The following is a 72,089-nucleotide window of genomic DNA, read 5'->3' as shown; positions in this document are numbered from 1 at the left end:
TACCTTTATCAGAAAACTTTTCTAAGGACGCCTATGAAACTCATTAAATTTTATTGCCAGGCGATTTTTTACATGTTCAACTGACTTCGGAAAAACTATACTCTTAGCCTGTATGCCTATATTGACAAGGATTAAGTCATATTTACGTATGTATGTATTTTAAAATGATCAATTCTTTTCTTTTTGGATATGTGGTACCTAATCATACATATTGTTTCTTTCATAGTTTAGTTTGTAGATTGTTTTTTAATATACCATTGATTAATACGATTAGTAATGAGTAGTATACCTTTCCAAAGATTCAACAAAAGATAATTATACTCTATTTGCCCACTTACACAACAGAAATTTATCAATTTCAATCCTACATTGTATATCTGATTATTTTCAAAATTAACTATTATATTCTGTAGTAAAATTTCAGATAAGATGAAGTGGTGTCAATAACAACATGTAAATGCACTATAGCTATGATTGTTATCTTCCTGGAGTGATTAGCGATAGATTTTTAAATCTTACGTACAAATTAATGGTTGTGAATAAAATACAAATGTAGGTTTGGTTAAATTGTAGATTAAGACTGTAAATTGTTGAAACCTATGATTTCTTGACTTATCTAGATAATTATGTGATGAAACCGGTTGGTAATTAGCAATTAATTGAATTATTATTATTATTGTTATTAATAATAAGAACATCGAGTTGTCAAAATAGGTATATTCAATAAAAAACAAAGTATAATTTTTTTTTTCAGTTTTATTTACATTATAGATGTTATAAAATAACAAAGTTGGCAAGATTTGAATTCATTTCCCTGCTCATTATTATTCTAAATTGCAATAAATGAGATAGGTATGTATGTATTAAAAAAATGCCATTTAACGTGAAACAATGGACAACTTGCATATATTTATTTAGGAATTGTAGACTAGAGTAGACTAAGTAGACATTTGTTTGTTTATTTTAAATGGAACACCCTGTATATTTTTGCATATTTGGATTCTACACTGAAAGAAATGCGCTTTATTCTTTATTAGAATTCTATATGCCACAGATAAACAGGTGAATATTGGATATAAAACGCGTATTGCTAACACAGTTGTATAGTGAGTATAAACCGTATTCTTTATTAAATCATTGTATAACTAGTATACAACGTTTTTTATACCCTTTTCGAAATTATAGCAATAATTGTTATTCCATATCGTTATTAGAACATCTAGTACTGGTTATAAGTTTTATAATAATAAATGTATTAAACTGTTGTACAGAGACAGAGTACTGTATGAGTTAAAAACATTTGACATTAAGTTTTCAGAAATTTTATTGTATAGGTAACTAAGGTTCTAATGTAAACATATAAAAAATATTTAAGTATTAAAAATGATGACAAATCGCTCCCAAAACTGTCCAGTTTATTTTCTTAGTAACGATGCATCCGTATTCCCTGAAAGGTTGAGCTTCTTTTCTTCTAATTCTATTTCCTCTGGTTGATTGACTTTACCGATGCTCTTTGTCAACATTAGCCTTATGTTCCTCCATCTTATGTAAAGCTTACCATCAGCGGTTTCTAATAGGGCATACAAGATAATAATTTTTAAGATTTAGACAAGATTTACATTTGAAAAAACAAAACAATTACAAACCATAAAATAGTTAGATACTTACATAATTTTCCATTTCACACAACGCGATATGATCATGTATCCCACAAAACATGTGCATATACTGTCCATTTTCATCAAACTAGACGTGTAATAGTCGTAAGTCGATGCACAGCGGACTGTCGGAAATTTTACGATCATAACCGATTATGCACCGAGAGGTGACGATCACTTAACCATTATAAGACGCGTTTTACACGTTAAAAACGGAAACATAATCAGTATGAGAATGAATAATTCTGTTAATACAATTGTTATACACAAATTCGGATACTGGTCTTTATACAACAAATCTTCCATACTATACAATTGGAACATAAAGTCTATAATACATAATAATGGATAAGTAATTCATTATAACCTTTACTTCATAGATGCATAAGGTATATTAAGCACCTTCCAGTTAAACTCATTGAATAATGAGTATGGAGATGAGTGATTTTTTTAAATAAAAGTTGTATATTTGTTATAAAAGTTTTGATATGCGCTATACACATTATTCTAGAGAAACTTTCATCAAGCTTCCCGATATCTGGCCCTAATAGTCATATGAGTAACTAAATAAGAGGGTTTTATTCTGTGTATTCTGTCGGCAGCAGCGGCAGAGTACCGCCATCTGTAGTTGGTGCAGCAGTCGGCACTCTCGGAAACCACAGACCATTAACTAATTAAGGAAACTGCATTGGAAAACACAATTAATAGTAGTAATAGAGTAATCATTGATTCTACTATCAAATAGATGTCGCTGCACCATAATGGCGGTAAAGCACTTCCTATTACTGTTTTTTAAACATTTTTTACTCAAAATGGTTTTCACAAAATTAATGATGTTTGTCGGAGTAAATTCTGATTTACATAATTTCGAACTGATTCTATCCACAGTAATTGTCTGTCTTTTGTAATTCTGAAAAACCTTTTATTTGTATATAACGTATTACAGATATTCATATAGTAAGAAATGTTTTTGCAATTTGGAGCACAACATTGACGTTTAGTTCTACCAGGTAAACTCATTTTGGATTAAAAAAACAAATAAAAAACAGTAAGGCAGTTCAGACGATTGATTCAATAAATCCCTTATTATGTTAATCTAAAACAAAACAAATTTATTAATGTATAAAACGCGGCAACCTACCTGAAGTCCTGAAGATAAGCTATAACCTCAAACCTCAAACCTCAAACATTCTATTTTACTCTACTTTGATTGAAATATTTTAGTCAACGCATTCTATTTCTGTTGATTGAAAGCTTGGAAATACAGATTCGATACAGATCGACCAGCAACCACAGGGTTGCAGATTTCTCTTTAACAATTTCCATAAAGGACAATGTTTTGCTGCAACAACGTGAGATGGCCTCAGTGAATGCATGTTCGATCCGCCCTATCCAATAAAAGCCTCTTATTTAGTTACTCTTATGCTAATAGTCTTCGAGATATTACTATTTCTTAAAAAAAGTTGCTTTTCGATAGCCTAATTCAAAATTCTATATTTGCAAGCTGAAGTATTGATATTTTGGAGGGGGATGGGGGATGCCTATCATTTATTACAGTTACTTTAAAAACTGTTTTATTTTACACAGGACGGTGAAAATTTATTGTCGATTTTGCTTAACTTCGAACCGACAAAACTTTCTTCTAAATGGTACATCATGTATATTAAAATATATTGTAGAATTTTACTACTCTACTCAATTCCCTATACCTCTTTCAATTTTTCACTTTCATTTGTTATTGGCGGTTTTTATGATAATTAAAATGATCCAATTTCTTGCGAAGATGGCTGTGAAATTGTTAGGAACCTTAAAAACAAAACAACGAATATGTCATAAGTAATATTTGTAGTCTCTGAAACATTATAATGGTCCGTCACGGTAAGACTGGTATATGGTATATGGCTGGGATGAGGATTTTTTTGTAATTTGTAAAACGCAAATTTCATTTCAAATGAAAATGATTTCTGACTTTTTCTGTACAGCTTTTAGAGTTTTGACGTTTTGGTACAAATTAGAAACTTGTGAAGATAAAAATAGTTATGTTTAAATAAATACACAATTTATTTAAATTGTTCTACAAAATGTGTTTAAAATGGCGTCCATGTTTCTCGATATAGTTTTCATAAATCTGTTGTATGTGTATTGTTAACAATTTTATATTTTCCGAAAAATTACATTGAGCCGAGAAGTCCAAGGTTCAATAAATCATAATTAAGATGTAATCAGTAGTAAATAAGTAAATCATAATTAAGATGTAATCAGTAGAAAATCATAACAGATATAACTACATACGTTAAATAGGTACTTAATATTTGATAAATTCTTGCATCATGGAATCGTTTCAAACGTACCTAATACTGATTTTAATGCTGATTAACATTAGCCATTCATCCTTATTTTAAAGAAAAAATAAAAATAATAGGTTACAATTTTTGACAAGAATGTAAAATAAACATAACTGAGTGACAAGTATATTGACGGCATTTTTGACATTACCTCTTTTACGTATTATCACATTTAATTCAGACATTTAAAACCGTTTTATGGACACATAATATTTAAATGGCAAATAATTTTAATCCGGCACATATGAATAAGGTAACTACTAGAAACTTAAGAACAAAACTTTAGTGAAAATCAACTGCCCAATGGAAGAAATAAAGTACTCTGCAGAAAATTTCAATAAAAGGAAACACCCACTACATAAGGCAAACATAGTAACAAAAACATTTTTCTGGTAATTTATTCAATAAAAATATATGTATAAAATATAGATACTCTTTTTACAGTTGGCTGTTACCATTCTTTGTAAGAGGTTTTAAAAAAGAGTTAACTGAAGATGATATGTATGGCACTCTCAAATCACATGATTCAGGTTTGTTGGGTGATAGGTTACAGAAGGCTTGGAACCACGAAGTGGCGAACAAAAAGGATCCTTCTTTATGGATAGCAATTCTTAAAGTCTTTGGAATCGAGCTATTGCTATGTGCTCTCTACTTTGGTTTTATAGAATTTGTAATAAAGTAGGTAATAGTTATTTTATATATTTGGAGAAATCTCAAAACGGATTGAGGTAGAAATTTTTAATATAAATATAATTCGTTTTCGTTTTATATGCAACGTTACGCAAACTGATTTTTGTCATTGGAACAAACAAAAACAGTAACATTTTTTCCTAAAACGATGCCAAAGGGATCTAAATCCTTCAGAGAATGGAAGTGAAATACAGTTTTTGATCAATTACTCAAGAACCATTACAGATAACTGTATAGTTCAAATTTGGTAGAGTGAGTAATTGGTGGCGTCGAAATGAGTCATTTAGAGAAGAGAATTATGGAGAAGAGAATTATGGATGAACCATTTCCAATCAAGAAGTAAATGTCGAAAAACCACGACAGTGTTAGACACTCGTTAGCAGCAGAACATTAGTAAATTATTTTTGAAGATTTTATGATGTTTCCGAATTTCTAAAATATTCTCCGAGACATCAAATAACCCTTTTTGGCAGTGAACACAACTCCACTAATTAAGATCCAATAATTCAAGAATCATAGAGCACCTAGGAACTAGCACTTGTTTTAGGAAAAATCGTTATTCTGTTTTCTTTTTCGATTTTTACGAGAATCAGAACTGAATGTTTTTTCAATGTCGCTGTTACACAAATGTTTTATTTTATCAGTTGAAATATTTTAGAAAAAAGTTATAATCAACTATTTCGATGTTCTCTAAACTGTTGTTGAAACTTTCCCAATACAGGGTGTTCTACAAACTCTGTGACAAACTTTGACAGATGGTAGATTATTTAATTTCAAATGGATCATTTCTTATCTGGTTAACTGCATCCTGAATTCTTTCAAGTAACTGTTGACGGATAGTGATTTCAACATGGTAGACGCTGCTTTATGTCCCCATAAATAAAAGTCCAAAGTATATAGATCTAGGGAACGCGGTGGCCATGCTATTGGACCTCGTTGACCTATCTATTTATTCGGGAAATGATCAATTAACCAAGCAGTTACTTATCTCCCTCTATGTGGTGGTGCACCATCGTGCTGATACCACATATTTTGAAAACTATTAAGTCCTATATTATCAATGAAATCAAAAACGTTGTTATCCAAGAAAGTTCTATGCAGATCTGCATTTAAACGGACAATGTACAGGCAGTAAATTATTGTTGAAAATGCTACCCCAAACGTTGACACTGAAACATTACTGAAATCGTCTTGATCTAATTACATGCGGATTTTGTAATGTTCATTATGATTATTATTTATGCCATCCCTGATAACACACGCTTCATCAAGACCACATGACAATGAATCTATTATTTTGTACATATTGTTGAAGTAAGCAGCAACAAAATTCTATTCGCTGAGGAACATCTCAAGCATGTAACGCCTGTACATTTTGGCGATGAAACGGATGTAACATTTCTCTGTTCAAAACATGTCGTACAAAATTAGGTGATAAAAGAACATTACTTGTCAATGATAGCATCTTATATCTTCTTCATTTTGTACATTCACTTCAGTAGGACGAAATGCCATTTTTGGGGCGGGGTTACCTTATTCTCGAAGTCTGCGAAATGATGCACTAAGACTGTCTGGGCAGGTCTATTCTATCTTCGTCGGTATTCTCGGGTTGCTTGTATGACGTCCATTGGAATGCCCATATACAAAGACAATATCCGCATACTCTTCAGTCTCAAAATTTGTCATAGAGCTTGCAGAACACCCTGTATATTAAGAAAGGAAACATTAAAAATATTTATTACGATTACATTCGCGATTAGTTTTCATAGAGAATTGAAATTATATACATAGGCGAGTCACTAACTTAGAATATATCAAATACTTACAAGGTTGATTAAAAATATTTTCAACTATAAATATTATTTGGGTATTTTATTATAAATATCTTCTGACATAGAATGGTTACTTTGTTATGAACAAGTTCATTACTATATTTTTAATTAATTTGATTGAAATTATTTTTCAACTTTCACATATTTATTTTAGATTATCTCAGCCGATATTAATCTCGAAGCTCCTAACCTTCTACGAGCCTAACCAGACCGCAATGAGCAAAGATGAGGCCTGCATTTACGGAGCACTATTGGTTCTCTTTACTCTTTTAAGAGTGGTGCTAACGCACAATTATCTCCTTCAAACTCTGCAATTATCTATGAAAATAAGGGTAGCCACTTGTTCTTTGATTTATCGAAAATCACTGAAACTGAGTAAATTTGCTTTGATCGAAACAACTATTGGACAAATGGTCAACCTGCTCTCAAATGATGTTTCCAGGTTTAATACAGCTACTCAGTACGCAAATTATTTGTGGTTGTCACCACTTGGGACTGCTTTAGTTATGTACTTATTGTATATTAATGTTGGAATTACAGGATTGGCTGGAACATTTTTCTTGCTTCTATTCATTCCTTTTCAGGGTAAGTAGTATTATATTTGCAAACAATATTAAAGATAGAACATTCTTGAACTTAAATTTTGAACGGATGACTAATGAATTTATAATTAAGTGTTGATGTTTTGCAGTGTATATGGGTAAAAAAACCTCCCAATTTAGACTAAGGACAGCTTTGCGGACAGACGAAAGAGTACGTCTGATGAGTGAGATAGTAACAGGTATTCAAGTCATCAAAATGTACACATGGGAAAAGCCTTTCGCTAAACTAGTTGAACTATCGAGAGAGTATGTTGTACTAAAGTGTAAATCTGAGTTAATATCTAATTATAAGACTTTTTGCAGGAAAGAAATGCAGCAGATTTGGAGCAATGAAATAATAAAAGGCATTGCCATGTCATTCAATCTGGTATTAAACAGAGCGGCAGTTTGTATATGTATACTAACTTATGTTTTAAGTGGAAATGTAGTTAATGCCACATATGCTTACACTGTTTCTTCGTATTACGCTACATTGAGGCAAGTTGTGGTAAAGTTCTTTCCAGAAGCAGTAACACAGCTAGCTGAAACTAAAGTGTCGGTGTCCAGAATCAGAACATTTTTGATGTACGAAGAAATAGAAGTTAATTTTGATTTTAATGTTGCTGCAGATAACAAACGCTCTAAATTACAGAATGGAGGAATGAACAGTTCGTTGAAAACAAGTTATCCAAATCAACCTGTAGGCATACAGCTGAATAAGGTATCAGTAAAATGGATTAAGTCACTACCTGACAACGCGTTAGAAAATATAACTTTTGATGTCAATTCGAAACAGTTAGTAACTATCATCGGACCCGTAGGGGGTGGTAAAACCACCCTTCTCAACACCATCCTAAAGGAGTTACCTCCAGTGGAAGGTACAGTAAATATAAGAGGATCCATATCCTACGCCTCCCAGGAGCCATGGCTTTTCGGTGGAAGCGTCAGACAAAACATAATTTTTGGTCAAAAATTTAACGCCGCGAAATATGACGAGGTGGTAAAGGTGTGTGCTTTAGAAAGAGACTTTACTCTTTTTCCTTACGGAGACCAAACTCTTGTTGGCGATCGAGGTACCACCCTTAGTGGGGGACAAAGAGCTCGCATAAACCTTGCCAGAGCAGTGTACAAGGAAGCAGACATATACTTGTTAGACGACCCTTTATCAGCTGTAGACACGCATGTAGGAAGACAGTTGTTTGATCAATGCATTTGTGGATACCTAAAAGACAAATGCGTTGTACTTGTAACTCATCAAATCCAGTATCTTAAAAATGTAGAAACTATTTACTTAATTGACACTGGGAAGATTTACGTTTCGGGATCTTATTTAGATTTGCAAAGTTGTGATAATGAGTTTATAAAGTTGTTGACAAATTCTGATAAAGAAAAGGAAGATGATGAACAAAGTCCTTCAATTGAAAAAAAGTTCAAACTAGTAAATGCGGGAAACCAGAACAATACGACCAGAGAGGCACCAATTCAGCAAAAAGAATTCAAAAGAACAGGAGATATATCCTGGTGTGTTTACAAAAATTATTTTGTATCTGGAGGAAGCTGGATCAAAATATTGTTGCTCTTATCTACTTTTATTATTTCGCAAGTTGCAGCTAGTACAACGGACTATTTTGTCAGTGTGTGGTAAGATTTTGTATCAATTTATAAAAATACATGCACAGAACAAAATTTGATTATATTAGGAAGATAATATTCTGTTTTTGGAAGATATAATTGAAATCACGAAAAAGCTCACTCAATTTAAGGGACAGATTTCAGAACAATGAGGAAGGAGACAATTAAAATATTTATTAAAATGAATTTCAGTTTTAATTCAATAGAACTAACTGTAAGATCTATGAGGAAATGCCGTTCAAGAAGGAGTTTTATAACAATCCTTACAGAAATTATCATATTTTTTTACAGTTTTGTTTGAAACAGACTTAGTCTATTTGTCCTCAAGTTTGTGGATGCCTTTAAAAGTCTTTTTGGAGTGGAGTTTAATTAATTTTGCTCTTCTTCTTTCTTTTGGGTATGATTAAATAATAATAATAATAATCGTTCATCATTTCACATCTCGTCATAATTTCGAAAAAATCAATATTCTCATCGCCGTTGGAAAGTACGCCCATCATCTTTTTAGATGTCAGGATTTAATTATAAATTAAAAGTTCTACCAAAATGTTATTTTGTAAAGAGCACCCAAAACTTTTGAGCAGATAGATCAAATATGTTTTGAAGCAGAAAGGCAATGTCAAAATAAACAAACCCTATTAATTACTTTCTGTCATATAAATAAATTCTTTCGAAAATATTTCCATTTCCAATGCATTTTATAGTGAAATGTTGAGGAAAAGGTATTTTTAAACATTCTAATCTACAGATTTTATATATTTAATGGATTTCATCAAAAATAATTATCCAGGAAACATAAAACTAGTAATGATTACTAAAATTAATTCATAGGTACTCACGATATTTGTATTTAGGGTCAATTTAGAACAATGGAGGGTCACACAGTATAAAACAGTCCTCAACAACACCTTTTCGGAAAATTCTCAAGGACGTAGTAAACAGGACTTATTTCAGTCAACGCTGGATTTGATTTTGACAAAGAATATTTCAGTGGTTATATATACATGTTTGATTATTGGCACAATAACCGTGACTTTAACGAGGTCAATCAGTTTCTTCAAATATTGTTCTGTTGCTTCCACCAAATTGCACAACCTAATGTTTGATAAAATCGTATACGCTCCTATGAGGTTCTTCAACTTGAATCCTCCAGGAAGGATCCTTAATAGATTTTCGAAAGACATTGGAGCTGTAGATGAATTATTACCATTGTCTCTTTTGGATACTTTAGAGGTAAGCCCAAAGAATGTTGTAATATTATATTTATTTATTTACACTCTGTTTTCATTTTCGAAGTAAAGGTAGCACAAATATAAGTAAACCATTTATTTCCAGACTGGTCTAAATGTTGCAGCAATTAGTTTAGTCATTGGTTCACTTAATCCTTGGATTTTGTTACCTACTTTAGTTATTCTTGTAATATTTTATTACTTGAGAGTTGTATTTTTGGCTACTAGCAGAGCTGTGAAACGAATTGAAGCAACTAGTAAGTAACATATGAGAAGCCTTTCATGGATGTGTATTGGAACTTTTTTTCTAGCTCGCAGTCCTATTTACACTCATTTATCCGCATCTTTACAGGGATTAACTACTATAAGAGCCTTCGGAGCGCAAAATATTTTAAAAAAAGAGTTCGATAACTATCAGAACAGAAATACTTCTCCATGTTACATGTTCATTGCGACAAACAGGACTTTTGGATTCTGGTTAGACTTCCATTGTGTTATTTACATAGCACTTGTTACTGTTAGCATTTTATTTATTGAAAAAGGTAGATATAATTTAAAACCAAATTGAAATGGTAGACTGTAAAAATAGTGCAGTGAAACCTTATTTTAATTGAGGGGAATTCTTTTGTTTGCTTCAGAGGTATTTGGTGGAAATGTAGGTTTAGCTCTCACTCAATCTATAAGTCTCACCGGAATGTTCCAGTGGGGTGTCAGACAATGGAGTGAATTAGAAAACAACATGACTTCGGTGGAAAGAGTGCAGGAGTATACCGAAGTTACTCCAGAAAAAGACGAAACAACTAAACCTTTTCTTAAATTTTGGCCAGAGGAAGGTACTATTGAATTCATAAAAATGTGTCTAAGGTATAGTCCAGATGATTCTTATGTTCTAAGAGACCTGACCTTTGAGATTAAATCGAATGAAAAGATAGGCATTGTTGGAAGAACTGGTGCAGGAAAGTCATCCCTTATAGCGGCACTCTTTCGTCTTACTGACATAGAGGGAAGTATAGTAATTGATAAAGTAGATACGAGAGATGTTCCTCTAAATACCTTGAGGTCAAAGATTTCCATTATACCGCAGGAACCAGTGTTGTTTTCAGGAACACTTAGAAAGAATTTAGATCCATTCGATGAGTACAGTGATGAGGTATGGATAATATCATAATAATAATTGGAGATTTGAATTGGTTAAATTGTCATTATTTTTATACTTTTATTAAAGTCGTATTAAAGCCTACCGTAAGTCGTTGACATTAAACAATTCTACCGTATTAGATACAATTTTTTGTACGCGTTATTCGTTCCCCTTCAGTATTAATTCTTACCTCATGAGAATACTGATGTTAAAATGATGTTAAATAATACCTTAACCTTCAGTTGAATAACCATTCAAAGAAATAAAAATCGCAGTGTTTTGAAATTACCTATCAGGGTTTCTTTAGGACACTTTGAGGTTGAAAAGTTACAGTCAATATCCTTATTCAATTCATTATTTGCAAAGTTATGCCAAGTTATTCAAATATCCCTAATTATGCAATTTTTTACCTTTTTTCTAACCAACATTTTCACTTTCAAAAAAACGTTTATATCAAATTATTAATCATTATTATTTGAGATGTGATCAAATCGAAAATGCTATCCATTTCTTTCTTAAAAAAATGCCTAATATGTTTTTTAATTTTTGAGGGTCGTAGAAAAGGTCATATGTCAAAAAATATAAGATCAAAAAGTAGGCCTTTTTGAGTACTACCACATAAAAAAAAAATTTGGAAATCGGACAACACCATCCTAAATACGGAGGTGTTCCGACTTTAAGTGAAACACACTGTATATATCTTTGTTTTTTCATCTCTTAGAATTAGCAAAGAACAACACATCTGGAGTGTCTAGTAGAGTACCGAACTTGCGCCTAGTAGGTTATATTCGCACATGCAATTAAATAGATTGGGTTTCAACGTTTCTTCAATGTTTAGCTTTTTTGTGTACTCAAAAACGTTACTACATTATTTAAATCATCATATTCTCGTTAGGTTAGATACGATCTTCTTGGTTTTCCAATTTATATTTAATTAGTTTCATTTTTAATTATATATAGTTTATCCTTCAGTTCTCGTACTTATCTGTATTTGATGCAAGTTTGTTCTAGATCCTGTGGAATGCTTTGGAAGAAGTAGAACTAAAAAACGCAATATCTAGCCTTGCTGGAGGTTTAGACAGCAAAATGTCTGAAGGGGGATCAAACTTCAGCGTAGGACAGAGGCAACTTATGTGTCTGGCAAGGACCATAATTCGCAACAACAGAATTCTCGTACTGGACGAAGCTACTGCAAATGTAGATCCTCATACAGATGGACTGATTCAAACAACGATCAGGAAGAAATTCGCGAATTGCACTGTTTTGACTATAGCGCACAGGTTGCATACAATTATGGATTCAGATAAAGTTTTGGTGATGGATGCTGGTAGAGCTGTCGAATTTGATCATCCATACAATCTTTTAAAAGATCCTGACAGTGTTTTCTATGGGCTCGTTATGCAAACCGGAGCTCGGATGGCAGAAAATTTAATATCCGTAGCAGAACAAAGCTACAGAAAATTACCTCACTAATTTTATAAAAATTGTATTATTTATCTATCTTCCTAGTATAGGTATACGTTGTAAGTGTTTTAAGTGATATTTTATTGTATACCAAGCATCTGTGTAATAAAATAATTCATATTCATCTGAATTTTTACTAAAAGATTCCCATTACTTGTAATTTCACACATTCCTAGATTATTTCTTTCGCTAAACTTTGAATTGAGTATCATATATAAGTCCACTTTTTTGCGCCTAAATGAAAATGTTTGTTTTACCGCATATTTCTTTTTTTTGCGTATTTGCGACAATAATCTTTCATTTACTTCATTAATATATGTATTTACTGGACTGTTCCGGTCAATTAGTAGTTCATAAATATTAAAATAAATGCATTACAAATGATTAAAATTAATAAAAGTTTCTAAACTTCTTCAATACATAAAATCTATGGGAGAAATATATCCTGCCATATGTTATACAAAGCCTTCAGAAATTATCACAAGCCACGTGACCAAGAATTTTGTTTGAAACAGTAATTTTATTTTTTCGCGTTGGCAATTAAATTCTGGTAAATTTAAAAATTACTAAAACAATAAGTTCAAGACTACGTTAAAACGCAACATTTTGTTTTACCAGCTTATGTTCAGCGTACTTTTTCACGACGTTTTCTTTCAACCAATCAGCGATCGGATTATCTCGAGTGTAGACGTTTGTTACTATTTATTATTAAACGAATCATTATAACCAATAACGCTAAATTGACAATTGTTAATTTTTCAGTGGCGGTCGTCGTCCGTGTTTGTTTTCGTTTGAGTTCATTTGCTGCTAATCCATGAATTTGAATTTATTTTATATTGCAGCGAAGAGTTAGTTCATAAATTAATATAACTCTTTCGTAATGATATTTTATCTATAATAAAAAGTAAACCGTCTATGTTTATACTTAAATAAAAATAATAATAAACTGATAGGTTGACACAATATGTTTTTGCTTTCATAGTAAAAATTTGCAATTTGTTCATTAACAAGTGAAGTTTAATATTTTTCTCCCTGTTAATAAAGTTAAAAGCATTTCAACGAAAAAAACAAAACTGTGTTTCAGAAGTATCTAATACTAAATTATATACAGGGCGTTCCTTAATAATATGCGAATATTTAAAGGTGTGATTCTACATGGAAAATTAATGATAATTTGATTTATAAACTATGGTTCAAAAATGTTTTTTTGCGACAAGGCGAGAATACGGGGTGTTAAAATTTTAGGAAAAAGAAGGAAATTAATTAATATTTTCGAAACCACTTTATTGATATTTACTACATATTAATAGTTAATAAAAGCGCATGTTTTTCAATACAAACATCAATGGGATTTTTTCTCAAATAAAACTATTTCTGAATTCAATTCGAAAGATAAGAGCTCTCTTGCGTTTTTGTCCTGCGATGGTCCATACTTTCGCAATGGAACATTTTTGGACCATGTTTATAAAGTAAACTATCATTCATTTTCCATGTGCAATCACACCATTAAATATTCGCATATCATTAACACCCCTGTACATTAAGTTTAATATCGATAGTTCATGTTAATCAATTTAATTTAATTACATGTATCCCCTTCAGTCACTCCACTGAGGTTTACGGAATTTCACTTGGTTTTACCAACCGTTGAATTGTTGGTTGCCTATGCTCGAAGGTCACACGGCTTGTAAACATATTTATGAAGGTTCTATATACTATGTATTTAAATGCCATGGTTATTTTTCTGCGTACTAGCGCAAAGCAACACTACTGACAGAAAGTGACCTACTGATTCGTTTACCTTGATTGTACAGGGTGTCCCGAAATTAATGCAACAAAATTTGGTCACATATTCATGTGACAAACTTAGGGGATCCTCTTTCGGAGTTACAGCCCCCTGAAATCCGCCTCTAGGAATAGTCTTTTTTTATATCTCAGTACCCTGTTGTATGAGAATCACTAAATTTGGTACACATGGGTTTTATGACATTGTGGAATCTGATAGTGATACGCTTTTTGGCGGGGAATCCCCTTAAGATAACTTTTTTGTGGGCCCCCTTGTCTTTGGCTCCAAAAAAATTTGGTCGCATATTTAAATTTATTAAAAATTATTAGTCCACTAGAAAGCCATTGAATTTAAAAACTTTTCTGTCAAAATGGCAAAATGTGATTGAATGCATGTCGTGATTTTTCTCGTAAACATTGTGTTTTACGAAAAAAACATTAAGATACAAAAAAGTTTCTAAATTTATTGGCTTTCTAACGAAATAATAATTTTTAAGAAATTCAAATATGCAACCAAATATTTTTAGCTCCAAAGACAAGGGAGCGCACGAAAAATTATCTTAGGGGATTCCCCACCAAAAAGCGTAGAACTATCAGATTCCACATGTCATAAAACTCTTGTGTACCAAATTTAGTGATTCTCGTACAACAGGGCGATGAGATATAAAAAATACTATTCTTAGGGGCGGATTTCAAGGCGCTGTAACTCCGAAAGGGAGGGCTCCTTAGCAAAAATGAAAAATACGGTTCCTTTAAATTTGTCTTAAGAATCTGTGACCAAATTTTGTCCCATTGATTTCGGGACACCCGCTATTTCGTGTGAAAAAATATTAATAATAAATAACATTTGTTTTCATTTATTTAAAATATTGTTTTTTGTCTAGAGATAAAATTAGTTTCTTAATCACTCGATAATAATATAATGAACTACTTTCCACCTCGGCATGAAAATAAGCTATTAATACCAAGCCTTGTATATTATCGGCACGAATAAATACAAAGTTTACTGACTGTTTCATCGACTGGGAGCGTGGCGACTCCTGTAATCCAGCTACTTGGAGGTCGGATTCAGTGGATGGTTTGAGGTCAGGAGCCCTGGTGTGAAGCGTCTAGCGTTGACCGGGCGTCCGCACTAAGCATGGCGTCGATATGGGCCCCTTGGAGGAGTCTGTGGGGGCCAGGTCGGCTAAGGAAAGGCGATCCGGGCCAGGGGGGAGACCCAGCAGCCAAAAGTCTTCGCGTCGTGCAGTAGTGGGATCGCGCCTGGGAGTTGGAACTTTGTATCAGCCTGACCAATACAGCTAGACCTGGGTCCTTTTTGCAACTTTTTTTCGCTACTTTTTAAATTTAAATAGATATTTCAGTCGATTTTAAGTCGTATATAATCAAGATAAGAGAAATAATAAATCAATATTTTAAGTTCGTTCTAGTTTTCGCCATGGACATCGAAAAAAATCATTTGCGGATGTTTGTTTTAAGATTACTTATACAAATAAAAGTAGAAATCACAGGATGACTTATTCTAATAACTGTGATTGCTCTTATCACTAAAACTAGTATTGCTATCTATGTATATTATAAAAATGTGGTTTAATATGGTAAGTATCGCAACGTCAGCTGATAAAGAAGCAGTGTTGCCGATGGTTCAGAATTATCTTCAATGTGGAATAAATAATATTTCGAGTTTTCTACCCATTTTTTAACGTTTGAAACTTTTCAAGGATTTTTCGATGGCGATTATCAATATAGTCTAGTTAGTTCTATTTAGATAAACAATGTAACCAATATTATAATTTCTTCAACGTTAACTTTATAATTGTTTCTAACTTAACTGGCTCAGACTGTCAAACAACGTTGAGAAATATCGGAGACACACGTAAAATTTCATGGCAGAAACGTAATGGCTTGGAAATACTTTGAACAATTTTCAATGCATTTTGGTCCCCAGAATAGAGAATAATAATTAAACATTATTCTTGTTTGCTTGTGACATTTTAAAATTTTGCAGAATTGAAATCTTAATCCTTGTTCTAAACAAGAAACTTAGTAATAGAACAAACTAATTTAAGAATTTAGAATTAAATTAAGTGGTTCAAGAATTAATAGTGAGTACAACTGGCAACATTGTTACAGTTATAGATTGGACTTGCCTTGACAGTAAAACGTGTAGAATGAAGTGAGTGAGTGCAAAGAGTGAGTTATATTTTATATATGTTCTTATTATTCATGTGGACATTTTTTACGTAAAATGTATTAAAATTTATACGTATATATGAACTGATAATGTACTTGGTTGACCTTTTCTACCTATTTCACACAGAAACATAATTTAAATCATATTAGAATTAAGGTCTTGGCAGTCAAATAGCTTAATCGGGCAAAATGTTTACTTAACCTTAAAATATATATTTTTTTATATCTGCATAGCTGTCTAGTTACGTAAGTATGAATGATAGTTCCTCGCATAATATATGTAAAAGTTTTATTCTAAAAAAAAAGGTCACGCAATCAGTGACTGCTTGCAGTATGCACTAATAGACGAGCGGTTCACCCCTAAAAAGATGCTTAGAAAATCAAGGTCACCGACCACGAGGAGGGGCCAGGATGAAACCTTTTGTAATCGATGCATTGTTATTGCGAACAAAAAATCTAAGTAACATTTTTGTGTCCGAGTGGCAGGTAATTAACAAAAAGTTGCAAAATAAAAATATTGCAAATAACGCTCTGCAAATAATTTTCCATGGTAAAGTGGGCAAAAATAAACACTTTTTGTCTCTTGACATTTTTTCGTAAAACGCTTCCTTTTTAAGCTAGGGGCGATTTAAGGTCGAAAAATGGTTAAAAGTTGCCAACTTTAAAAATTCATATCTCAGCTACTACCAAAGCTTTCGGAACGTTCAAATGCGCAAAATGATCCTGGGGACTTACACTTTAATGTGGTATTTTTTTAAACCCGCCCCCTTTTTTTAACCTGTTAAATTTGCAGTTGAATTTCGGCCGCTAGTGCTCACGCGCCACCCCTACGTATATAGCGCTGTCGTGCATAATCGAATAAACGCTATCCATTCATTACTTGTTGTGATTTTTACTATTTAGTATTTCTAACACTCATACATATTTTCAAATTCATCAAATATTGTATATCATATAATTATTTATAAGATTAATAATATGAATATCATATTTAAATGAAAAATAAATAAATTAAACATTATAAAAAATGCATATATCAAGGGTATTTATTAACACAAAAAAATATATTTACATTTAAATATAAACTTAACTATTTAATAGATCAAGTGTCATTTTTGCTATATTTTCATAAGAAATATTTTTTGGATTTTTTTCAGTCGAGATTGAATGACTTTTCATTTATATGTATGTCAGAATTATCATATGAATCGCAATGAAAATTGGTATCGTAATCGTTAGATTTTGAGGCTTGTTCTGGTAAACTTTCAATTTGTATATGTGAAGCTTCTATATTTTTATTTATTCCTCTTACGTAATTATTATAACACGGTATTTTATGATAACCAGCTCCTACTGATGATAAATCAAACACACCACAAAGTGCTAAACGATTTTGTACCTCTAAGTCGTTTTTTCTTATTGCAGCTTCTAAAACTTTAGTTTTTATATTACTTCCGATGCCTACACGCTGAAGAACTGAGTTTCCTTTTTCTTCGAATTGCCGCAGAGAAAACAGAATGACTGCCAATAAAATTCATTCGAGGTTGAACGAAGTATTTTTTTCGAATATTCATCTTGTTTCAAATTTTCTGTACTTCGTTTTTTCAAAGCCGATGATTTTTCTTCATCCATGATGATTCGATATTTACTATACTATCATGAGTATCATGTACACACTAGCTATTGGGAATAATAAATATTGTATTAAATAATGAATAGCACAAGACTATTTTTCGATTGTTTACAGACTAATAAAGGATTGTTGCACTATGACAGCACAAATAAGTATTGTAGAAAATGTATTATTTATTTTTTATACATTATTTGTCAAATGTTCACTGTNTTAGCCCAGAAGTCGGAGACTTGTGCGGGAGAGGAGGCGGCATATTATTATTACGCAGGCCGCATTTGCGCCCAGGAACGACTTATGTTGGTAGGCCCTAACCACCATTCAGTGCAGGAATGAGGGAAACCTGGAAAACCTCATTAATTAGGGGGGTGGTCAAATGCCAACCGGTGTCAATCTCTCACATTGACCCAAGCCAACATTCTTCCATCCTACCATACCTGCACAGAGGGCGCCAATCCTCCGTACAAGTATAGATAGTCTACGGTCTACCGGCCGCGGGATTCGAAACCCGGGCAGTTTGACACATATAGTTATTATTATTGAAGCTACATTAATGAAGATACAGTTATAAATATAAATCAATATATATTTGTAATGTAATACATATCTTCCGTTTAAATATGACATTCATATTATTAATCTTATAAATAATTATATGATATACAACATTTGATGAATTTGAAAATATGTATGAGTGTTAGAAATACTAAATAGTAAAAATTGTAACAAGTAATTAATGAATAACGTTTATTCGATTATATGGACGACAGCGCTATATCTATATATAGCGATACGTAGGGGTGGCGCGTGAGCACTAGCGGCCGAAATTCAACTGCAAATTTAACGGGTTAAAAAAAAGGGGCGGGTTTAAAAAAATACTACATTAAAGTATAAATCCCGAAAATCATTTTGCGCTTTTGAACGTTCCGAAAGCTTTGGTATGAGCTGAGATATGAATTTTTAAATTTGGAAACTTTTAACCATTTTTCGACCTTAAATCGCCCGTAGCTCGAAAAGGAAGCGTTTTACAAAAAAAATGTCAAGAGACAAAAAGTGTTTATTTTTGCCCACTTTACATTGAAAAATTTGCAGAGCGTTTTTTTCGCAATATTTTTATTTTGCAACTTTTTGTTAATAACAAATTACCTGCCACTCGGACACAAAAATGTTACTTAGATTTTTTGTTCGCAATAACTCAATGCATCGATTACAAAAGGTTTCATCCTGGCCCCTCCTCGTAATAATCACTCGAGTGGTGGGAGTAAACATCTCGAGATATCTCGAGTGATTTCAATAATCGAGTACCACTCGATTTTTCACTCGAGATCTCCCATCTCTAACAAGTTTAGTACTTTTCCATAAGACGATTTTTCTCGTGCTTCCAATTGAATTTATTTATCAGCAATTAATAGTAGGTATTATATCTCACACATTTAATTAAAATATCAGTTTCTGTTGGGATTTTAAAAGTGTGAAGTAGCGCTAAAGTTATTAGCGAGCTAAAGTGTAGATTTTAAGTCACTAGTGTAGAAATATACAGTGAGTAAAAATTGTGAGATTTTTGACAACAACCATTTAATTTTTGTTTTTTTTTTTTAGGACAATCTAATGATATTGATAACATTTTAAAATTATTTTTGTCCTAGAAAGCAGTTCAAATAAAATTTGGGTGCAATTTAGTATTAAACATATGAGTGTTTAGTTACATATAAGTTACCCGTAAAATTTACTAAACTTTTCTTGTGTAGGTAATTTGTATAACGTAAGCTTATTAGCAGGAATAACAAAAAAATATTTTATATCCATATTTAAGTATTCTTTAGGAAATTATAAATTTATTTATGTTTGCAGGAACCTTTATTTATAAATTGAAAATAATGCATATATTGTCACTGAATTAATCAAACGAACAAGAAAAAAATAACTAGATGTTTAATTTACTTCAATTACTATTGTAATAGCATTCTATTGATGTTAAATGCCTAAGTACGCAGATATATTAAAAAAACACATGGGCAAAGCTATATAGATATTTTCAATATTTATACAATACCTATAACTGAATAATATAGTTCAGCTAACAATATTCGTTATTTTTTCAGGAATTTAAGTAAGTGAAAAAATTACGTTTTATGAACTTATATCTCTTTGGGGCCCTTTATTGCTTGAGAGTATATCCGATATTCTATATTATATTTTCTACAGCACGGTAAAATTAAATTAGGTAGCGTAAAATAGGTAATTAAAAAAATACACATAAAAGATTTAATTATTATTATTTAGAAGAAAAGGTTTAGAAATGTAGAAAACTAATTGTAAAATAGGGTTGATTTTTATGTTACTGATTTCTGCTTAGGTACTAGGTACCTATTTAGTTAACTAAAAAGCAGGACCGGTTTCATATATTTATTCATTCTGGAGAAGATGTAATTACATCGCTACCACGTGACATACTTGACACAGAAAATTCGGTACAGAGTTTATGGGGTTTAAATTAATCAATCAAAGAAAAAAACAACACCTTATTACTTTTCCTCTTTCCCCCTTTTATTTCTGTATTATATTATTATATACCAACTATATTATCGTTTAAAACATATCCTGCATTGATATTTTATATCTACTAGATTAATCGTCACTCTTTTTATATTTATTAGCTTAGATTAGCTAACAGGTATTTTCAGTTTTCAAATATTGACTTGCAAATGTAATATGTAGTTAGAGTGGCCGTCGGCAAAACTTTTATTGATAGATACCGTCTCCAAACTTCTTATATAGCTTCATGAGGCCTAGTCTGACACCTTTTTCCTCTGTGACTTTTTTCGATTTTGGGGCGTTTTCCCTCAAATTTTTCCGGAATACGTCGTTTTGACGAAATATGAAAAATTTATACTGTTTTTTTAAAAATTGAATAGTTTGAAAACTTCAAATGAAACGTGAAAATAAAATTCTCTGACGAAAGATATAAGCCGTTCAAAATCCAATCACCTAGAAACTTATTTTAACATTCACAAAAATAAATTTATTAGACAAAATAATACCGAAAGTAATAAAAATTTTATAAAAATAAGAAAAAGTATCGTTGGTTAAATTGACATATCTCTGTTGATTTTAATTGTACAAACTTCTACCAGGCACCATTTTAAAGGTCTTGAAACCAGGATTCATTTGAATATGGCATTACATATGCCTAAATTAACTCAGAAAAAAGTTATAAGACGAAAATCGTCAAAAAAGGGCAAAAATTGGCCAAAAATCCAAAAAGTAGCCAACTTTGATCCAATGTATCTCGGTTTCTATACGTCGTAGGTACTTTTATAAACGCTTATTTTAAAGGAAAAAACATTAACTTTTTTTTCTGTGAAGCTATGCCTATACCTAACTCCTCTCAGAAAAATGTTGTGGGCCAAAACCAAAAAGAAGAAAAAAACGCATTTTTTCGGTTTTTTTACTCGTTATTTGGGCATATTTTATTAAAAATAAATACCACCTTTTTACTTCGTTCTCAAAAACGCACCCCTTTAAAAGGTAGCACTCCGCGGTTTTATCATTTTTTAGGGCCAATTGAACATATCAAACAATAAAATTTCTGTTACGTTGTAGTTCCTATCTAAAGTACATAGTCAATAGCTTATAGTGTGATACCTAATCTTTTAGATATCAGTTATCAGTTTTTCAAATATTAATATTCTTTGATAAGTAATAATAAATCATTTAATTAGAAAAAGAAATTTATGAATGAAGTTAGAATTGTTTAGTTTAGACAAAAAGAATACATTAAATTGTGGCACCTACATACAGGGTCGGAAAGTCAGCATGGTTCATCGGCCGTTACGTGAGAGCGATAAAGAAAGTCATAGAAATTCGTGCGATAGAGAAAGATGGCTATAATGAAAGCGTCTAATAGTCACCGCCCATTTCGCCCTTCCACAAATAAGATCCACTTCTTATTTGCTCTCACGTTACGGCCGATGAACCATGGGGACTTTCCGACCCTGTATAAATCAATATCATCAACTGATTTTTATTTCAAGTTTTTTTTTTTGCTAAAAAATCTATTGTTGCTGTTAAAATACCACACAAATATTAAAGGTGCATTAAAATTTTATCAGACATTAATACGAGTATTTTAAAAAATTAAAAAGTTTTTTCTCAGGTATACCTCTCTGCTCTCTGATAATACCACATATTTTCTATATACTTAATTTAATTTCAGAATACGTCATTTCAATTTCATCCTAATGATTTTCATTTCGCAAAATTCGTTAAAAAAAATTTTAAATCAGTTGGATTTCATTATTTTATTTGGTATACCTCACAGCTTTGACTTTGGCTCTTTAACATTTATATCGTTTATATTTATCATTCATTTGAACTCACCACAAACATCGAATGTTAATAATTTTTATGCGTTCATCAGTTAAAAGTTATTTTCCGTTGCGTCATGTTACGATTACTGTTGCTTTACTATAAAACTAGCTTGATAATATTATTATGGTGTGGTCTCTGGCGAATAATTGAACAGCGAATATTGTTACGTGTGTATTGTGTACTTAGGGTATAAATAATCAATATTGACTAAATATAAAGTGATTAAAGGTCTAGAACTATACAGGGTGATCCATTAACGGTATCGAGCGGCTGTATATAGGAAACTAGACGTGCTACGATTATGGGGTAAAAAATATATTAACAAATACGGCCAAGAGATATTGATTTAAAGTATTTTCAAGTTTGTAACATCACCGCTAGGGGGCGCAACTGTTATAGTGTTACAGAGAATTGTCGGTTTTTCGAAATTTCGCCTATATAACCGATGTTGAAAATGCACTTTTTAGATACACTGTTTAACCCTTCACAAGTTTTGTTTGAATTTTTTTTTGTTATTACCATAGCAACGCCAGTATGAAGGACGCCATCTTGAAATTTTCATATTGTCATAACTTCTAAATGCCTTAATCGATTTCAATAAACGATAGCTCATTTTAAGTTATTGCTAAAATAGTGAAGTTCTGCTAGAATATCCTCCTTTATTTAGCCAAAATTAAATTGTAATTAATTGTAAAACTATACAAATCTTGTCCTTCTTATAACTAGTCTTTATAAAGAACCTAAACCGAAAATCAATTTATAGTGTATATACTTTATGATCAAACTTTTGAAAAATCATGGCATCTGTCGATGACAGCTGACAAAAGTGTACAATTGACATTACTTATGTTTTATTTCAGAAAGAGGCACAAAACATAAGAGGTACATAACCAACATTTATGGACACTTAATATTGAAATGGCAATTACATTAAACTTTTCGAGCATATGAGTTAGGTGCTTAGAAATTAAAAAAAAAAAACAATACCATATTTCACTTAAAGTGATAGGTATATGATGGAGGAAGTAAACTATTCTGCAAAAAATGTCAACGAAAAGAGACATCCATTGGAGAGTGCTAACATATTAAAAAGAACATGTTTCTGGTAAGTAACAAAGCCAACTTATCATATAAAGACCTATCTCATTCTTTATAACTGTACAGGGTTATACGGCACGAAATATTGTGGACAAAATACGAGGCTTTCAAAAGTTTCTCCTTTGGGATATATGGAGGTCTATTACGGTTACCTATTAAAATTATTTTCGTATTATACAGGGTGTCTCAAATGTCCTAAAAGTATAAATGTTGTGTTTTTTTTTAATGGAATCCCCTATATAATATTGCATTTTTGGAATTTCCGATCTTTATAAGTGTCTGTTTTAATAAGGTTTATTCGATTAATTTAAATTTTTGTACTCCTTGTAGGTATGGCAAGTTTATTATGATTGGTATATAAAATATGTTCTATTGTTACAATTCAATGTACTTAAATTTCGCTTAGGCACATACTTGCTATACTTCTCAAGTATATAAAACAAGAAAATTAGGTTACATTTTGATAAAATTCAAATTATTAAAAAAAAAATAGGGTTTAGATATTATAAACCTTATTAAAGCAGATACTTATCCGAGAATCCAAGAAAGCAATAATATATAGGGGATTCCATTAAAAAAAGCACAACTTTGATACTTTTATGACATTTGGGAGACCCTGTATAATATGAAAATAATTTTAAAAAGTAACCGTAATAGTCCCCCATATACAGGGTGTTTTCACTTTAAATTTGTAAAATGCAGGAATGTATTCCCTATCAAAAATTAAGTGTAGTTTGCTCTATAAAATTTTTTTATGAAAGCCTTTGTTTTGGAGATACAGGGCGTTGAAGCTTAAAAAAAACACTTTTTGACATATCGGCTATCCACGAGTAGATTTGATTTAAACTTGGTACACATTATGCGTATTGGGGGTTATCATAATTGACAGAATATTAGTCCTATCGCAAGAGCCAGTGGCGTGCAAAGGGGGGATGCGTGGCTCCTTTTTCAAAAAAAAAAGTACGCCATTGAGTTTTTCGAAGAATGTAAAGTATATTGGTATTTTTCGGTAATACGCAGCGTTCATGAGATTTTTGGACTATTAAGATTTCAATGCATGATAACATGGCACGGTAGTCCTGAAATGTAAATGTGATAGATAGCTGTGCCTAAATTTGTTGCAAATGTCAAATTCGTATTAGTTATTATCAAGTTCTTGTCAACTAATTCCGAATATCTGGAATTAGTATTAATTTGTCTTACACTTTCATAATAAATAAGTGTTCGCACAATGCCGCTGTATTTTACAAATAATGAATATGCAGATATTCACTTTGTGTATGGCTTTTGTGATGGTAATGCTGATGCTGCTGTAAGAGAATACCAACGGAGATTTCCAAGTCGAAGGCTTCCAAGTGCTCCAGTTCTTATTACCACTCACAGACGATTTTCAGAGTATGGATTTGGTAAATGATAGAGAGGTTAATCAAAATCCACGAGACGGCAATCGAATACTCCATTTGTTTGACAATAATAATACTTTGACTACAAGAAAAGCTGTTGTTCAGCTTCAAATATCTTCAACCAAAGTATTTAAAACCCTGAAACGTGATCACCGTACAGCTTTTCACTATAAGCCGGTACAAAATTTACTGCCAGGAGACGCCGAAAAAAGAATTCATTTCTGCAGATGGGTTTTAGAATCTTATGAAGAGGACAATGATTTTCTTCATAAAATCTTATGGACCGATGAAGCAACATTTACAGGACGTGGAACTGTTAACTACCATAATATTCATTTATGGTCACATAAAAACCCCCGAGAGGTGCGTCCCTCTTCATCCCAGAATGAATTTAGTTACAATATTTCGTTAGGTTTATTTCACAACACCATTTGCGGACCCTACTTTTTGCCGCCGAGATTGAACGGTAATCTTTTTCATGATTTTCTTGAAAATGATTTTCGAAACTTACGAGACATTGCCTTTGATGATGTGCCACTAAATTTACGACAAAATAGTTGGATACAGTTAGACGGAGCTCCTCCTCATTATGGTCGGCATATTTCGCAGGGGCTGCAAGAAAACTATAACCAGCGCTGGATAGGACGGTTGCCGCCAAGATATAATGAACGACGAATTCCTTGTTTAGGACCAGTAAGATGGCCATCCCGTTCTCCTGACCTAAACCCTTTAGACTATTTTACCTGGGGAAATCTAAAAGATAAAGTGTATAGTGCACCGGTGCAAACGCGAGATGAACTAAGGCAAAGAATAATAGAACATTGTAATAATCTTAGGACAAATCAAGTACTAGTAAGTTCTTCCATTAATAGTTTAATCAAGCGATGTCATAAATGTATCGAAGCTGAGGGACTACATTTTGAGCAGCTCCTGTAAATTCAATAAATAATATAATTGTTTCATTGCATATTAATTCATTAATGTAATATTAAAATTAAATAATATATGTTTTTAACTACTAGGTGTTATTGATAGTCTTGACATCATTTTCAAGGTAATGTCGATCCACGGGGAAGTAATGAAAATATTTACAAGTTCTTGGCTTGTTGCGAAACAAAAAAGTTGCTATAAATTTTAATGCAGCATTTGGATTCAAAGAAAAATATCTCTTTTTCTCAATCAGCACTACCGTGCCATGTTATCATGCATTGGAATCTTAATAGTCCAAGAATCTCATGAACGCTGCGTATTATCGAAAAATACCAAGAGACCTTTTAGATTGCTTTTGTATGGTAGTATTTAAATTTACTTTACATTCTTCGAAAAACTCAATGTCGTAATTTCTTTTTTCATGCATTGAAATCTTAATAGTCCAAGAATCTCATGAACGCTGCGTATTATCGAAAAATACCAAGAGACCTTTTAGATTGTATGGTAGTATTTAAATTTACTTTACATTTTTCGAAAAACTCAATGGCGTACTTTTTTTTTGAAAAAGGGGCCACGCATCCCCCCTTTGCACGCCACTGGCTAATGCGATAGGACTAATATTCTGTCAATTATGAGAACCCCAAATACGCATAATGTGTACCAAGTTCAAATCAAATCTACTCGTCAAAATTTTTATAGAGCAAACTACACTTAATTTTTGATAGGGAATTCATTCCTGCATTTTCCAAATACCTGTATACCAAAAGAGAAACTTTTTGAAAGTTCGTATTTTGGCCACAATATTCCGTGCCGTATAGCGTGAATAACCTTGTACAGTAGTTATAGCATTTTAACATTTTTAAATAGTTTCTTTAAAGGGGGAATTGTAGCTATAAAGCTGTTGTTTATATGTAAATATGGGTGTTATAATTAGAAAAACAATTTCACGATGTTTTTGAGATTGTATATTAAGTTAGGGTTCACTAATGTTTTGTGAAAAAATGAAATACGCCTGTTTTTCTTAATACATATCCTTTTTCTAAATGAGATAAGCCTGCCTTTCTAAAAGCACTGTGCTTTATTCAAAATACACGTGCAAAATAAAAAAAAAAAACATTTAAAATACAGAACATTTATATTTATATGAATAAACAGACAAACTGTAATATTTTTTTTAGAAACCAGATTAGCAAGAATTCGTACCGCAAAGTATTGTTCACACAAATATAAGTTACAAAAATGATAAATATTTGTATGTAATGTAAAAAATTTAAAAAGACAGCTGTGGCAATAAAAAGTTTCAAATCTAAACTGTTTATGGTCCATTATAAAACAAGCCCTTTAGGTCGAAACCCTCTTTTTGTTCACAACTGTACCGTTTATTTAATCATTGTAGGCTTCTTTCGTTACAAAAAGTCAATAAATTTTTAAGGTATATGTTAAGATGCACTAAATTCTTGTAGTTCAATAAATTAATATTGATGTTTCTCTTCAAATGACTATGTCTATTTTTACATTATTTCAAGATACGTCTATTAGTAATAAATATTGGGTTACATTCGTAAGATTCACATTGAATTGTAGTGTAGTGGATACATCTCTTTTTAATATTCCTTTGAGGTACTTCTCTTTGTGATAATGTAATATCTAAATAATCATTGCATTTTGGTTGTGAACAGGAAGACGAGACAGTTCTACATGTGCTATGTGAATGCACTGCCGTCTCATCGACAAGAGAATCCATGTTGAGAGAATGTTGGCCTTCTATGGCCTATATTAGAGAGATACCCCTGAGCAACGTCACCACCTTCTTCTCTTTAATAGATTGGTTAACGGCTCAGATGGATTGATCTCCTAATGGGAGGAAGTACAAAGGGTTCAAGGGGGTCTAAGTACTCTACCTTCTAAGTTACCCTCTCCACAATTCCAAATCCCAAATGGCAACAATTGCATTTATATAACTTATCTATCTTTCTTACAGTTGGTTGTTACCATTCTTTATAAAAGGATATAAAGAGGAGTTAACCGAAGATGATATGTTTAGTACCCGTAAAGTACAAGATTCTGGTATACTTGGTGATAAATTACAAGAAGCTTGGGACCATGAAGTAGCAAAGAAAAAATATCCTTCTTTGTGGATGGCAATGACTAGGGTTTTTGGAGCTGAACTGCTGCTACACGCGTTCTATTTTGCGGTTATAGAAGTCGTAGTAAAGTAGGTAATAATTATTTTAATTCATCCTGGAGAGAACACAAAATAATATGTAGTTTGAGGTAGAAATATCTCTAAAGAAAGATACATGTTTAAAATTTAAAGTTAAGTAAAGTAGAGCAAAGTGCATTACCTACATTTAAGAAAATGTTTCTCTTGTAAAAATAAATAAATATTTATAAAACTTTGGTTTGGAAATTCACTATTACTAAGATACAGTTCAAATTTGTCAAAACAACGCATTTCTGGAAAAAATATCTATCAAATTTTTCTATTTCTTTTAGGTTTTAGAATATACTGCATAATAGCGATTGCATTATTTTTTATTTGTAGTAGAAACTGCAATAATTTTAACTAATAACATTAGATATAAGAAACCTTATTATTTGAAAATTGTTGCTTATAATTTAATTTGCAATTTAATTTAAATCTAGCTTAAAAATTTGCCATTTTTTATTTATTTGTGGGATTTAAATGATAAAAACTATGTTTACGTATTTTTCTGATTTATATTCATTTGTTAATACTTCTATATTGTCAATCTCGTTGAGATTTCGTAGATCCTTTGTATTTTGTGCATGATATTTTTTTTATTAAAACAAAAAGAAAATACATAATTGTTACGTAATTTACTTGAAAATTTAATAGAATATGAATGTTTGTACTTCGAAAAAGTCATAGTAGGCATGTCACACCTGTTGCACACATGCCGGATCCGGTTACCCGGCAGATCCGGCGAACGGCCGCCAGGTTGTAGCCGGTCGCCACCACTGCCAGCCCAGCTGCCGTGTACCGGCTATCCGGCGACCGAAGTGGTAGTAGTGCATAGTTTTGTAGTGACGCTTTCACACTTGCCGGGTTAAGTCGTCCGGTTTCATTGAAAAGAACAGGACGTGTCAATTATTTTTTTAAATATTTGTACGCAGCTATGTCGAATGTTTGTTCGCTAGAAGTAGATATAGCATTCTTTATATCACTGCTTGAATCCAGACTTGTCCAGTGGGACAAAACTTTAGCCTTTTCATATTTTTTGGATATTTTTCATATTTTTTGTTTTTTTTATTACGACGACATCGGCAATAGCCAAGCCACATAATTGCAATGCGTCTACGATCCATCTCATGTCGTGATAAAAATGCAACTGAGACTAATATCGGCCAAACCGGTTTGAAAATTGAATTACGTGTGAAAGAGCCAGCCGGATCCGGATAGCCGGATCCGGCAAGTGTGCAACGAGGCTTACGGTTTATGCGAAGGATTGTTCTCCCCATATCTATGGCACAGGTTGAAATGTTACATGTTGTATTAAATTTTGTGAAGCCATCGTCGTGTTCTTATAATTTTGAAAAATTGTTTTTTTTTTATAGATTACGAGGTGTGGCCATAAAATAATGAGATTAAATATTGTAAAACTTTTTATTTTAAATTTGCACATACTTAATTATTGTCCTCTTCAATCCATTGGTCAAAACAAGCTTCATCGGCCTAAAATTGTGTTCCTTTTAATGCAGATTGGACCTTGGGAAATAGATAAAAGTCACATGGTGCAAGGTCAGGCGAATAAGGCGAATGGTCGAACACTGGAAGGAACACTTGGCTAGAAATGCCTTGACAGATAATGCAGTGTGAGCCGGTGCGTTGTCCTGATGAAGAACACTACTTTTTTTCTGGTCTTTTCACGGAGTTAGCAAGAATCTCGAGGTAGTAATGCTGATTAATAGGAACTCAGTGAAGGTACACAATCCCATGTATATCTAAAAATAAACAATCGTCATTGCTTTGAATTTGCTCTCGGTGAATTTGAGCTCTACTAATGTATGGATTGAGGCTTAGTTTCTGGATCATAAGTGAAAAACAAAAATTCATCGCGTGTTATCATTCTTTCCAAGAACTTTGCGTCATTTTCAATGGCATTTAAAGTGTCACTACACATATTTTCCCGAGCTTCCTTTTGTTCCATTGTGAGAATTTTCGGCACCACCTTCGCACAATTTTTTGCATGTTCGAATTCTCGTATAAAATTTGCCTTGCGCATTCTTTGTCAATTCCTACAGTTTCAGCAAAAGCACGAATAGTTAACCGATGGTCAGATCGGATCAGATTAGCGATTTTTTCAATATTTTTATCCGTTTTTGACGTGGAAGGTCGTCCTAGAAGTGTGCCATCTTCAGCGTTTTCTTGGCCATTTTGGGAAAGTTTACACCTCCCCGAAGCATAAACATTCATTGCTATCTACTTCTTTTAATAAAAGATACATTTAAGTAGCGGTTTTTCCAAGTTTCATATCAAATTTGACCCTGTTGTAGCTTTTTTATTTTATAGCCACACCTCGCATATCTTGGAAATCGTGCATTTGCAAACCAGGATTTATATAAAATTTTTTACTTAATTTTGCCTGATTTATCTTTTAAGTTTATGCTTTTCACTACCTCGTATGACATCTTGCATAAAACTGGAAATATACTTAAATGATGTAGGTACAACTAACTCAAGAAGAGTTCTTTCCGAAGAAAATAACTTTAAACTTTTACTTTTTGAAGTATTGCCATTGAGTTCTAATTAAATTTATTTAAAATTGATTTTGTAATTTATTTGTTCTAGATTATTACAGCCCGTACTAATATCGAAACTCCTCGTCTTCTACGAACCGAACACGGAAATGACCAAAAAGGAAGCTTGTACTTACGCGGCGCTCTTGATTTTGATTTCGCTATTAAGGGTGGTGCTGGTGCACAATTATCTGCTTGAAACCTTGCAATTGTCCTTGAAGATAAAGGTAGCCAATTGCGCCTTGATTTACAGAAAGGCCCTAAAGCTGAGCAAATCTTCCCTGGCGGAGACTACGGTTGGACAGATGGTCAACCTGCTCTCCAATGATGTGTCCAGATTTAACACCGCCACACAACACGTTCATTTTGTCTGGCTATTACCGGCAGCGACAGCTCTAATTATGTACTTATTGTATATTAATGTTGGAATCACGGCCTTGGCAGGGACATTTTTCATATTGCTTTTCGTTCCTTTCCAGAGTAAGTGGCCTTTGTATTTATCTACTATTCAAAATTACATATTTAATAGCGGAATACCCGAATAAATTAAATATTTACATACATACAACAAATACAACAGGCGGGCAAACCAACTCGCATCAAAAATGTGATTTAGTAAATACTTTTAACGTTTATTGAACGTATTCCACATATTAAACGTTTACGTTACGTTAATTAGGTTTAGTGCGGTGCGGAGTTTAACAGGACCGTAGTCAGATTACAAATGAAAATATTAATATGTTTACAGAAAATATATCGCAACATAGTACTATTACCAAAGAGCAAGGCTAAGTAGAGGATAAAATACCTATATAAATTTAAGTTTTCTTTAGTGAAAATGCGACGTTTATCACTTAATATTAACTTGTGTAGGGAAAATGACCGTTCAACGTTTACTGTTAACGGACAGTATGAGAAATTATTGAACTATAGGTATATCAATATATTAGCTGGTAACTCCTGATATGTAGCAGTAACTTTACATATTATGTTTTCCAAAATGGTGTATCCTGGATTTTTTCCAACACTCTGCATTTTTTCTTTTACCGTACTACTGATAGGTAGTCCATGTGATTCCAATTTACGGAATTACGAAACTTGGGGTTCTCTAGTTTGTTTAATGGAATATTGCTTGAAGTAAGGGCGTCTGTAAGTTCATAGAAAAATGCATCAGCGTTAAGACGATGCATGGCTCTTCAAATGTCTTGTCACTTTAGTTTTGTCATAAGAATTTATAATGCATTCATACACATTACAAAACAGGTTATTTGCTTTAATACCCATGTCTCTGTAATCTTCGGGATCACTATCAAACCACATTTGAAATAATTCCCGTCTATTTCTCTTTTGGCATTTTACTTCACTTTTTCCCCCAACTAATAGTTGTTAATGTAAATTATGTCACTATTTATACCTAAATAGTTATTTAAATACACACGGCGAATACAATTTACAGCAGATGTAAAAAAGAAAGGTATCGACGCGACACCAACTGCTACAAGGTTCCGTATATAACTGAACAATTCTAAACGCGAGTCAGCTGTGAAGGCCACCGACCTCCACGCCGGCTCTGTTGGACTGCACGTACACTAAGCCTAATTATAACTAATTGTTTATATTTATAATTATTATGTTGAAGTTTCTACAACTATTGACTGAAGTTTACTCAAAATGTCGGTCACATTATTGCTGTTCTTAGAAAATATTACCATTAGCAAATTTCTTTTTGTCTTTCTTTCCTCTAAATATTTTATCTGTTATGACCAGTTTATTTGTAAAAGATATCTCCCTCGGCAACGTTTCAAGATTTCCTTCCCTCATGTTTCTTTAATGCAATTAAATTTGCCCCTGCATTAACCAAAATGGTCGTAGAGGATTGACGGAAACAATGTCCTGTGTCTGCATTTGGCAAATTTAAAAATTTTGCGACAATTTTAGGCATTTTACTAAACTGATGTATTTCTACTACCTACCTGTAACCTTTCCCATTTGAATATTTAAAGAAAAATGGGAACTTCCAAATTTTATACAGTGGCATATACGTTTATCACAAATAATCTCGGTTGTTTCGTTTTATTATCCGGTAATTTATTCAAAAGCTTTGATCCTAAATCATCTATATCAATCAAATTTAATTGATACAGTTCATCACAGCGATATGCACCGACAACACCAAATACTAATGCAACATAAGAAGGAAGAAGTCCCTAAGAATTCTTGAAACACACTTTTATGTTTTTGCAATATGTTTGACTTGGTATTTGATGTAACGTCAATTTATTTACTTAAGAAAAGATACATTTGGATTTGCTGCATGTCGCTAAAATGCGATATTTCACAGGAAAATTGATATTAATTTTCTAACAGATACACTTGTCAGTTGTGGAGATCTGAATATTTATTTAAAAACTATGATTTACACCGTCCTTTTATTATATCAGTAGGTAAAATAAATATTTTTTATGATTTAGACTTGCCTCTATTCAAATGTCAAACGCTTACTGAGATATCTGTATTTAGGCTTTTAAATGTTGTTTTGCAGAAATACATATTAAGGGCTGTATTTCATTAGTTGCTGATATTTGAATATAGGTAAATTAGTTTAAATCATAACAAATATTTAATATAGCTCAAAATAAACTGTATTAATTAACAATATTTGTAGAAAACTGAATTCTTTTGAAACGATGTATTTAGCGATAGGCAACGAGTAAATTTTTTTACAGAAAATAATATAAGGTTTCCTAAAACATATTCATTTTCAGGTAACGAGCGTTCAAATAAAAACGTGGTCGAAGTTGGTTCTGACACATTGGACGTAGGGAGTAGCTTATAGCGACCAACTCATTTCTCAACGAGCTGTATAGCAGCTGTCAGTTTCAATAACGTTAATGACTATATAACTTTATTTTAAAGAATAATCGAACAAACAATTAAAGGAGCTGCGAAAAGTGTCCCCCTCCTTGTTATAACAATAAATTAAAGCAGCTGCTGAAAGTGTCCCCCTCATTGTTCCAAGCACTTTTCACACCTGTTCCTGAAAGAATTAAAGACATTTTCTAAGATGCTCGGGGTATTGTTAATTTCACGAATCTTGTCTATAAGTCGAGCCTGCAGATGGTTTAAATCAGGAATAGGCAGTTCAAAAATAGTGTTTTTAAGGAAAGGCCACAAAAAGAAATCACATGGCGTAATATCACATGACCTCGGTGGAAATTCATGTTCAGCATTGAGACTTATCAGTCGATTTTGGAAAACTTCCCTCAACATATTCATCGTCTCGCCTGCCGTATGTGCCCTTGCGCCATCTTGTTGAAAGTAAAAGTTTGTAATTTGATAATTTCTTCTCTATACCTTTGCGCAGTAAGAGTACCATTAAAAAAAATAGGTCCATAAATCCTCCTTCGATTGAGAGCACACCAAACTCCAATTTCTTGAGCGTGTATAGGGCCCTCGACAAAAAAGTTATCTGGTTTTTCAGAAGACCACATTCTCATATTCTGTGAGTTTACGTAACCACTTAAATGAAACCAGGCTTCATCAGAAAAAAAGGTGATATTATGAAGTTCACCGTAGTTGTTTAAAAACCATTCACAAAATACAGCCTGTCGCGGAAAATCAACTTCATGAAGTTCTTGCTGACAAGTTAAACGATAGGAGAACAAACGCTAATCTTTTTTTTAACACTGTGTATCAAGTACCGACTGATACTCCCACCATTTGTGATAAAACACGTACAGAAGTTCTTGGCGCATTTTCCATTATTTGTTGGACATTTTCTTTTAATTCTTCAGTCCGCTTTTTAGGTCGACCGCTTCCTTCTTTTCTTGTTACACTGCCCGTCTCACGAAAAACATTAACACAACGCTGAACTGCACTTTGAAAATTTTTGTACTCAACAACGCCGGGAAATTAATTTTGAAATTCTATGAAACATTCCTCAATAGAATACTTCCATATTCCATCAATCTTGTGTCCATTTCTAAAGTAGGACTCTACGATAAACACTTTTTGTTCTTGAGAAAACACCATTTTAAACGCTTTTTAAAACGAAAATATTCAAATTGATAGCGGCGATATAGCGCTTTGACAGATGACGTTTAAGTTCATTTGCTGTACGCTACGCCCTACGTCCAAATTTTCAGAACCAACTTGACCACGTTTTTATTTGAACGCTCGTTATTTTCTTCCTTTACTAAATTCCATTGAAATACAATATTAAATATTAAATTAAGAGGCCTGTAACTTTTTTGGAATGCAAAATTTACATAGTTTTATTTTCGTCCAAAGCTTCTCTTTAGATATGATCCATTCGTTTCCGACCATCCTGTATCAAGAAGACACTGGTGTTCATTAAATCTTCAAAAAATTGTCACAGAACTATTACGGTAGAAAGCAAAACGATTAGGTATATGTGGTAAAAATTTTATTAAATTACCGAAGGTATTTTTCTGAAACAATGTTACCCATCCTGTTATGTCCTTATTTGATGAGTTACATGTTACATTAATAAGTATTTGATCAAATTATTGAAAAATTTAATGAGAATTATAGTAAAAATATATTTCATCCACCCTGTTTAATTGTATTTGAAAAAAATGTGTTTTTATAGTTGATCAGATTGTTCGTCGCCTTGCGACTAACCGAGAAGGTTAAAAATAATTTGGCACCTTTACTAAGAAATGTATTTCTCTGTTCTACTATAAATCATTCCTGGGGCAGACATTCCATTTTAATTGGACACTTGGTACATATGTATCGAGAAAGGGAATAGATAAGGATTAGAAAAAAGAAAATGCTTGCATTTATAATTTTTTGGGATTTTCGGATATTGTCTTTTGGAACTGGAATATAAGTAGATGAAAATCAAAAAGAGTACCCAGAGATAGAGACAAAGCCAAATTTCTTTAAGTCTTCTTAATATGATGATATTTGTATTTGATACATTGATTATGATGACATATTTGGGTACAATAATATAAGGATTCTATTTAGTCTCGAATTATGAGAAGTATAGAAATAAGAGTCTGGCAAAAAAAAACTTAGCGGATCATGTTCTCTTTCTAACACACCTATTATGTTTAAAACTCATTCATTTGGTTATACATATCTCCCTTATTATTAAAGATCTATGAAATCATATAGTATTATATTTTAAGAAAGCATCATATCCAAATGTGTAAAAATATGAATTGGCTTTATTGCAAATTTTTTTGACATTCAATTTTCACATACGCAAATCAAACAAAAAATGTGGTCTCTTCCACAGTAGACTAGGCGGTATCTGTTTGGTTTTAAGTGAATCGTATATCCACGGAGATTTTTGGCTTTTTGCCTTTCAAATATCACTAGAAATGAAAATATTTCTATGCGTATAAAAGAAACGTGAGCTTAACTTTTGGCGGCACAATATGTTAAAAAAATTCGAAAAATGTCATATTTTTCTTCCTATTTAATTCTGTATCTTTTCAAGAGTTGATTTTAGGCGAAAATGGAAAAGGAAAAAAATGTTTGTAAGTAAATTTTACAAATTATAACTAATACAAATCGAATGAATCATGATTATTATTGTCAAAATAGAAAAAATCGCCAAAAATGGGGTTAAAAAACATTACTTTCTAGGGAATTCTTTAGGGGTCTTTAAGTTGGGTATAGGACCTTCATACGTGGCTCAAGTTCATGTTATGTAGAATCATCGCACCTAATTTCATCAAAATCGGTTCTATAGATTTTGCATAATAATTTTGCAATCCAGATTTTGAAAAAAAATTCCAATTTTCAAAATTTTGCACAGCAAAAACCAAGACCCTTGGATATTTGAAAATTTAATCACATATAGAAGGGCTCTCAAGCTTTCAAACGCTTTTTGAAAAATTCCAATCCGTCAATTAGGAGAGCTTCGGCGCTTGTTTAAACATTGGTCGAATTTTTGTACTTATAAACAAATAGAATAACTTTGTGAATATTCAATCAAATCAAATTTTGAAAGCAGGTTTTAAAAATTATTGGAATGACGCTTCTTTAAAAAAAAAAAACAGTTCGATTGGTCAATTAGTTACGTAGTTATAGCCGATCAAAGTTAACCGTCATTTACAGTAAATGTACTGGGACATCTGGGCTAATATTTCGAAAAATACCTTTGGTATTCCGAGTACTTACCAGGTCTAAGTTTGCAATACTTTTCTTCATTGGCAACCTACTTTAAAACGCGTTTAAAGTTATTTATGCAAGCGAGAAATTCAAGTAAATCGTACGGGTGTTGGTGGTGGTGGGGGAAGCAGAAAGCGCGGCCGCTTCGGCCTGCTCGAAATTGAATCGGCCTGTTCAAAACCGCCACGTGCTTACAAATTTTTAATATCTCAGAGGTCCGATTTTGATGATTTTTTTAAATCGATATCTCGCGATTTAAAAAAAAAACAATTAGTGTATTTTCAAATGCCTATCGTTAATAATTATTATTGGTCTTCCAACAGTCCGATAATTATTTATCTTTAAACTCCCTTTAATTATCAATTTTATTTTTTTATTTTATCAAAGGTAAGTGCATAAACTTATATACAGTTTATCAAAGATCAAAAACAAATTTATTTAAATATTCTAAAATTGTTTAAACAACAATTATTTTCAAAATATATCGAAAATTAGTAATTAATTAATTATTAATTTAATCATCAATTCTTTTGTGATTACTGATTAAAGTATAATTCAAATATTATTTACTGTTTAAAATATAAGCAAATGAGAAATTAACTCATTATATTACAAAAGTACAAAATTATAGTACAAAAATTCGACCAATGTTTAAACAAGCGCCAGAGCTCTCCTAATTGACGGATTCGAATTTTTCAAAAAAAGTTTGAAAGCTTGAGAGCCCTTCTATATGTGATTAAATTTTCAAGTATCTAAGGGCCTTGGTTTTTGCTGTGCAAAATTTTGAAAATTTGCAATTTTTTTTTCAAAATCTGGATTGCAAAATTATTATGCAAAATCTATCGAACCGATTTTGATGAAATTTGGTGTGATAATTCTACATAACATGAAGTTTTTTTGAGCCAAGTATAAAGGTCCTATACCCAATTTAAATACCCCAAAAAAATTCCCTAAAAAGTATTGTTTTTTAACCCCATTTTTGCGATTTTTTCGATTTTTACCATAATAATCATGATTCATTCGATTTGTAACTAGACATGTTTTGTAAAAAATTTATTTGCAAACATTTTTTTCCTCTTCCATTTTCGCTTAAAATCAACTCTTGAAGAGATACATAATTAAATAGGAAGAAAAATATGGCATTTTTCGAATTTTTTTAACATATTGTGCCGCCAAAATCCCACGTTTTTTTATGCGCATAGAAAAATTTTCATTTCTAGTGATATTTTAAAGCCAGAAAGCCAAAAATTGCCGTGGATATACGATTCACCCAAATATGGACTCTTTGAAACAGATACCGTCTGGACTACAGGTGAAATTTATGCCGTTGTATTCGAGTCCAGAAAAACGGAATCTGACATAGAAAATGCTCCATAACCCTGTGCTTTTTTACTATCCTAAAACTTAAAAACAATAAAAACTTTGAATACAATAGGTTCCTCTGAGGCATAGCTTTGGAAACGGGATCAGTTCCTGCAACTCCTTCGTTTGAACAGAAGAAACCATCCCTAATTCCTAAAAATCAATTAAAAGAGAGCTATTAAAACTAATTACTAAAAACCACGGTATTGCTTTAGTGCAGCCTTTAGATGTAGTTTTATAACCGAGTGGATTTTCTCGACTCGTTTGCTAGTGCCAGGAATTTTGATATACCGGGGCTTCATCCAAAGAGAAAACGTAAAGTTGCAGTAAATTGTTGGAGCTTCAAGAAGTACAAGGTTACAGGACTGATTTTGTTTTGCTGTGTCCGGGATATGTCTGCAATAATGAGTAACTGGATGTAGTAGAATGTAGAATTTTAGTTGAGTTTTTAGGTTTTAGAAGAGGTTTTCTGGTGTTCAGCTGAAGCTGAAGGATTGGTGTGCCCATAGAAAAATCCACTTAATGCAGAGTTTTGATTGCTTTTTAGGTTTTAGGGCTTTTTTGACAACCAAAAAGAATTGAAAGGTGATGAAGCATTTCCTACAGCGGTTTCTTGGATTAAACTAAACTTTTTGTACGTCCGTGAAATCCGTCTACTAAATGCTGAAATATACATAAAATAAAACAACACCCATTATGAGAAAATAACAGTGTTACAAATATTAAACTTAATATTTACAAACATAATCGGTTAACTCTCTCTCTGGAACACCCGTTATAACGTATTTCCCCTATGCAATTTCAAGCAAATGATAATTAAACCATAAATAGAAAGTGTAAAATCAAACAACTTAAATTGAGAACGATTGGATCAAAACATTGAAATATATTGAAAACGCTGCCCACATATTTGACTGTATCTACTTATTACTGAAATATTGAATTACAGTATACATGGGAAAAAAGACGTCAGAATTCAGATTGAGGACAGCCTTACGCACAGACGAACGAGTACGTTTGATGAGTGAAATTGTAACGGGTATACAAGTTATCAAAATGTACACATGGGAGAAGCCTTTTGCTAAACTAGTTGAACTTTCAAGAAGGTAGGTTGCTCCAAAACGTAGACGTAAATCACTTAGTGTACCACTCATTTTTCTAGAAAGGAGATGGAACAGATTTGGTCGAATGGAATCATAAGAGGGATTACCATGTCATTCAATTTGGTTCTGAACAGAGCAGCTGTTTGTATATGCATACTAACTTATGTCTTAACTGGAAATGCAATCAATGCTACATACGCTTACACTGTTTCGTCTTATTATGCAACATTACGAATGGCTGTAGTAAAGTCTTTTCCACAGGCTGTAACGCAACTAGCCGAAACCAGAGTCTCTGTGTCTAGAATTAGACAGTTTTTGATGTATGAAGAAATAAACATTTGTCACGATTCTAATACAGCCGAAGAAAATAAAATCTTTAAATCAGAAAATACTGCCGTAAATGGTTCACTGAAAACTAATGATGGAAATAATTTAAAACCAAATGAATCCATAGGGGTACATTTGAAAAATGTGTCTGTAAAATGGAATAAGTCTCTACCTGACAATACCATAGAAGACATCACTTTTGATGTTAACCCGAATCAGTTAGTAGCCATCATTGGACCAGTAGGAGGTGGTAAAACCACTCTTCTCCACGCCATCTTAAAAGAATTGCCTCCTGTGGAGGGTACAGTCAGAGTGGACGGATCCTTGTCATACGCCTCCCAGGAACCATGGCTTTTCGGTGGAAGTGTCAGACAAAACATTGTTTTCGGTCAGGCATTTGACCCGAAAAAATACGAGGAAGTAGTAAGGGCTTGTGCTTTAGAAAGAGATTTTACCCTTTTGCCATATGGAGATCAAACTCTCGTCGGAGATAGGGGTGCCATGCTGAGTGGAGGACAGAGAGCTCGTATTAACCTCGCCAGAGCGGTGTACAAGGAAGCAGATATATATTTGCTGGACGATCCTTTATCTGCTGTAGACACGCACGTAGGAAGGCAGTTATTCGATGATTGCATTTGTGGATATTTAAAAGGTAAATGTGTAGTTCTGGTTACTCACCAACTTCAGTACCTGCAGGATGTGGAAACTATTTACCTTATTGATGATGGCAAAGTTTATGCGTCAGGATCCTACTCAGAGCTACAAATCTGTGATAACGAATTTGTAGAAATGTTTTCAAAAGCTCACGAACAAAAGGAAGAAGAAATACATAGTCAGTCGACTGATTCCAAACACGTGAAAACAAAGAAATTAGTCGCTACAGCTAAAAGAACGCAAATCCAGGAAAAGGAGTACAAACAGAGCGGTGACATTTCTTGGGAGGTTTATAAGAGTTATTTTAGAGCTGGAGGAAACTGGTTTATAATAACGTTACTCATATTTGTCCTTATTACTGCCCAACTTGCAGCGAGCGCATCTGATTATTTTGTCACTGTGTGGTAAGCATGAATATTCAAAATATTCTTGAATTTATCTTTAAATTATTTTGTTTTATATTATCTGTTAACATTTGTTTTATAACAGTTTTTTATCTATTCATTCATTAAAAAGAATATACTCAATAGGGAATACAGATATTAAATATACCGTGTGTAAAAATTAATAGTAACTTGATATTTATTTTTAGGGTGAATTTAGAGCAATGGAGATTAACACAAGCTAATGCAACCTTCAATAATAGTTTTGTAGACAATGCACAAGAATCCAATAGGCAAAATACAGTACAGTCTGTTCTGGATCTCGTTTTAACAAAGAATACGTCTGTGATTATTTATACAAGTCTGACTGTAGGAACAATAGTTGTGACGTTAACAAGATCAATTTCGTTCTTCAAATATTCTTCTGTTGCTTCAGTCAAATTGCATAATCTTATGTTTGATAAAATCGTCTACGCCCCTATCAGATTCTTCAACGTAAATCCTCCCGGAAGGATTCTTAATAGATTTTCGAAAGACATAGGGGCTTTGGACGAATTACTGCCATTATCCTTTCTAGATACTTTAGAGGTAGGTGGGTGTAGTTATTTAGAGTATATTCATATTTTAAAAGTCAAATCAAATCAAATCAAATCAAAAAGTCTTTATTTGGCGGGGCTCAGCCAATTTCTGCTTAGGCCCAACTACTAGTGAATACAGTGTTTTTATAAAATAAATACTAAAACATTACAATAATAATTAGCAGTACTAAACAGAAATATGTAAAATAACAAAAAGAAGATAAATCTAATTCTAATAGGCACGGATGATAACGAGTGTAAAACATCTATATTTATCAATCAATCAGTCAAAAGTGAGACCATATTATACTAATATTTAGGAAGAAAGGTTTAGCTGCTATATTTTTAGAGTTAAGCAAAAATATCAGTACTAACAATGTCCTATTCAATTTCAGACTGGTCTAAATGTTGCAGCAATTACTATGCTTATCGGTTTCCTTAATCCTTGGATATTATTACCCACTATTGTCATCTTGGTTATATTTTACTATTTAAGACTGGTGTTTCTGTCAACCAGCAGAGCTGTAAAACGAGTAGAAGCAACAAGTAAGTTTGTATAACCTAAAATATGTTTTTAGAAACTTGAAATATGAAATGAATGTATATCTTTAAGTAACTGGCTTTTATTAATTTGTTTTCCTTAGCACGCAGTTCTATCTACACTCATTTGACTGCATCATTACAAGGTCTAACCACAATTAGAGCTTTCGGAGCCCAGAAGATCTTACAGAGAGAGTTTGACCATTACCAAAATATAAACACCTCTCCCTACTACATATTTGTGGCAGCAAATAGAACTCTAGGATTTTGGTTAGATTTTCACTGCGTTATTTATGTCGCGCTTGTCACTATTAGTATTTTGTTTATTGAAAAAGGTTTGTATAATTTAATTGTTTAACGCTTTAATCATTTCAATTTATATCACACAAGCTATAGATAACAATCTGCAATATATTTGATATTGGATATTAATTATTTTAGAAACATTTGGTGGGAATGTTGGTTTAGCTCTCACCCAATCCATCAGTCTGACTGCGATGTTCCAGTGGGGTGTCAGACAGTGGAGTGAGCTAGAAAACAACATGACTTCGGTGGAAAGAGTTCTGGAGTATGCTGTAATTACTCCAGAGAAAGATAAAACAACTAAGACGTTGCCTAGACTTTGGCCAGAAGAAGGTACTTTGAAGTTCATAAAAATGTGCTTAAGATACAGTCCAGAAGATGACTTCGTTTTGAAAGATCTCAACTTTGAAATTAAATCAAATGAAAAGATAGGCATTGTTGGAAGAACAGGTGCAGGAAAGTCATCTCTTATAGCGGCGCTATTTCGTCTTACAGATATTGAAGGAAGCATAGTAATTGATAAAATAGATACGAAGGATATTCCTCTAAATGTCTTGAGATCAAAGATTTCCATTATACCACAGGAGCCTGTGTTGTTTTCAGGAACCCTTAGAAAGAATTTAGATCCTTTTGATGAATACAATGATGAGGTATGTATCAAATGATACACATTTGTTCAAAGCACCAAATTTTTGGTATAATAATATAATTTTCCAATATCTAGTCTGTAATGAAAGAAAGCTTTTTAGTAACCTTTCCAATAGAGATTGCATTACATCGTCAACGTGATTTGAAACTTTCGAAATTTATCTACTGAAAAGCATATTGGTGGCAATCCGAGAGGGGCCGTGTTCGGGAGAAGATTTGACCCTCGAGTTCAAAGTAGAAACAATTTTTTACTTGTTCAATATTTTTGCACTGACATCTGTTTAATTCCATTGTCCATTTAAGAGATTTAATATGAAGAATAATAATTCATTTTTTGTGAACATTATTTCCCGTTTGAGAGAGAGAGAGAGAGAAATCCCCCAATGACGGCCTCTCTCATATAGGTCGTTAACAATAGGAATACGTGTTGCAGTAGGTATAAATAAGTTTGAGACTCTTAACAATTTTTTTTGTGATTAGTAGGTACTTAACACGTTGACTGCCGTACATACCTTGGGGGGTATGTACTCATTTTAAAAAATATTCGAATCTCAATAATCACATCTTTACTGTACCTTGTGGAAGTTGCAGAATCTGTAAATTTTAGAAATAATGATTTTTCTATTATTTCCTTTTCAAAACTCTTTGCGAATGAAAACGTTAGTATCCTAGGATATTACAGATACGTGCAGATACGTACAGATAAGTTTATAACAATAATTGTGTTATTTTTAATGTTATAGGGTCAAATGTAAAAAAAATTACATATCCCCAGGGATATGTACCGCACACAGAAGAAGTTTTGTTACATATCCCCGAAGATATGTATCGCATTCACGGACAAAGTACATTGAGATTATCTCGCAGTCAACGTGTTAATTACATCTGGTATTTTTCAGGTGTTGTGGAATGCTTTGAGCGAAGTGGAACTGAACCATGCAGTTTCCAGTCTTCCAGCCGGTTTGGATAGTAAAATATCTGAAGGAGGATCTAATTTCAGCATTGGGCAGAGGCAACTAGTTTGTCTGGCGAGGGCCATAATTCGCAACAACAGAATTTTGGTTTTGGATGAAGCTACTGCCAATGTAGATCCCTACACAGATGGATTAATTCAAACTACAATCAGAAGGAAATTCGCCAGTTGCACCGTGTTGACTATAGCGCACAGATTACACACAATTATGGATTCAGATAAAGTTTTGGTTATGGATGCCGGACGAGCTGTTGAATTCGATCATCCTTATAAATTATTACAAAATCCTGAGGGACTGTTTTATGAACTTGTTTTGCAAACTGGTGCCGATATGGCAGAAGATTTAATGGCCGTAGCAGAAGAAAACTATAGAAAATTATAATGATAAGAGTTTGTTTGTATTGTTGCATTTTAGAAACATATGTACAAAAATATAATTTTTATTTAAATGATTCTTATTACCCATAATTAATAACCACAAAATCATTTTTATTATTGTTATCCTTCTCTTATTTACAGAATATATGTACAAACATTAAACCCATGCAATATCTAAATTGATTTGGTTTAATTTGACATATAATTACTAGCGAGTAAAAGATTTAAATATAAACAATTATGCTAAGGCCCCACAGAAAGTTGTATAAGCTATTTTAGCGATTTATAACGTTCTTTGCGTTATTAGTTTTTTAAGCAGCCTTACAGAAAGTCCACCTAAAAATCCGTATTGGGTACCTGGGTCTCTATGGGTACATCAAATGAACCAAGATCGATAAAGAGCGAATACCATATACTGTTTCACTATATACTTACGACAATTTTTTAGGAAAATTACAGATTGATTCTTAAACTTTTGCTATAATAAACATTTAAAAGAATTAAACACCTCTTGCAAAGGACGTCGTTTCATTGAAGGAAAGTTATTTCACCAATGGTTCAAGTGCGAGTATTAAACACCATGACATCCCTCTAAATAATTTTTTTGGATAGCACAATTTGAATTATTTTATATAATTAGTAGCATTCTAGATGTACTTGTTGAACCAATTACGATAATCTAATTCCAGTTCGTAACCCATGGCCTGAGGTCACTATTTTTTAAAGAGATATTTCAGAAAATCACTTTGCGGACTTTTTTTTTATAAAAATCTAATTATTATCCTTAATAAGCACCACAATTATTTTCATAATTTTAGGTAAGGCCTAAAATTCTCAACAATACGCAGACTGGTATTAACCAGTTATAATCAACAGTGTTAGCCAATTTTCAATATTTTCAGATACGTCCAAATTGTAGACATTTAAACTGAAATAGAAACAACACATCTGAAACTTCAAACCAGCATAAAAAATATACTAAATTCTTGAAAGGACCCTGCAGAATCCTTATGGAAAGTAGCTTTCGGCATTTTTTTAAAGCTTTGCTATTTGATAGTTCCGATCGCGTGGAACAAAAGTCTCAATGTGCACAAAGTCTGAAAGTTAAATTTTTTCTCACACAAAGGCTGCAAAATTGTTGACACCGATGCGATCGAAACTAACAAAATTTTGAACAAGAGACAGAAGGCCGCAATAAGGAGCTACTATGAATGTAATTTTACAAAAAAGAATAATTGCTGTATTCTTACTATGCAGCGTAAAAGGGAAAAATCAACTTTCAGGGGTCGTAGATCCAAAACAAAGTACTTTCAGACTTTGTGCACATTGAGACTGTTGATCCATACGATCAGAACTATCACATATCAAAGCTTAAAAAGAATTAGCCGGAAGCCACTTTCTATAAGGATTGTGCGGAGTCCTTTGAGATACAGTAGTTTTAAGATTACCTGCGTGGACAGATTTTTAATAAAAAAATCCTTGATTTTCCGAAAAATCGTAAAAAAAGCAAAAGCATGAAATGAGGACATCTCATAAACGAACCACAGTGAATATAAATATTGCCGAAGTTATTGCCTACGTATCTCGATGTTTTATATTTACTACCGCTTTCTTGGTCTCTACAAATTTCGATACCTTCATTTAGTAGAATCCGCGCTGAGACTTGTACTTCCACATACAATATTTCCTTGATGGCCCAACCTGTACCCAACAATAAATTTTACATAAGTAAACGACCTTCATTTCTATTTTTGCAATGATTACTTACCAGAAAGTATACGCTGTTTATTCCAGTATTAGCATCAAAGTCACATTTATTAGCCATTTTACGTCAGTTGGAAGTTGAATTTTGGATCTGCAGAGTACTTACAAAATACATAAAATACCTTAAACCATGTCTAAACCAATAACTATAACCTATAACTATAATCTAATAAACGAAAATTGAGTTTTACATACTACACTATTCAATTTGCTAGCCGACGGTCGGCCGGTTGTGTGACTTGCCCATCCAATGCATGGGCAATCTGAAGTTGACGGGCGATGAACCTATACACGGCTCGATTTTACACCAAAATCCTATCAAATCGGTACAAGCGTGGACAGTGTGTAGATTGCGTAAGTGTATCAAGGGATTAAAGTGTGTAGTGTGTTTTTTAATCCTGAATCTAGATAATAAGAACTCCATCGTTCTGTAAAATGATGCACAAGCATTATTTCTAAGCGACAGATCAGGTAGGTATACATTTACAAGTTAAATAAACCCAAAAATACTTTAAAAAAGTGTGACGATTGGTGTTTTTAACCCTTTTCTATAATAATAATTGAAAAATCTGCTACAAATATAATTTATAAATTAAAACATTTTTATTATTTCAATGGTATGTACCTAGTTACAATAAAAATAATACATACTTAATAGTATATTAAGCATTAAGAACGGTAAGGGTAATTTACCGTTCGAAGACAATGTTTGGAGGCTGAGCAAAGCAAAGCCTCCAATTTTGTCTGAGAACGGTATAACTCTTAACTTTCGTGATGCTTATACTATATTTTACACGACCGCAATAAACGAAAACGAAATTATATATACGTATTTAATTTTTTATGTAACGTTAAAAATGACCTTTCTGAATAAATTTGCGAAGCAGATTTTTTGAAATCTACTGATGTTTATTGTTGTCACGGCTTTCTTAATTGACGAAATTGACAGTTCTATAATAGAATAGAAATTGAAAAAAACATGTACTGCTCTAATTTCTGTAAGGAATTGTACAAACTGTACATTTAATTTCAACATTAATAAATAGATTTAAAATACATCTTTCTTTTATATCAATTACCCACATTTAAAACTGAATTCTAGAAAACTCATTTCAAATCAATGCGATGTTGAAAATGTATATTTTGACAGTTATTCACTTACCGTTCTAGAACGGTAAGTGAATTACTTACCGTTTTGTTAGCCTTAGCAACCAGTAAGCGCATCCTACTGTCGTAGAAACAAACATGGTAAGTGAACAAAAAAAGCTTGATCGTGCAAAAAATTACTTTTCCGCCTAACTGGTAAAGAGCATGAAAATATTGTCTGTAATTATTTATTTGTGAAGTTTTAGTACTTTATTTAAGTAAGATATTTCTGTTTAGGCAAAATTAGGTTTATAAAATGAACCCCTTGACTGATCCTTTTAGGGCAAGAGGAGATTTAATCATTTATTTCTTCTTTTTAGTGTGGTAGAAGTACCCAATTAAATAAAAACTGTGTGTGAAACTAGACAAGTTCCTTATCAAGCCATTTACGAATATTGCTTTGTTTTGTAACAGTTGCTTAAAATGTTGAAAACAACAGAAATAGAATTCGCAAAGCACTTTATTCGTCTTCTGTGAGTTCGGTTTTAGAGAGAAAATAGCAAAATTGTATCCTAGATTTATCGTCAGTTCATATTGAAACCGCTTGTTAAAATGCAGGTTCTTGAAAATTTAAAAAAAACGAACTTGACATTCTTTATTAAAAAAAACATACCTATATTCAGCTAATTCAAATTAAACAATTTTTTCAAGAAAAAAATTTATAAAATGAAGTCAAACAATATTTGTCGATACTAGAAACCTAGGTAAGAAAGAAATATTTAACCCCACAGACAATGGGCTACTGGCTACTGGCTACATGCTTCAACTAGCATTGAAACAATAACTAAAAATGGTATGTCTAAATACAAGGTGTTAATGAAATAAGTACTCAAAAGTATGTAAAATGTGTCGAAATATGATGAAAACCTTAGTAGAGTTTTTGTCAATGGCGGCCCCTAAGGGAGATACAGCCCCTTGAGGGGGTAACTCAGGAAACAGTTTTTATTTCATAACTTCAAAACGGTTTAATATTAAATCACGAAATTTTGGGGTTATATTACTATTTATATGCTTAATAACCGGCATAACATACAAATTAAAATTTGCTGCAGGGGCGTAAGAAAATGCGGGACCTTGAGGCAAATTTTACAATTTTTTTTTGTACACAATTTTTTCCGCTTTCTGAACCAAAATTATGAAAATTTATCATATTTTGTTAGATTTTAATAGCACGAGCCGTTTTCTAGTAAAATCCATTTCCATAATTCATTACTTGCTTAAAAATTCTTACTATACTGCAAAATAAATGTATCAAATTGTGCCATGAGAAAATTACTAGGTATTTTTATTTAATTTTGCTTTTATACTATTATTATCGTAGTTATTATGTAACTGTTAACTAAATTAGGGTTTAATATCACAGTTAAGTAGATAGTTTTGTAGTAAACAGTAACATAAATAATTTTAAATGATAAAATGTTATTAATATTATTTTTATTTGAGAAACAAAAAATACCAAAAAAAAGACCTATGAAACATAAAATTTTTATTGTAAATGTAATTTCACCATTGAAGGTAATATTGCATTATGAGCTAATTCAGACACGGCAGAAACCGCGCCGCTCCAAACCTCACGGAGCTTATTTATGTTACCGTTTTCGAATTTGCTCACACCTGCCCGTCGCGGATAGGTGATCCGCGCGGATTCCTCTGTATCTAAACTAGTAGCCCTATAATAATTTAGTTTATTCTGTTTATTAAAGTATCTAAATCCAATGTTCTTAGATTGGAATATTGATTAGATAATCTAATCAGTAATTAACATATTTGACTTTGATACCTCTGTTAACTGTCATAAATAGTAATTTTCTCATGGCACAGTTTGATACATTTATTTTCAGCAGGAATTTTCCAGCACGTAATGAATTATTGAAATGGATTTTACTAGAAAACGTCTCATGCTATTAAAATGTAACAAGTGTACATTTTTTATGCAAAATATGATAAATTTTCATAATTTCGGTTCAGGAAGTAGAAAAAATTGCGTACAAAAAAAAATTTTTAAAAGCCTCATGATCCCGCATTTTCTTACGCCCCTGTAGCAAATTTTAATTTGTATGTTATGCCGGTTATTAAGCATATAAATAGTAATACAACCTCAAAATTTCGCGATTTAATATTAAACATTTTGAAGTTATGCAATAAAAATTGTTTCCTGAGTTTCCTCTTCAAGGGGCTGTATCTCCCTTAGGGGCCGCCCCTGACAAAAACTTTACTAAGGTTTTCATCATATTTTGACATGTTTTACATACACTCCAATTTTGAGTACTTATTTCTTTAACACCTTGTATAATTAATACAAAAACACATACCTGATAAATTGAAATTGTTAAATAACGTAACAAAGGATTTTCTATTTTATGTTGTTCTTTTATAAAAACCAGGTACTACTGCAGCTTTTTGTTTCCACATTTTACTTAGCATTGTTTCATTAGGTAGCATCCATCTATCGAATTAATAAATATAAATATAACAAAATTATTATGTATAATCCAGTGCCATAGAGTACCATAGTTGTTTCCTGCAATATCAGTAGTCAGGAATCATGTCTATGGCCTTAGAAAACTTTTGCATATCTAGATATTTCTGGTAGCATTGTTCGACTTCATTTGATAAGATTTACAGAAAAAAACAAAGCTGAATTTGTTTAAAGTAGCTTAATGTCCGTATAATAGAGTACAAAATATATTTTTTATTTAAAGAAACAAAGTATTTATATAAAACTCGCTGTTATCTGAAAATAAATTTGCGGATTTCATTATTATACATTGTTCACTAGGATTTATCACATTTATTTTACTTTAATAAGAAAAAGATGTAAATCCTGTAAAAACATTTAAGTAAGTCGTAAGAAATAATACGTAGGTGTTGAGAGCTTCCTTTAAAGTACCTTTCCAAGACTTAACATATCATTTTTAAAACCTTAAACAATGGCATTGGCTCTCCAGGATTGTTTTCTGTACTGAATTATCATGTACCACCAAGACAGATAGCACAGAACAAAAGACCGGACGCACATCGAAAGTTAGAGGCTGAGACATGAGCAACAGTTATTCCCGTACATCGTTATACACCTATAACTGTGCAAATGCTCAGCTCAACTCTTCACTACGGCTGTGCCTCTACTCATGTGTTCTGAGGAACACATTAATATACACGGTGAATCTGGACCCTAGTCCAGAGACAACCATTTTTTAAAATTGCTAATATTTAGAATCACTGACTTTTTTAAAATCCGTACACTTATAAGTACACCGAACTGCTGTCTTCCATTGGTTTCTATCACTTGTCACAACAACAATTATTTCAGTTGTCCCTCCATTAGTCTTAAAACTTTCACATTTAATTTGTGAACTATTCCTGTTTAACTGTCGAAAAGAGGAGACGCCCAAAAACGTATTTCATTTCCCAAAACGTATTTATTAATTAGTATAAAATTGCTTACAAACTACAAATTAAAATTCTAAATCTATTTATTTTGAATAAAATTTACTCTTTTATTTTCTATTTCCCGTCAGTAGATATTGTATACATTTTCCCAGCAAATAAAGTGACGTCTAAAAAACATCATTAATAAGTTTCAGTCATGACGTAATTACGTCAATGTGACATGTACACGAGAAGGGTAGGTCACATCTCAGAGACAATATGACGTCAAAGAGCGTCATAATACGCCGTTTAGGGACGTACTTAAGACCGTTTAAAACAATAACTTTAAGTGATGTGCACACGACATCACTAAATTTGAAACAATTATTTATTATGATTTATTTATACTCCTTGACAAAACCTCACAATAATTAGATAAATATACAGGGTGATCCATTAACGGTAGGGAGCGGCTGTACATAGGGAAAAAAAGTGCTACGATTATGGGGTAAAACATCTATTAACAAATACGGCCAAAAGAAATTAATTTAAAATATTTCCAAGTTTGTAAGTTCACCGCTAAGGGGCGCAACTGCTATAGTATTACAGAAAATTGTCGTTTTTTCGAAATTTCGCTTATATAACCTAAGCTGAAAATACACTTTTTAGATACATTGTTAAACCCTTCACAAGTTTTGTTTGAACTTTTTTTTTCTTATTACCATAGCAAAGCCAGTATGAAGGACGACATTTTGAAATTTTTAAATTGTCATAACTTCTAAATGCCATAATCGATTTCAATAAACGATGGCTCATTTTAAAAAACTATTAATAAAATTTATATGTATGAAATGGGAATAAAAACATTATTTTCCTGCGCAGCGGTAGACGACGTTAATTAGAAAAATTTTGTAATTGTCTCCGTTTACTAAAAAAATTAAATGCAACGATATATATTTTTTTCGTGGCTTGATAGATCATTCATTAAGGAAAACAAATACAAAAACCGGAGGTTGATATCTTTTTCGTTTTCAAGCTATTGCTAAAATAGTGAAGTTGTGCTAAAACATCCTCCTTTATTTAGTTCTCTAAATAACATAGAAGTAGAAGTCCAGCAAGCAACCAGTGGCGGAGTTATAGGGACTCAGACTCATTAAATTATAAAAAAAATTAATACGGCCCTACTGAAAATAAAAAATGGTGCTGTTTTTAGATAGAACAGTTTGTTATTGACAAAAATTGTACATTCACTTTTTTTCCTAACTCTTATAGTTTCATGGCAAAATTGGTTTTTCTGAAGGGTGCTTCTGGATTCTGTCGATAAACTTTAGGAAGACGTTCCTCATAAAACCTAAAAAAATATAATAAAAATATAGGCAACATTTACACGAAGGGGAATTTTAAACCAAAGGAACAACCATATTTGGTCCTACGAGAATCCACGGGCGATAAGGGAACGTAGTTTTCAGCATGAATTCCAATGTAACGTATGGTTGGGTGTGTTGGACAACACTATAGTTGGTCCCTACTTTCTTCCGCATCGGTAAAATACTGACATGTTTACAGAGTTCCTTGAAAATGGTTCAAGATTTGTTAGAAGTTGTTCCGCTTAATACTCGAATGAACAGTTTTTTCAACTAGATGGTTGTCCTGTCCATTTTGGTAGAGGTCCTAGGGAGTGGTTAAACATTAATTATCTTAGAAGATGGATTGTTCATGGAGGACCTGCAGCGTGGCCCGCACGTTCACCGGACTTGACACCAATGGATTATTTCGTTTGGGGTGCTGTTAAACAAAAAGTCTACGAGGTGCCAGTTTATACCCTAGAAGATCTAAGACAACGAATAGTCCAAGCGTGTCGAGAATTAACTCCAATTCAGTGTCGATCGGCCACTACCTTCATAATTAGAAGATGTCGTGCTTGTCTACAGTCCGGAGGTGTCCATTGTGAGCAAAATATTTTTTAAATCATTTCATTTTTGATTCACTTTTCGGTTTGTCTAGGTATAATATTAATTGGTAATTTTTTGGTTGTTTCAGTTTACAAATAAATTTTCATGTATTGTTTGCCATCTTAAGTAGGATTTGGAGGAAAATCAAATAATTGACTTTTTCCACTTGCCTTATTACTGTAATTTGTATCCTAATTTCTATTAAGTATTACCTAATTAAAATTACATCTTAGCTTATAATTTAAATTGTATACTCGTATACATAAATGTGGGAAAGAATGCCGAGATTTTCGTTTTTGGAGTTACATGAATTCATTTGTTTATGGAGAAACTATAAATACCTGAGAAGAACTTTGGCAGCAGATTTTAAATGCTGCAAAGCATTTCGCGTTAAGGATTTATACTTTAAAATAAGACAATGTTTTTAATAATCGCGATGATAAATGTATTGAACCTCTAAGGTGGACATTTTGAGCAATTATTGTCAAAAAGGCATATTTTTTTCTAATGTTTATTATTACTATTACTATTATTATATTACTATTTTACTGTTCATTACAATTTTTTATTCTAAATAAACCCTTGTCTTTGACATTTCTAAATTATTTTCATTATTTCAACTATTAGCATTGGCAGTTTCAAAGTCAAATATATCGGAAACGGTGCGGGACAGCTACTTTCATAAAGTCTACATTTTTTGTGTAAAAAAAGTTGGAAAATAAGAATTTGATACCAAATATGAGATACCTTAAAGTACAATAAAGTTATGTCGTTTACAACACATTCAATCTACGGCAGTTGGCGCCCTGTATGAACTATAACCAAAATGTGAACAAATTTCAATTCCTCTACCCAAAAAACCCCAAACCCCAAAACAAAATATTTGCATTTATTAAGAAATAAATGGAAATAAACTAAAATAATATTTTACATTTAACACCTGTATCTCTTTAACTATCAACTTTCGGACTAAGGTAAGTTCGGATAAATGCAATAATTTTGCTTGGGGAATCCCCATGAATTTTGGCCCATCACCTCGGGACCACCCTGTATACGACACTATAGCAGTTGCGCCCTCTAGCAGTGAAGTTACAAACTTGGAACTATTTTAAATCAATTTCGTTTGGCCGTATTTGTTAATAGATTTGTTACCCCATAATCGTAGCACGACTAGTTTCCTATATGCAGCCGCTCTGTACCGTTAATGGATCATCCTGTATATTATATGAGTAGAAGTTAGATTAGTTCTGATTAAATGCCTCTAAAAATTGTACAAACAAATTTCCGAAGTTCAATCATTACCAAGATATGTTATGCAATTTGTATAAAATTGTGTAGTATTGTGTAATATATATCATAAACGGAGTTTCTTTGTGGAAACACGCTTTCATTAGAAGTATATTATGTTTTAATTTTATATTACATCATTTCCCATTCATTTTCACATTCATGTACTGTGTTAATTGAATTCTAAAACATTTAAAATATGCAATAAATAAAAAAAATCATATAATATAGGCCATAGTTCCTACTTAGTGAACTGCACTATTAAATTTAGGTAAACTTTTTTAAGGCAAGTAAATACTAAAACATTTCAAGACACTTACTAATAAAACAAAAGTTTTAGTAATTAAAAAAAATACTGGAATACATTTGTCATTCATTGGGTTGGGTACCCAGTCATTATAGTTGCCTTATATCACATATCAAATAGAGAAACAACATATTGGTTTATCTACAATTTTTATTTTTAAATACCTAGTGTAAAATACAAAAAAAATAAGTGTTTCGGGTTAAAAAATTCTGTCACATTTTAATGGTGCATCATCCTTTATCAACCCTTTAAAATGATTCAATTGAACTCTACTTACTGTCGATTAATGCTCTTGGTACACTCACATCGTGTACCAAATTTGCTTTTTGTAAGTTCAAGGATAACTGAGATACTGATTTTTTTCGAAATTTGAAACCCCACTTTCTAGGCTTATAACTTCTCAGGGGTGTAGCTTAGTATAAAGGCAAGTTGCGTTAAATCGCCATATTTTGGGTTTCTCTACATGCCCCTACTCTGTGTCGGTTCTTATGCGAAACACCCTGTATAATGTACTTACTGATTAACTGATTCATTGAATCGATTGATAATGGCAAACAACTTCAAACCTGATAAACATCATAAAACACCTACACTAAACGTTGTAAAAGTGGCTAGAAAATAGCTGCTTCGCTTCACCTTGGTGGAACGCTAGCGAAGAGAAGTACAGTAATAAATGTGGCTTGTGTCATTTTAAAGTTGGTTCATTTGTGAAATCGTAGAAGTAGAGTTCGTACGAAATTAACTAATTCTAGAGAATTTGGTTTATTGTTGTTCTATAGTATTCTACTTCTTACAAACAAATTACACTATAAGTTCCATTTTACGATTGGTTTTAAGTATTGACATTGTAAACTAATAAGGTCTATGGTTTTAAGTCATTTTTAAATTTTATTTATTATTGTAAGGTGTAATATGAATTCTAAAATTATTGGAATAATTTTTTATACAACACTTGTATATAATGATACTATAATTTCTTTGGTTTTAAAGGAATAATGTGGCCTATAAGTCACTAGTGAGTTATAAGTCATAAGTCACTAGTAAGTTATGACTTATAACCCACTAGTGACTTATAGAAATCATAAAAAGACAAATGTTTGGTTTATTTCTCTAGTTTTTATTAGAAAACCAATTTGAAACAGTAATAAATCAACAAATAACCTAAAATGCTACAAACTTACAATCTACCTACTTATTAATATTAACATTAGCATTTATGGTAAAGCCGCAATTTGATGCCAAAGGATTATTGGATTCATTTTGCGATTGTGGTAAATTTATAGAACAGGTTGCCGTTGCCCCTTTGTATCTTTTTAGCAATATCAATTTTGCTGGAAATTGACTCTTCTGCCACGGTAGATGACTTCCATCCACTGTGGCGTTTGAGTATTGTAATATCCCCTCCTGCATTGGCCAAGAGAGTTGGAGATGCGCGACGCAAGCCATGCCCTGTACATAAATTAGAATCTGCCAAGCCCAAAAATCACATTAAGGATTTTTGATAGCTTATTAATACCATTACATTGACGTGTGCATTTTCTTTTTTGAAGATTGCTAAAGAACCTTTTATGCTGCACATTTTGAGGGGCAGCTTAGAATATTTTATAATTAATTCAATTGGATTAACACAAAATCCTTCATTTAACACATCGAAGTTTCTTGGTTTGTTCGTTTTAGTAGGTATTTGAAATCATGATGTGGATATACTGCCCTTTGTCCTCTATATTGTCTATACTTAGATGGGTTAATTCCTCGCAACGGCAAGCGCCAAAAACTCCTAATATCAACGCCATCTAAAAACAACAAATTTAATAAATATAACTCTACCTTATTCATAAGATGATCTTCGTCTAGGGCTTCACGCAAAAATTGTTCGATTTGTTCTCTTTCTAAGAACTTGGATTTCTTTGGTTGAAAATGTTTGTGCTTAGACTTTAGAAATGCCACCAGTCTTCCGAATTTAGAAATTTCAATGTTTTTGTAAACTCTCAAAGTTGACTTCAACATGGAATATTTAGTCCACAGTATGGATGGAGCTAATTTCTCACTTAAATTGAAAAAAATAAACTAGCAAGACATCGTCATTTACGCCTTTCACCCCTTCTTTGATTTTCCAATCTTGAAAGTCCTTCAGTTCTTTGTTGTATACAGGGTGTATTTAAATGGAGGGGCACAAATGATATCAGAGATTCCTTGGGTGAAAATAAGTCGATTTAACCTAACATACCTATATCCCAAGTCGCACAATAAAAAAGATAGAGGGTGTCAAAATGAAAAATAAAAAATGGTTTTTCCTTAATAATTTCTTTAATTTTAGTCAGAAATGTTTCAAATTTTCAACAGAGAGGCTTTTTAATGATGGGAAAAATAATATAATAATGATTTTTGAGTGTCGAGTGCGAGGCGCCCTCTGCAGGCAATGTTATGCATTGAATATGTAGTAACTTTTTTGCCAACCCCCGTATACAGCTTTCAGTAACAAAATAGGAAATATTGGACTTTTTTGAACAAAAAAGGTATACTTATTGAAAATGTGTAAAGCCAACTGTTGAGGAGATATTTTTAATTTCATAAATTAGTGTTAAGGATTTATACCTCCACGAATACCAAGGCACAAACAGATACTTTTGTTAATACAGAACGCATTGCCTTGCAGTACTTATTAGTTGTGTATCTGTAGTTAAAACCAAAGGAGGGCTCAGGAATCAACTGAGACAACATTATTTTTACTGTTTTAAATTTACTTTACTTTTCTTTGAGTATTATTTTAGCATGTGTGAAGACACTTGTTGCATAATTTCTATTTAATTGGTTTTTCGGTGTATTTATTAAAAAACACATTTTCTTGTGCATGTGAAATTATTTAAACGCTGCATTAAAGAAATCTCATATGAAATAACAGTTCAGGTAAAAAAATATTGCAAAATACTTATTTATTGTTCTTTAATAATAATTATTAAAAAAAAGAGCAAAACAACTAAAACCAAGAGTCACTTAACAACAGTCAATAGATAATTTAAGAGAAACAATTGGCTGACAATAAAAGAAAACAAGATTTTTTAATGGATATATGAAGTAATTTCCATTTTCCTGCAACATATCGACATACCTACTCGTCATAAGTATTATTTTATTCAATTCCAAAACTATTTAATATCTAGGACGCAGGTAAATAGTGACTAAAATCAATTAACACTTTAAACTAACACTTCAAAATTGTAATTTACGAGTATTATCAAATGACATTTACCTACTCGATTTTTTTATTTATTTAAGCAACTCGAACCTTGGAATTCGTGGAGGTATAAATCCGTAACACTAATTTATGAAATTAAAAATATCTCCTCAACGGTTGGCTTTAGCCATTTTCAATAAGTATATCTTTTTTGTTCAAAAAAGTCCAATATTTCATATTTTGTTACTAAAAGCTGTATACGGGGGTTGGCAAAAAAGTTACTACATATTCAATGCATAACGTTGCCTGCAGAGGGCGCCTCGTACTCGACACTCAAAAATCATTATTATATTATTTTTCCCATCATTAAAAAACCTCTCTGTTGAAAATTTGAAACATTTCTGACTAAAATTATAGAAATTATTAAGGAAAAACCATTTTTTATTTTTCACTTTGACACCCTGTATCTTTTTTATTATACGACTTGGGATATAGGTATATTAGGTTAAATGAACTTATTTTCACCCAAGGAATCTCTGGTATTATTTGTGCCCCTCCATTTAAATACACCCTGTATAGATTTTGATTTCTCCGGAATGATGCCTGCAGTAGCTGCATTATCTTTTTCTAAAATTTCAGATGGAATTTGCTCATTTTCCATTTTTTAGTCTTGGTTTTAGGCTTTCAACGTGATTTCAACTCAAAAAATATTGTTTGTTTTCTGACAACCCTTGGTTACAGACACAATTTAGGTTGACACTCGCATCCTTTGTAATATTTAAAACTACATTCATTTAGTTAAATTCATAGATTTAATAGTATATACTATATTAGATCTATGGTTAAATTACTTTTTCTAACATTGACAATTTGAAATTTTAAGTTACTTTTATTTATTATTTGTTAGGGATGCTGTCTATGGGAGTGCGGCCCTGTTTGCCGCATCCATAAATATATAGACTGTTTATGTTAATGTCAAGTAGTGTAGAGACTAGAAAGAGTTAGTTACGAATAAGGGATTTTTGAATGGGGACTCGCTTGTTGACTTGCTTGACGACTGGTCGAGTATTGTATGTTCAATCTGAATACATCCTATTTTTGAAGTAATTGTTTCGACTTTTAATCCTTAATTATCCTAACAAAGGCAGCGGTGGGATATACTCCAAGGCGCTTCCTGATAGTGTTGTGTACTTTGTGCTGGTTTTGTGACCTAATTTGGTGAGCTAATTAGGCGTGACCCCAGTTTTTGGTTTTGTGTGTTTGTGTGACAATGGGTCGTTCTTCAAAACGTAAACAGCAGTCTCGACGTCACTCAACACCTTCCCGATCCTCCAGCTCGTCGCCTAGTTTGACGCCGCCTCCACGTGACACGAACAAAAGTACCCGAGGGTTGGTCAAAAGGTTAAAAAGGGAATTACAAGAATTACGACAAACTGTAAGTACACAAAGTGTTGTTAATGTCGATGAATCTGTAATTCCGTTGTTTGAACCGGGTAAAGACAATGTGCAGAGTGTGACGAGTTGGGTTAACAAAATTGATGAACTAAAAATGTATTATAAATGGACAGACACAACAACTGTTAAGTTAGCTACAAGTAGACTGCGTGGTAACGCGCGCGGGTGGTACGATTCGCTAACCGATTCATGTCTGGATTGGCAGGAAATGAAAAACTTGTTAATTCAAGACACCAATCAGGTTTGGTAAATTACTTGTTGAAGCTGCTTGTTACAGTCCTTTTGCTGGGCAAAATTTGGGTGACTATTGTTATGAGAAAGCCGCCAAACTTAATAAACCACAGCTTGAAATTCCTGAAGGATATGTCGTCGATAGCATAATTGAAGGAATTCAAGACGATAAAGTTTCTATACCTGTAAGGGCTGCTACTTTTCAAACAGTTGGTAGTTTAGCCAATTATTTAAGCACTGTATCTTATGTACCGTCTTTACTTCCTACCACCAGCAGAAGGGATACAGTAAAGCCAAGTACTAGCAAAGCTATCAGTATGCAATATTAAAATAGGGCAATGAAAAAAGAAAAATTAGGCAAACATATTCGTTGTTTTAATTGTGGTGAAAATCACCTAGTACGGGACTGCGTTAAACAACGGCTCGAATATACGATGTGTAAGAGGTTAGGACACTCGCAGCTCAGTGTCAGAAAAAGAAAAATAAACAAGTTAACGAAATTGCGTTGAAAGAGTATGTCGAAAATATGTTTAATAAGACAGTCCTCATACATGGCCATAAAGTATACTGTTTATTAGACAGCGGCAGTGAATGTTCTATTATCAAACTATCGGTCGCCCGCCGCATACACTTAGATATACAAACCTAAAACGTTATCGTGTTAAAATGTTTTATGGGTTATAAGGTTTCAAGTAATTTAGAAGCTCGGATAGAAGAGGTTATTGTTAATGTTATATTAATTGTATTAGATGATCGTTGTCTCAAACATGATTTAATCGTCGGAAGAGACTTTTTAACTAATGAAAATGTAATCATGGTTAAAGGTAAAAAATAAACTCTCATTGGGAAGCCTTCCATCTTTAAACGTTAATAACTTAGACATTGTAGAACTGGGTGGAAATAAAATTAATCCGGATACAATTAATTTTGGTCACCGTTTGTTAAAAGATCAACAACTGATGGTTGTTAAGTTGCTCCGCGACTATAGACAATCAATGACAATGTATCTCATTTCATTTTAATGATTTAGATAATTCGTTTGAAGAAGGGTTGTCCCATCTAAATTTAGTACTGACTAATTTCAGAGAACATAAATTGACATTAAAATTAAGTAAATGTACAATTTTTAAAAACGACTCGAATATTTGGAGCGTGAAATCAGTAAAGATGGGGTGAGGTCAGGCTTAAGTAAAATAGAAGCCGTCCGAAAAATGAGACATCCTCGAAATGTTAAAAAATCCGACATTTTCTTGGTCTGTCGGGGTATTTCACAAAATTTGTCAGAGATTACGTGCGACTAGTTGAGTCTTTAACTCGCCTGACGAGGAAAAGTATTCCTTGGGCTTGGGCCGCAGAACAAGGAGAAGCAATCTTAAAAGTTAAATCGTTACTTACATCTAGGCCTATATTAAGTATTTTTGATCCGTCCCTAAAAACATAATTGCATGCTGATGCTAGCTCTCTTGGAGTTGGATCTATATTGATCCAGGTTAATAACTCGGGTCAACGGACCGTAGTGGCATATTACAGTAAGCAAACGACAATGGAAAGAAATTATCACTCCTATGAATTGGAGATGATGTTTGTAGTGCTATCATTACGTCACTTCCGAGTTTATTTGCTGGGTATAGAGTTTAAAGTGCTCACCGATTGTAATGCATTGAAGATGACGTTCAGCAAAAAGTCAAATGAAGCATGCTGATCTTTTAAGTCGTGACTTGATCAGAGACACGCCAGAGATTCTACAGGTTGATATTACCGAAGCTGACTGGCTTCTAGCAGTGCAACTACAAGAATATCAAATCACTGCAGTGCGTAACATTTTGGGTGAAAATGTGAAAACTAATGAAACCAAACAGTACTTTAAAAAATTACGAACTAGTTTTCCGCAAGTTAGAAGATGGTCAATCAGCTTGGTTGGTGCCACGTAATGTACGATGGCAAATATGCCGACTGTGTCATGCCGAAATACGAACAACCATTAATGGTCGGATCAGTGAGGAGCAAAAGAAACAAAAAGAGCAGTTTCATAAGCTCCGTACATCTGCTACCAAGTATAAAGTAGGAGACCTGATACTGGTGATTGATTTATGACCTTCACGACTGGTGAATGACTTATCTTTCACGACTGGTGATTGATTTATGATTTTCACGACTGGTGAATTTCACGACTGGTGAATGAGTTATCTTTCACGACTGGTGAATGAGTTATCTTTCACGACTGGTGATTGATTTATGACTTTCACGACTGGTGAATGACTTACTTTCACGACTGGTGATTGATTTATGATTTTCACGACTGATAAATGACTTATCTTTCACAACTGGTGATTGATTCACGATTCTTCATGACTGGTGATTGATTTATGACCTTCACGACTGGTGAATGACTTATATTTCGCGAGTGGTAATATGTTAACGATCTTTCACGACTGGTAATTGATTTATGAACTTCATGACAGGTGAATGACTTATTTTTCACGACTTATGAATGGCTTATCTTTCACGACTGGTGAATGACTTAAATTTCGCGACTGGCGATTGATTTATGATCTTCATGACTGATGAATGACTTATCTTTCATGACTGATTATTGAATTATGACCTTCACGACTAGTGAATGACTTATCTTTCACGACTGGTGAATGACTTATCTTTTTTCGACTGGTGAATGACTTACCTTTCGCGACTGGCGATTGATTTATGATCTTCATGACTGGTGAATGACTTCTCTTTCACGACTGGTGATTGATTCACGATCTTTCACGACTGGTGAATGACTTATCTTTCATGACTGATTATTGAATTATGACTTTCACGACTAGTGAATGACATATCTTTCACGACTGGTGAATGACTTACTTTCACGACTGGTGAAATGATAAAATTTCACGACTGATGAACTAATGTCACTTTTAAATGAATGGCTGTACATTTGTTGAATACCAGAAGTCGGAGTTCTTGAAGATTTTAATACCGATTTTAATATCGTTGTTTTGTTCGCAGAGTAGGACATATTCTGGGACAGAATATTAGAACAGGATGGCCGAATGTTAGGGATGCTGTCTATGGGAGTGCGGCCCTGTTTGCCGCATCCATAAATATATAGACTGTTTATGTTAATGTCAAGTAGTGTAGAGACTAGAAAGAGTTAGTTACGAATAAGGGATTTTTGAATGGGGACTCGCTTGTTGACTTGCTTGACGACTGGTCGAGTATTGTATGTTCAATCTGAATACATCCTATTTTTGAAGTAATTGTTTCGACTTTTAATCCTTAATTATCCTAACATATTAAAACGAAATTCTATGAAAATGTTGGATAAAATTTTTTATGTGTTATGGCATAAAAGTCACTTGGGAAAATTAGCTCTATCGGCCTACGACATCGAGAGCTAAACATTTCCCAGCGTGACTTATAATACCGTAACACACTAATACCATAAACAACGATTATTTTCATAATCAGGGAATGGTATGACATTACATATAACCTCATTAATCAGTTCTGGGTTCTGTCTCAAATCAATGAAATTCGTAAAAAGTTGAGATTATTTGAACTTGAATTGATGAATTATTAGACCTTTGATTTTGTGTTCGCCATTTTTCCCGCACAAAAATTGTGAATTTTGTTTTAACATAAACCACCATCTAAACTGAATGCTCTTCCATAATCTGAGAGTATATCCATCATCTATTATATAAAAATAAAGAAAGAAAATATATTCTCTAACGATAAAGGTAGCCGCTAAAGACTGTGTGATAAAAATGCAAGATTCAATAAGTAAACAATATTTAATTTCATCAATGTAACACTAGAGAATATCCATAAACTATTTGATGTATTATTAGAAGGTTAAACTTTTTTTCTGCTGTGTCATAATGCCTTTGACTAACAAATAACGTTTTATTTAAATGAGAGTAACTTTGTAGGGTGTCGTAAATAGTCATAAAACAAAGCGTCATCTTACAGGCACGTGATGTCATTGAGAAATTATCATATACATACATCTAGAGCTCTGATAATACAAAGATAATTTTGTCATGCTGAAGGCGTGTAGCCGAGAACCTCTACGACAAAATTTTGCATATTTATCACAGACTTCTAAGTATATAGAAGTCTGTGATATTTATCAATGTTCGAGATGTATTCGGTGTGACAACTTTTACTATCTCCTTTCAATTATTATCAATTAAACAGTATTGTTTTTTTACTCATTAAAAGTACATTTTTAACTAAATCACTGGAAATTACTAAATCTGAATTACATTTTTATTAATACAAAATAAATCGACGGCAATCTGACATTTATTGATTTTCGATTCGCTATTGTGTTTCTCTGCTGATAGCACCACATGTATGCTTATTATCGCTTTAATGTTTTAATGATTTGGTGAACGTTGTCACATAACTTGAATTACAGGAATTTGATTGTTTATTATACATAGTAAACAATTTTCATCGAAAAGCAATGTCAGACTGAATACAGCTGGCTTACTGGATTACTTTGCTAATTGGAAGATTTATTTGATTTAACAAACCACTAACTTCATTAAACAAATAATTACACAGCACCAGACAAAAAGTGGGTCCGTAACCCGTTTTCTTTTTGTATCAACACTGGAGAAATGTAATGGTGCTTCCTTGACTGTACAATCAGTGATCGTGAGTTTTTGCGATCAAAATTGTTCGAATGTGGTTAAGTGGTTAAATACTTATGGGGTTATGGTACAATGGTATAATAAATTCCAATATTTTCCAATCACTGATTACTCAAGTCAGTGAAATCCCGAGAAATGCTTTATAGAGGAGTATTTTTTTATGTTAGAGATAAAACACGAACTGATCTGGGAACTCTGTCGGATTCGGATTCAGCAGGGCAAAATACTAATTATATTTTCGTCTGTCCAAGTACAAACTCACTTCTTTTCTGTGACGCTGTATACTATTAGATTATAGGATGACCACCGAGGTATCGGAGATACTTCGTATATGAATTCTATGACTAATTTTAAGCAAAAATGGTTCTACTTACTTTTCCCGAATTTCCAATGGTTTGAAGTTGCCAGGCCGTATGGGTAGTTATAGTAGCTAAATTACATGGTTACGACTAGAGGGCTCCTAGTTGTTGTTCTCCATATTGTTTTTCACCTCATCAAACGCTATACAAATCTTCTCAATGAGGCTTTCCCATTGAATAGGTAAGTCTTCACATGTCGCCACATGAAAAAGTTCAACGGGTTGAGATCCGGAGATCGCGGTGGTCAAACAATGGGACCACCGCAATTTATTCATCAATTTGGATACTTTTCATTGGGGAAATTAGTGACACCTCTTCTATAATGGGACGGAGCACCATTATGTAAAGGGAACATTGTCCTTCTGATTTGAAGAGGTAAAACGTTCTAAAAAAAACAGTACATCTCGCTGCTCAAATTTCCGTCGAAAAGATGTGGTTCGATTACTTCATTATTAACTATTCCAGCCCAAACGTTTACATAGAGTCTTCTCTGAAAATGGGTTTCTTGAATAGCATGAGGGTTTTCGATTGTCCACACATGATCGTTGTGGAAATTGTTGATTCCATCTCTTGGAAAGGTAGATTCGTCACAAAAATGGGTTCTTGAAAGAGTATCTTGCACAGCCGTCCTACTTTTTGCAGTAAGTACAGACATTTTTCTCATACTAGTACCAAGATCATTTTCAACAAGCTCAAACACTTCTGCAGTATTATTTCATCGCATAAGTCAATTTCACAGGTATTCTTTATTTGAATGAATTAAAGGCATAATTTTAACACAAATGAGGCAAAAAATAAAAAAATATCTCTCAATGATGACGATTAATGAATGACAACCAATAATTTTTTTCTAATCCCAACTAAGTTGCTAATTATTAAATTACCTTGTCCTCTAGTTGCAATAATGTAATTTACTCTTTCCCAAGTACCCATACAATTTGGTAACTTCAAACCCCGTTATTTCAAAACCGTTGGGAATTCGGGACAAGTGAATCATTATTCACATACGGATACCTTGGCTATTGTGTAGGTATTGTACCTGATGGTTTTTCTTTGAATTCGACACCTGTCATGTACACGACGTAACCTTGTATAAGTTTAGTTACCTTAAATCTAGTCGGCCTTGTCTAAAATCATTTTGAGTTACAATAATTATGAACATATTTATACTGAATTACCACCAAGTTAAAATTGGTTGTAAAAAATTGCAAGTAATTTTCAAAATTACCATTTTTACGAGGTCCGTTTTTCATATTTTATATGCAAAATTAAATAGCGATATGGAAATTGGTACTTTACGTTAAAAACAATACCAAATTATGTCATATTACGCCGGTAGCATCAACAAAAATCAAACAACTTATTTTGAAGAGGGTCTTGCTTTATACTTTATCAAATGTTCAGTATCTACATTTTTAATTAATTTTTGTTGATAAAATCTATGGATAATGTTTGATTCGTGTAATTTCGTATTATAATCAAAGCTGAAGTGAATAGATGTATGATAGACCAGGTTGTTGAAGAATTCTTTGTACATATACTAGAGAAATTACGCAATTAGCTGATAAATAAGTACCTAAACCTACTTCACTCTAACAATAGGTATATAATTTATAAAATAATTCTCATCATTACGCGGTATTGAAATAAATTTACATTAAATAACATACGAAAGAAACAAGACAGTACAAATAATAATATAGTGGTAGTAATAAAATTATTACAAAAAGGATTAGTAAATATTTTGACTATAAAGTTATCGGAAAAGTAAGGAACCCCAAATTTATTGCCAGATAGTAATTTTTCTTGATAGAAAAACAATAACTGAGCATCGCCTTTCAATATACAGGATATACAGGATGCAATAGCGTCGCTGTGAATAACCTTTAAAGTTGAGTTTTTTCATCACAACAAGCAAAAAAGGAGAAACAATTTTTTCTAGAACCATTTTTTAAGGTCCCTACGATCCTTCAGATATTAGAGCGCCCAAAGGCGATGGGTCTTACTTCTTACCCCGTCAATTTTAAAGATATTTCAATGGAATTTGATATAGGGAAGATTTTAGAGTAATCGAATATGACCTCATTGTTTATCTAAAACATAGAAGTCGCTTTAGTGAACAGTGTTTTGTTTTTTGTTTCTGAAATTTCTTTTGTTAATAGAAATATTAAAAGAAACGCAGATATCTTTTAAAACGCCACTTTGATTGCTTAAGAAAAATATATATTTATTGCATACTTCTAAAATGGCATCGCTTGCAGAGAAAAATAGATTTAAATTGGTCAAAAGATGCCACAGCCACAACCGTACCACATGTCACGTTAATTCTAAGAAAACATTCTAACACAATACTTAAAAAGACAGGGTGTTTCTGAAACATTGCTTTAAATTGAAAAAAAAAATTCACATGAGAGTTTAAACAAATTTAAATCCGTCCCTGGTGCAGCAGTCAGCTATTTCTTTGATATCGAAGCTGCCGCGCGCCGCAGTGCGAAAGCGGTTATGGAGGTGTTGACGGTTTAAATTTTGTGTTCGAAAATGTTGAAATTTATTCAAATCTCTTTTAAAAGTAACAAAAAAATTAAACGAATAAACGAATTACTTACCAATAGACGACATGCTCTACAAAAATTGTTCAAAGTTTCCATGTGCTAATGAACATGTTTCCAAAATTCTTCACCAAAAACAACACACCACACATTCATTGAAAACCGTGGTTGGAACCGAGATTTCTATGCAACGCGAGTATTTGCATCACATCAATAGTCAATGTTGCGAAAATTTAGTATGCCGTCTCTAATAAAGCAGCACTCATCCGTTAAAATCACCTTATCATATGCTATTTGATGTCGAAACCATTGGCAAAATTCCACACGGGGCTGAAAATCATTGTTATTTAATGCCTGAACCCTTCGTACATTATAGGAGTATAATAATTGTTCCCGTAGTACACGCCATACGGTACCGTTAGTTTTATACGTCTGCTAAATAATACTGCAATACACAACGCACGTGCACAAGATGCACAGGGTCGGTTTACATTTATGATTAATTTTCTTAATTAATTTTCTCGAAAACAGAAGTATTTATACCATCAATTGCTTAATAAAAATTCTCTATCACCCCTTTTCAAGGAACGCACTTATTTCTGAAACACTCTGTATAGACTGTGTTACATAAGAAAAATCAGTTAATATTTATATCACTAAAAATGCTTTGATGTAAAAGGCATTGCTGAATTGAGTTTTTTTTTTTGGGAAAACCAATTAATACAATAACAATAACAATGTCTCGAGAAACATTAGCAAATTATATTTAGGTAATTTTCCGATAAACGACGTAGCTGAATTTAATATTTTAACTTGACGATCCTGTACCTATAAGTCAATAAAATGGGGGATACCTAATGTGTACTAGAAAATGAAATCGTTAAAATAAAATGAAACTCATTAATACAGCCTTAAGGGCGCCATATTCTTGAAATAGTGTTTTCCACAACACAAATAATTTCAAACATTTAATAACAGAATAATCTAAAGCTTATCAAATGATTGGAATGTTATGTTATGCCATCTGGGTATTTTCAAAGACGCCGCAGTAAAACGAATATACAGGTGCAAAAACGATCAACCCAAGGTTTTAGGTACCGAAATCTACGAAAATACTTACTTTTTTATAATATATAACTCCACATGTAAATATTCTTATAATATATCTGTACCTCAGAGCTAAACTGTATTAACTCCATTTTTTACGAAAATGGTATTATTTCACAGCCCAACACAGTTTCTTATGCTCTTTCACGTGATAAACAGTAATAACTCCCACTCATGATATTTTCGAAGATAGACAGTGCTAAATAATAATAAGTCCCAACCTGTCTCCAAGCTAGACAATCGTATCTATGTGTATTTAATATTAACCGTGTTTCATTTCTACAGTATTAAGTTCCTTGTTACATCAATTTAGTCCGAGCCAAACAGGTGTATATGTGGAGTTAATATTCTATTAGTTTGACTTCGGAGTATTAACTCCACACATATCAAGATCATGTTGGTTTACTTTAGTATTATATCCACATTCATCATGTGTAGACGTGTTTTTGTAGTGTTGGTGATAACTGGTAAATTATTAGTTATTGAAAAAGTGACTGATGACATGTAAAGGCGACATTTCTGTTTAAAGAATAATAATTACATTTGTTTTTGTTTTTTCTATCCAGTTTATTAAAAATCAAATGTGTTGTTGGTTTATTTAAACTTTAGTTTTTTTATGAATATTATCTGATGTTTATATTTTTAAACATATTTATTGAATGTAGTTTATTTATTGTTTTGTTGTTTGTACTATTTCAATAAAAAAAAAATTAAACTGGTAGTTTTTATCAGTATTATCGCACAATTAGTAAATATTATAATATAAAATCCCTAAATCATGTTTGTGCCAAATAGTCCATATTTTCGAAAAAAAAATACGAATAGAAAATTATTCTTTAAATTACAATATAATATTAAAATAGACGTATAACTTCACATCATATTAATTTTTTTTATCAAGGAGAAGTAAGAGTTCGAAGTTATGAAATGATAAGCAAAATTTAAATCTTTAAATCTCTCTCCTGTAAAATTTCATTTTTGGCACTTAATACAGTTTAGCTCTGAGGTACAGATATACTTGCTTAGTCCTACATATAAAATTATTTATTTTTATTTATAAGTACGTGAAATAATTCTTAAAATGGTATTAGGATAACAAGATAACAGCAAACGCATGTTTTACAAACGCTTTTTTAAAGTTATTATTTTATTTGAGTAATAATGAATAAACAGAACATGGAGGATTTTATTTTTGTGATTATTTTTGTTCTACACGTTTTATTCAGTATCTAATTTCCCAAGACCCAAGATTTCAGTACCTAAAAACGCCAGAAATTTGACCGTTTCTCGGCCAGGGATATGGTCAGTGGTCACCTTAAGTTAACATTTGAAAATTTTGAATTTGTGTGCATCCACGTACAACTGAATTAGACATATTTGATGTTTGAATTGAGGCAAAATAAACATACTGCAGGTGCATTTGCTAGTTACCTGTGGTAATCAAGTAAAATAATTAATTATGTACAGAATGATGACTTTACGTTAGATCCTCTTTAGATCTCCAGTATTACGTGGACGGTAGGTAATTTAACTGTTGATTTATCTAAAGTATTATTTCAATTATCATACCGACTGTACTTACAATGTTCACAGAGATAAATAAATATTCTACTTGATAGATATAACAAACAAGTATATAATCCTCAGTACATCGCTCTTGCGTTTTAAGCCGACTACACATGGTCCGGCAGGCCTGTCAGTTCGAACTGAATAGGCCGCCTGAAGGCCGGTCGCCTGAACGTGTATATATTCCGGTCGATCTGTCAGTTAAGACTGTTCAGGCGGCCGGAGAAGTGGTACGCCATGTCGCGCGAAATAGAAAACAGGTGTTTGGAAGAATTTATCGCGATTTATCACATTGAGCCGTGTCTGTGGCAAGTGAAATCGAAAAACTATCACAACCGTGGCAAGAAGGAAGCGGCGTATTTAAAATTGGTAGAAAAAATCGATTCTTCTTGTATGAAGTCTACTGTTCTCAAAAGAAATTAATAACCTGGCAAGTAGTTTTCGTAAGGAAGCAAACAAAAGTGAAGGATACAATGAGGACGAGATCAGGTGTCGATGAAGTCTACCATTCCAAACTTTGGTTTGGGATGGTGGAAATATTTCAGACTCGCCTGATCGTTTGGAGGGTCGTCAGTCCATCAGGCAACCCGCCTTCAGGCGGCCTATTCAGTTCGAACTGACAGGCCTGCCGAATCGTGTGTAGCCGGCTTTAGTGATATAACAAGATATTGGTTGTTCTGGATACTTGGCATTGAATAATTGACATACTTCATCATAACTACGGATGCTATCTCCATATCCAACCATAATTAGGATTTCAGTTCTTTGTTTCACAACACCATCGTAATGTAAAGTTATGGTATTTGTAACTGTCACAATGATATGAGGCATTATTGCATTCGCTAACTGTCTTCTTCAGAACAATGCCTACATAGCCACTGTGATCGGGTGTACCTACCCAATCTGGACAAAAACATGTACCTACAATAAACCAAAACACATTTTTTGCTATAGCACTGTTCTCGCATCAGTTTGTGATACCTACTTTTGTTGTTATTTTAAACCATGTCCATTACAGTCATTGGCTTTTTTCGCTCCTGTCAAAGTAAAGTAGGACACACCCTATATCGACGTATTTCCCTTCAAAAGGACTATCCATTTATGCTTACAAAATTAGGTAGTGCTATTTAAAAAAATGTCGATGACGTCATAGGTTTATGAAACATAGCGCAAGAAAGGTTTAAGCAACGTGACAAAATGACAATTCCTATTTACTAATTGACGTGTTTTAGCGTTTTTGTGAAAACGCAACACAAAATAAAATACGAATTGTTTGCGTTACCTACTTCTGGGACACACTGTATTCTTAAAAGGTACTCTAGTTCCGATATATTTAAGTTATCTTTTATACTCAAGTATTTTTATAACTTTTTTATAAATCTAGGTATGTAGGCGAAACAGTAGCCACAAGTTGTATTCATTTAATTCTATTTTACTAAATAATGGGTTTTTGTGGAATTTTTAACATATCGTCCATCTTATCACGTAGGGCCGTATAATCCAAGAAATGGATATAGACATACGCCTCTACGTGATAATAGAGACGATATGTATGTATGTATTTTTGTAACGGGTATTTAAATTCATTAAAATTAATTACATTTTGGTATTATTTAGTATCCATTTAGAGTAGCTTTCATAATTTTTTTCATATTTTTATTTCAACCTCTCAAGAAGTTATGAGCATTTGAATATTGATTAAGACTTTGTATCTCAAATATAAGGGCTTTTAAAGCAGTTTATATCAAAGTATCTTAAATTTAGACTAAGAAGACTTTTTTCATTTTGAACATGTATAATTTTAAATATATAAACTTTTACAAATTGTTAATTTGTTTCAAAATGGTAAAAGTAGTTCAAAAATGATAAAAACTCACCAGATCAAACGACCTTGAAAGCAGGGTCACTAGATGACCATGACGTCTTATTCTGTTAGATTTTTCTAAGGCTTTTGACACTAAATAGTGACATCAATGATACATGTGTAAGGTTGGTTCTGTCACGGAATGCCGCAAGGCTCTGTCTTAGGTCCTGTTTTATTTCTTATTTATACAGCTGACATATTCAAGTCTGCTAAACATTCTAATATCATTGCTTATGCTTTTTCTTTTAAAAAAAGTGTTTTAGTGCTAATGACAAAATCAATTGTGACTTAAAATCAATTTTACGGTATTTGGAAAGTAATAATCTGAAACTTAATCCTAATAAATGTAGTGTCATTTGCTTTTTTCCAGACAATATGAAAATATAATATAATATACAAACAGAATTAAATTTGTACATAAATAACGAACCTTTAAAGGTAAATGTCGTAAAAAATCTTGGTCTACTCCTTGATTCCAAACCTCGTTTTTGGTTAAATGCTATATTGTTTTAAGTCTTCTTTATACTAATATAAATATAATAAATTTTAAATTAAGAACAAAATTAGTAGAATCATTGGTATTTATCGATTTTAAATTCTTGTAATATTGTTACGTCTTGACAAAATCATACAATATCGCCTTAAAAGAATTCAGAATAGTTGCTATAGATTTGTATTTCGATTGAGAAAATACGATAGAATGTCTGAAAAAATTAAGCAATTAGGCTGGTTAAATATCAACATTTTTGTACTTAACTTTAGTGTTTTTATTAACCGTATAATAAATGCATCCTCATCACTTAAGAGAAAAACTAGTACGGCGAAATGAAATTCATGAGATACATATTAGATGTCCATATAATTTTTCCATCCCAAAGTATCGTTCGGCCATGTTCACTAGCTCATTTTCTTACAATGCCTGTACTATTTATAATTAGACTAATAGCAGATTTCAGTATAATTCAGTTACTTTTCGTAAAAAAGTCAAATCCTATCTTTCTTCTGTATCGACTTGAAAGTTGCTGTTAATTGTTTTCCAGTATTTATATGTTTTCAGTCCTAATTGTTATCCTCTGTTTTTTGTTTTTGTAAATTTTTTTTATATGTACAGGGTGATTCACTATATTTTGACCGCTTCTTTAACTTTTTTGTTTTAAG

General features: G+C 32.5%; 2 protein-coding genes across 5 annotated transcripts; both read left to right on the top strand.

The window, feature by feature from the left end:
• The first annotated feature begins 4,306 nt into the window (after positions 1-4,306).
• Positions 4,307-12,646, top strand: LOC108906675 (probable multidrug resistance-associated protein lethal(2)03659). Its single transcript, XM_018709998.1, has 10 exons — positions 4,307-4,395; positions 4,448-4,681; positions 6,680-7,110; positions 7,217-7,373; positions 7,431-8,747; positions 9,593-9,971; positions 10,074-10,224; positions 10,279-10,509; positions 10,606-11,117; positions 12,117-12,646. The coding sequence occupies exons 1-10, from the start codon at positions 4,307-4,309 to the stop codon at positions 12,576-12,578; spliced, it is 3,963 nt and encodes a 1,320-aa protein (XP_018565514.1). The 3' UTR covers positions 12,579-12,646.
• Positions 12,647-16,517: 3,871 nt separating this feature from the next.
• Positions 16,518-44,214, top strand: LOC108906678 (probable multidrug resistance-associated protein lethal(2)03659). Of its 4 annotated transcripts, none has more exons than XM_018710001.1 (11): positions 16,518-16,547; positions 23,409-23,653; positions 27,961-28,194; positions 30,793-31,220; positions 39,202-39,358; positions 39,415-40,740; positions 40,929-41,307; positions 41,693-41,843; positions 41,942-42,172; positions 42,279-42,790; positions 43,688-44,214. In XM_018710001.1, the coding sequence occupies exons 2-11, from the start codon at positions 23,562-23,564 to the stop codon at positions 44,141-44,143; spliced, it is 3,966 nt and encodes a 1,321-aa protein (XP_018565517.1). In that variant the 5' UTR covers positions 16,518-16,547; positions 23,409-23,561; the 3' UTR covers positions 44,144-44,214. The 4 variants fall into 4 exon arrangements, with proteins under 4 accessions (XP_018565517.1, XP_023311377.1, XP_018565518.1 ...); XM_023455609.1 differs by lacking the exon at positions 16,518-16,547 and adding an exon at positions 22,709-22,854; XM_018710002.1 differs by lacking the exons at positions 16,518-16,547; positions 23,409-23,653 and having other exon boundaries at positions 28,113-28,198.
• The last annotated feature ends 27,875 nt before the right edge of the window (positions 44,215-72,089 follow it).

The sequence above is a fragment of the Anoplophora glabripennis genome, unplaced genomic scaffold (assembly GCF_000390285.2).
Source record: "Anoplophora glabripennis isolate ALB-LARVAE unplaced genomic scaffold, Agla_2.0 scaffold135, whole genome shotgun sequence".
NCBI lineage: Eukaryota > Metazoa > Arthropoda > Insecta > Coleoptera > Cerambycidae > Anoplophora > Anoplophora glabripennis.
The sequence above is the reverse complement of the archived record's forward strand: the minus strand, read 5'-3'. Positions and strand labels throughout refer to the sequence as shown.

Bases quoted from the DNA above. Each gene is read 5' to 3' on its own strand.
- LOC108906678 (XM_018710001.1), top strand. From the start codon at position 23,562: ATGATGGAGGAAGTAAACTATTCTGCAAAAAATGTCAACGAAAAGAGA. The intron at 31,221-39,201 runs GTAAGTGGCCTT...ATTGAATTACAG, and splicing joins GCTTTTCGTTCCTTTCCAGA to TATACATGGGAAAAAAGACG. The intron at 40,741-40,928 runs GTAAGCATGAAT...ATTTATTTTTAG, and splicing joins GATTATTTTGTCACTGTGTG to GGTGAATTTAGAGCAATGGA.
- LOC108906675 (XM_018709998.1), top strand. From the start codon at position 4,307: ATGGAAGAAATAAAGTACTCTGCAGAAAATTTCAATAAAAGGAAACAC. The intron at 10,225-10,278 runs GTAAGTAACATA...CTTTTTTTCTAG, and splicing joins GAAACGAATTGAAGCAACTA to CTCGCAGTCCTATTTACACT. The intron at 11,118-12,116 runs GTATGGATAATA...AGTTTGTTCTAG, and splicing joins TCGATGAGTACAGTGATGAG to ATCCTGTGGAATGCTTTGGA.